The sequence below is a fragment of the Lolium rigidum genome, chromosome 1 (assembly GCF_022539505.1).
Source record: "Lolium rigidum isolate FL_2022 chromosome 1, APGP_CSIRO_Lrig_0.1, whole genome shotgun sequence".
Classification (NCBI taxonomy): Eukaryota; Viridiplantae; Streptophyta; class Magnoliopsida; order Poales; family Poaceae; genus Lolium; species Lolium rigidum.
This window is the reverse complement of record NC_061508.1, coordinates 212,843,632-212,915,720: the sequence shown is the minus strand read 5'-3', so window position 1 is coordinate 212,915,720 and position 72,089 is coordinate 212,843,632.

Below are 72,089 nucleotides of genomic sequence, written 5' to 3'. Positions count from 1 at the left end.
CATAGCTACCGGTACAGCCCCGAGCCTCGATGGAGAACTACTCCCTCCTCATGGGAGCAGCAGCGGTGATGAAGATGGCGGTGGAGACGGCAGCGGTGTCGATGGAGAAGCCTTCCGGGGGCACTTCCCCGTTCCGGCGGCGTGCGGGAACGAGAGACTCTGTCCCCGGATCTTGGCTTCACGATGGCGGCGGCTACGGAAGGTTTCTGTGGGTTTCGTCGATCGTATCAGGGTTTTCGCGACGAAGGCTTTAAATAGGTGGAAGGGCAAGGTCGGTGGACTTCTGGGGGGCCCACACTATAGGGGGGCGCGGGCCACCCCTAGGCCGCGCCGGCCTATGGTTTGGTGGGCCTGTGCCCCCTCTCTGGCGGTTCTCGTGTGTTCTGGATGCTTCCGGGCAAAATAGGAACCTTTGGGCGTTGATTTCATCCAATTCCGAGAATATTTCGTTACTAGGATTTCTGAAACCAAAAACAGCGAGAAAACGAGCAAGCGGCACTTCGAGCATCTTGTTAATAGGTTAGTTCCAGAAAATGCACGAATATGACATAAAGTGTGCATAAAACATGTAGATAACATCAATAATGTGGCATGGAACATAAGAAATTATCGATACGTCGGAGACGTATCAGCAGGAAACTTGGAGTAGAAACAACTTTTGCTTTTATGCTATTTAAGCATCATTTATTGGATTTGGAAGCAATTGCTAAGGCCGACGGCAATGTGACTCAGTATTTCCCTGCCGTCAGAGACCCTACCTCCATTGTAGTTTCTAGATTGGAGATTAGTTCCGAAGCAAATTATGCAATCGAAGCTCCTCATGAATAGCTTTGATACTATTGATCTTCTGTTGTAATAGAGACAATTGTTGTAAATTACTTTACTGATGATTCCTCATACCCATTCGGGTACCTTGGGTGCAAGTTTATTCGCGTGTACGATGTAACTTATTCACCCAATCTTGAATTTTCCTCCATATACGTATCAATGCTCACGAGATGAGCAGATCCTTGGAATTGATGACTTTATCACTTTTGAAAATGTATCATTGCTTTGCAAGATTGTCTTCAAATGCATGCGGCAAATTTTTGGAATATTTGTTGACTAAGCTGCAGGTTTTGGCGTGCTAGTCTGCTTTGCATCGGTATTATGATGCTTTGTAATTCGTATAGTATTGGCAGCAAACTTCTTGAGTGATCAGCTTATGTTGCAGGCCCAAGGGACCCGCAGCAATCGCAACTTTGCTAGAACCGAAAGCGTATTTTTTGAATTTTGTTGGTAGCAGCCTCCGAGTAAATTGAGGGAACTATGCGCATTATCGACTCCGTAGCTCTTAGTACTGTATGTTTGATGTACCGGCGTGGGTCTTTCTTGATTTGTATCGTCTCCGTCATTTGCAGCGCTCGCATGTTCCCTGAGGCTTTGATGAAAAATGTTGTGTATTTTTATCGTATTTTTCAAGGACCCTTTGATTATCATCAATTGCAGCACTCGCATGTTCCCTGAGGCTTACATGAAATAATTGAGCACAAATAGTACAGGTGGTTCCCAATCTTTTTTATCGGGTTCGCCTAATGTATTAATATTTTTTTCTGAAGTTGTAGTACATGGTATTATGCGAAGATCTTGTAAATTTGTAGGGTGTCCCGAATCAATCGAATGCTTGCATAGACGAAACTTGAACTTTATTAATAAGTTTGTAGTGAGAAGATAAGCTAAATTGCTATGGTTTAGAAAGCCTTATTGAAATAAATGCTACGAAAAGTAAGGGTGTATGCCACCGATCGTCTCCTTAAGTAAGAGGAGGGTCTTCTTTGGTTTCACTGACATCTGCTGAGGTGCCGATAGCTTCCTGGGCGGTGTCGATAGTTTCTGTAGAGGCATTGGCGATTGCTGCCAAAGGATTAGTGCCTTTTGTTGAGGCCCTAACGACTGCTGTCGAAGTTTTGATAGTTGGTACTGTCGTTGCAGGATCATCAGGTTGTTTCTTCATCTTCTTGCTGATGTCTACCTATTTTAGCTTAGAGTCCTTGTTTTCAAGAGCTAACTGATACGCGCACAACACGCGTCCGTTGGGAACCCCAAGAGGAAGGTGTGATGCGTACAGCGGCAAGTTTCCCTCAGTATGAAACCAAGGTTTATCGAACCAGTAGGAGCCAAGAAGCACGTTGAAGGTTGATGGCGGCGGGATGTAGTGCGGCGCAACACCAGAGATTCCGGCGCCAACGTGGAACCTGCACAACACAACCAAAGTACTTTGCCCCAACGAAACGAGTGAGGTTGTCAATCTCACCGGCTTGCTGTAACAAAGGATTAACCGTATTGTGTGGAAGATGATTGTTTGCGAGAAAACAGTAGAACAAGTATTGCGATGGATTGTATTTCAGTAAAGAGAATTGGACCGGGGTCCACAGTTCATTAGAGGTGTCTCTCCCATAAGATAAATAGCATGTTGGGTGAACAAATTACAGTTGGCAATTGACAAATAGAGAGGGCATGACCATGCACATACATATTATGATGAGTATTGTGAGATTTAATTGGGTATTACGACAAAGTACATAGACCGCCATCCAACTGCATCTATGCCTAAAAAGTCCACCTTCAGGTTATCATCCGAACCCCCTCCAGTATTAAGTTGCTAACAACAGACAATTGCATTAAGTATTGCGCGTAATGTAATCAACAACTACATCCTTAGACATAGCATCAATGTTTTATCCCTAGTGGCAACAGCACATCCATAACCTTAGAGGTTCTTGTCACCCCTCCAGATTCACGGAGACATGAACCCACTATCGAGCATAAATACTCCCTCTTGGAGTTACTAGCATCAACTTGGCCAGAGCATCTACTAATAACGGAGAGCATGCAATATCATAAACAACACATAGACATAACTTTGATAATCAACATAACATGTATTCTCTATTCATCGGATCCCAACAAACGCAACATATAGAATTACAGATAGATGATCTTGATCATGTTAGGCAGCTCACAAGACCCGACAATGAAGCACAATGGGGAGAAGACAACCATCTAGCTACAGCTATGGACCCATAGTCCAGGGGTAGACTACTCACACATCACTCCGGAGGCGACCATGGCGGCGTAGAGTCCTCCGGGGAGATGAATCCCCTCTCCGGCAGGGTGCCGGAGGCGATCTCCTGAATCCCCCGAGATGGGATTGGCGGCGGCGGCGTCTCAGTAAGGTTTTCCGTATCGTGGCTCTCGGTACTGGGGGTTTCACGACGGAGGCTATAAGTAGGCGGAAGGGCGGGTCAAGAGGCGGCACGAGGGGCCCACACCCTAGGTCGGCGCGGCCAGGGCTTGGGCCGCGCCGCCCTATGGTGTCGCCACCTCGTGGCCCCACTTCGTCTCCTCTTCGGTCTTCTGGAAGCTTCGTGGCAAAATAGGACCACGGGCGTTGATTTCGTCCAATTCCGAGAATATTTCGTTACTAGGATTTCGAAACCAAAAACAGCGAGAAAACAAGAATCGGCACTTCGGCATCTTGTTAATAGGTTAGTTCCAGAAAATGCACGAATATGACATAAAGTGTGCATAAAACATGTAGATAACATCAATAATGTGGCATGGAACATAATAAATTATCGATACGTTGGAGACGTATCACTAACTTCTTGGGAATAAAGTCCACAACTTTTACTTCCCGCTTTATCCCAAACTTAGCGGCAATCTTCTGAAACTCTCGGTCGCAATTATCTGAACGAGAAAAGCTTCTGTGAACCATGATATTGGTCCCGTTGTTTCCTGGCATCTTGATTTTTAAATACGCATAGTGAGGCACAACCATGAATTTGGCGTAAGCTGGTCTTCCCAGGATAGTATGGTATTACGATTCCCAATTTACTACCTCGAACTCGGGCCTCTCCCTCCTGAAATTGTCGGGTTTCCCGAAGACTACATTCAAGGAGATCATGCTGAGAGGGTATGCTGGCAAGGTTGGAACAATGCCATGAAAACACGTATCATATTCCTGCAACATATCGACTGCGATGCCCATTGTCTTGACTATGCTTGCGAATATCAGATTCAATCCACTTCCACCGTCCATGAATACTTTGCTCATGTTGAACCCACAAATTTGTGCTTCGACTACCAAAACTGCATGGCCTGGACTTGGAATAGGCACCGGGTGATCGGCTCTACTGGACAAGATGCTTTGCGTAGACCAGTCGATGAATTCTGGGACGTTAGCCATGGTGCCTTCCGCAAGATTGATTTCTTTCGTAAGTTTTTTTCATCTCCCTTCTGGAGACACCAGTCATGTGGATCATGCTCATCTGCCCCCAAGGTGGAGGAAAAGCTTCGTTGGAAGCAAGAGTTTGAACCTGATGCTGAGGTGGCAAAGGTGGGCTCGGGAGATGTGCCTGCCCTTTATTCGACTCATAAAACTTCTGAAGATCAAGAAACTATCGGCAGTCCCTGAGAAGACGACTCGAATTTTGAGTGTTATTCTTCGGGTCGATGTACGTGTGTATGTAATAATGGGCATTTAGCTTCTCAGCAAACGGTAACTCCGGGACCCGTGGTGGCCGTTCCCTATAATTTCCTCGACATCCTCCAAAACTGTTGCGGTTACCATCTCAACGATTGTCGCGTCTGTCGCTGCACTGATCATCGTACTGATCATCACGTCGATCGGAGTATCCCGCAGCTACAATGTTGGTGTCGCTGAAGGTTTCGTACCCACGGTCTTTCGCGCGCCCCCCTGTTGTCTGGCTGCCCCAGACCCCCTCCGAGGCTGCCCTTCCGCCTACTTAAGGACTCCGTCGCGAAAACCCTAAGGGAATAAGCCACGGTACGAGAAACCTTCCAGAGCCTCCGCCATCGTGAAGCCAAGATTCGGGGGACAGGAGTCTCTGTTCCGGCACGCCGCCGGGACGGGGAAGTGCCCCCGGAAGGCATCTCCATCGACACCACCGCCATCTTCATCACCGCTGCTGTCTCCCATGATGAGGAGGGAGTAGTTCTCCCTCGAGGCTAAGGGCTGTACCGGTAGCTATGTGGTTCATCTCTCTCTCCCATGTGATCTTTATGTGATCATGAGCTTTGTGATCTAGTTGAATATCATCTATGTGCTACTCTAGTGATGTTATTAAAGTAGTCTATTCCTCCTTCATGATGTAATGGTGACAGGTGTGTGCATCATGTAGTACTTGGTATAAGCTATGATTGTGATCTCTTGTAGATTATGAAGTTAACTATTACTATGATAGTATTGATGTGATCTATTCCCCCTTTCATAGTGTAATGGTGACAGTGTGTGCGCTATGTTAGTTCTCGGTATAATTGCGATGATCTATTATGCACTCTAAGGTTATTTAAATATGAACATCGAATGTTGTGGAGCTTGTTAACTCCGGCATTGAGGTGCTCTTGTAGCCCTACACAATGAATGGTGTTTGTCATCCAACAAGAGAGTGTAGAGAAAGTAGTATTTGTTTATTCATTTATGTGATCAATGTTGAGAGTGTCCACTAGTGAAAGTATGATCCCCAGGCCTTGTTTCCGAATACGTTACACCACAGAGAATTGCTTCCCACGCCAGCAAGCTATTTTCTGGCACCGCTTGTTTCTTGTTTTACTCGCATCTTTACTTCCTGCAATATTACCACCATCTATACCACCTGTGTTTTACTATCTCTTCGCCGAACTAGTGCACCTATACATCCGACAAGTGTATTAGGTGTGTTGGGGACACAAGAGACTTCTTGTATTGTGATTGCGGGGTTGCTTGAGAGGGATATCTTTGACCTCTTCCTCCACGAGTTCGATAAACCTTGGGTGATCCACTTAAGGGAAACTTGCTTGCTGTTCTACAAACCTCTCGCTCTTGGAGGCCCAACACTGTCTACGGGAATATAAGCGTGCGTAGACATCAAGCTATTTTACGGCGCCGTTGCCGGGAGGAAAGGTAAAAGGCACTCACACTCCGGTCCCAGGTAACTAAGTTATTTTCTGGTGCCGTTGTAAGTGCTCGAAGCTATTTCCTTTAGATCCTGCAATTGCATCTTTTTGTTTCTTGTTCACTAGTTAGGCATAATGGAAAACTGTGAGCTTTTTATTCTATTTCCTGAGTTAAGACATGGATTGTTTGATGCGAAAATTAAAAAACCTATGGAATCTTATTTGCATGCTAGTAGCAATGATATTAGTATGAACTCTTTGAACACCATTGTTGCTAATGATATGGAAAATTCTAAGCTTGGGGAAGCTGGTTTTGATGAGCAAGATATTTTTAGTCCCCCAAGTTTTGAGGAGAAAATTTTCTTTGATGATACTTTGCCTCCTATTTATGATGATTATAATGATAGTGGTCTTTTGGTGCCGCCTACTATGGAGAGTAAATTTTATTATGATTATACTATGCCTCCTACACTTGATGAGAATAATAATGATAGTTACTTTGTTGAATTTGCTCCCACTACAACTAATAAGATTGATTATGCTTATGTGGAGAGTAATAATTTTATGCATGTAGCTCATGATAAGAATGTTTCATGTGATAGTTATATCGTTGAGTTTGTTCATGATGCTACTGAAAATCTTTATGAGAGAGGAAAATATGGTTGTAGAAATTTTCGTGTTACTAAAACACCTCTCTTTTTGCTGAAAATCTTGAAGTTACACTTATTTTATCTTTCTATGCTTGTTGCATTATGCTTACATGACTTGTTTATTTACAAGATTCCTTTTCATAGGAAGTGGGTTATACTTAAAAGTGTTTCTAATTTGCTTCTTGATGCTCTCTTTTGCTTCAACTCTTATTTCTTGGGAGTGCATCATTAAAATTGCTAAGCCCATCTTAATGGCTATAAAGAAAGCACTTCTTGGGAGATAACCCATGTGTTTATTTTGCTACTGTTTTGTTGTGTCTTGAAAGTTGTTACTACTGTAGCAACCTCTTCTTATCTTTATTTTATTGCATTGTTGTGCCAAGTAAAGTCTTTGATAGTAGGGTTGTACTAGATTTGGATTACTGCGCAGAAACATATTTCTATCTGTCACGAATTTGGGCAGGGCTCTCTGTAGGTAACTCAGAAAAATCTGCCAATTTACGTGCGTGATCCTCAGATATGTACGCAACTTTCATTCAATTTGAGCTTTTTCATCTGAGCAAGTTAAGTGCCCCAGAAAAATTCGTCTTTACGGACTGTTCTGTTTTGACAGATTCTGCCTTTTATTTCGCATTGCCTCTTTTGCTATGTTGGATGGATTTCTTTGTTCCATTGACTTCCAGTAGCTTTGGGAAATCTCCAGAAGTGTTAAGAATGATTGTGTCACCTCTGAACATGTGAAATTTTGATTATGCACTAACCCTCTAATGAGTTTGTTTCGAGTTTGGTGTGGAGGAAGTTTTCAAGGGTCAAGAGAGGAGGATGATATACTATGATCAAGAAGAGTGAAAAGTCTAAGCTTGGGGATGCCCCGGTGGTTCATCCCTGCATATTTCAAGAAGACTCAAGCATCTAAGCTTGGGGATGCCCTAGGCATCCCCTTCTTCATCGACAACTTATCAGGTCACCTCTAGTGAAACTATATTTTTATTCAGTCACATCTTATGTACTTTACTTGGAGCGTCTGTTTATTTGTATTTTCGTTTTGTTATTTTCATTCTCTGAATAAATTCATGCTTGTGTGGGAGAGAGACACGCTTCGTTGTTGCGTATGAACACATGTGTTCTTAGCTTTACTCTTAATGTTCATGGTGAAGGTTGAAACTGCTTCGTTCATTGTTATATGTTTGGAAACAGAAAATGCTGCATGTGGTAATTGGTATAATGTCTTGAATAATTTGATACTTGGCAATTGTTGTGCTCATATAGATCATGTTTAAGCTCTTGCATCATGTACTTTGCACCTATTAATGAAGAACTACATAGAGCTTGTTAAAATTTGGTTTGCATGATTGGTCTCTAGAGTCTAGATATTTTCTGGTTAAGGTGTTTGAACAACAAGGAGACGATGTAAAGTCTTATAATGCTTACAATATGTTCATATGTGAGTTTTTCTGTACCGTTTTATACTTGAGTTTGCTTCAAACAACCTTGCTAGCCTAGCCTTGTATTGAGAGGGAATTCTTCTCGTGCATCCAAATCCTTGAGCCAAAAACTATGCCATTTGTGTCCACCATACCTACCTACTACATGGTATTTCTCTGCCATTCCAAAGTAAATTACTTGAGTGCTACCTTTAAAATTCTATTCTTTGTCTTTACAATACATAGCTCATGGGAAAATAGCCTAAAAAACTATTGTGGTATTGAATATGTTGCTATGTATCTTATTTCTTATAAGTTGCTTGTTGAGCGGTAACCATGTTTCTGGGGACGCCATCAACTTTTACACCTTTGTTGAATATCATGTGAGTTGCTATGCATGTTCGTCTTGTCTGAAGTAAGGGCGATTTTCATGATCAAGTGGTTTGAGTATGCATATTGTTAGAGAAGAACATTGGTCCGCTAACTAAAGCCATGAATCATGGTGGAAGTTTCAGTTTGGACACAAATCCTCAATCTCTTATGAGAATATTATCTGTTGTTGAATGCTTAAGCATTAAAAGAGGAGTCCATTATCACGTTGTCTATGTTGTCCCGGTATGGATGTCTAAGTTGAGAATAATCAAAAGCGAGAAATCCAATGCGAACTTTCTCCTTAGACCTCCGTACAGGCGGCATAGAGGTACCCCTTTGTGACACTTGGTTGAAACATATGTTATGCAATGATAATCCGTGTTAATCCAAGCTAATTAGGACAAGGTGCGAGCACTATTGGTATTCTATGCATGAGACTTCCAACTTATAGGATATCTTATACATAACGCATATGCTTTATTACTACCGTTGACAAAATTGCTTCTATGTTTTTCAAAATAAAAGCTCTAGCACAAAAATAGTAATCCATGCTTCCCTCTGCGAAGGGCCATTCTTTTACTTTATGTTGAGTCAGTTTACTTACTTCTATCTATCTTAGAAGCAAACACTTGTGTCAACTGTGTGCATTGATTCTTACATGTTTACCTATTGCACTTGTTATATTGCTTTATGTTGACAACTATCCATGAGATATACATGTTACAAGTTGAAAGCAATTGCTGAAACTTAATCATCCTTTGTGTTCTTCAATGCCTTCTACTTTGAATCTATTGCTTTATGAGTTAACTCTTATGCAAGACTTATTGATGCTTGTCTTGAAAGTACTATTCATGAAAAGTCTTTGCTATATGATTCAGTTGTTTAGTCATTGTCTTTACCATTGCCTTGAATCACTTAATTCATCTCATATGTTTTACAATAGTATTGATCAAGATCATGTTGGTAGCATGTCACTTAAGAAATTATCATTGTTATCGTTTACCTACTCGAGGGCGAGTAGGAACTAAGCTTGGGGATGCTTGATACGTCTCAAACGTATCTATAATTTCTTATGTTTCATGCTTGTTTTATGACAATACCTACATGTTTTGTTCACACTTTATAACGTTTTGATGCGTTTTCCGGAACTAACCTATTGACGAGATGCCGAAGTGCCAGTTCCTGTTTTCTGCTGTTTTTGGTTTCAGAAATCCTAGTAAGGAAATATTCTTGGAATTGGACGAAATCAACGCCCAGTATCTTATAATTCCACGAAGCTTCCAGAACACCGGAGAGGGGCCAGAGGAGAGGCCCAGGGCCACCACACATGGTGGCGGCGCAGCCCAAGGGGGGGCGCGCCCCCCTGTTGTCTGGCTGCCCCAGACCCCCTCCGAGGCTGCCCTTCCGCCTACTTAAGGACTCCATCGCGAAAACCCTAAGGGAATAAGCCACGGTACGAGAAACCTTCCAGAGCCGCCGCCATCGCGAAGCCAAGATTCGGGGGACAGGAGTCTCTGTTCCGGCACGCCGCCGGGACGGGGAAGTGCCCCCGGAAGGCATCTCCATCGACACCACCGCCATCTTCATCACCGCTGTTGTCTCCCATGATGAGGAGGGAGTAGTTCTCCCTCGAGGCTAAGGGCTGTACCGGTAGCTATGTGGTTCATCTCTCTCTCCCATGTGATCTTTATGTGATCATGAGCTTTGTGATCTAGTTGAATATCATCTATGTGCTACTCTAGTGATGTTATTAAAGTAGTCTATTCTTCCTTCATGATGTAATGGTGACCGTGTGTGCATCATGTAGTATTTGGTATAAGCTATGATTGTGATCTCTTGTAGATTATGAAGTTAACTATTACTATGATAGTATTGATGTGATCTATTCCCCCTTTCATAGTGTAATGGTGACAGTGTGTGCGCTATGTTAGTTCTCGGTATAATTGCAATGATCTATTATGCACTCTAAGGTTATTTAAATATGAACATCGAATGTTGTGGAGCTTGTTAACTCCGGCATTGAGGTGCTCTTGTAGCCCTACACAATGAATGGTGTTTGTCATCCAACAAGAGAGTGTAGAGAAAGTAGTATTTGTTTATTCAGTTATGTGATCAATGTTGAGAGTGTCCACTAGTGAAAGTATGATCCCCAGGCCTTGTTTCCGAATACGTTAACCACAGAGAATTGCTTCCCACGCCAGCAAGCTATTTTCTGGCACCGCTTGTTTACTGTTTTACTGCATCTTTATTTGCTGCAATATTACCACCATCTATATCACCTGTGTTTTACTATCTCTTCGCCGAACTAGTGCACCTATACATCTGACAAGTGTATTAGGTGTGTTGGGGACACAAGAGACTTCTTGTATTGTGATTGCAGGGTTGCTTGAGAGGGATATCTTTGACCTCTTCCTCCCTGAGTTCGATAAACCTTGGGTGATCCACTTAAGGGAAACTTGCTGCTGTTCTACAAACCTCTGCTCTTGGAGGCCCAACACTGTCTACAGGAATATAAGCGTGCGTAGACATCAGTGGCATCGTCTCCCGAATCATGTGGCTTAGACCATCGGCACCTCGGAGTTCTCCATCGTGCTCTTGAGTTTCTTCGGAATCATCGCTGTCATAGCCTTCTCTTGCAGCACGTCGACGGTGAGCTTTGTCAATCTTACTCTGTGTAATATCGTTGTGAGCATCTTTTGATGATGAGCGATGCGTAGATCCACTACAGTGATGCCTAGTTTTCTCTTTTCTAGGGGTTAGTTTGTCTCCGAGGATCGCAAGACTTTCCAGAGCGCCCTGACGAGCTTCTGCCATCGGATCATTGGATATTGGTTGGTTGTTGATCAAATAAGCTGCGAGGCCTTCGACAGTTTTGGGCCCGATCATACCCGTCGTGTCCATAGTCATAAAGAGTTGGAGAGATTCGAGGTAATCTCCCTTGCACCGGCTTCCGAAAGGCGAGGGATTCGTGGTCGAAACCTCCCCTGACCTTGAGAATTATTGCCTTCAATCGTTTTTAGAGGCATATTTTATAATGCCTACAATTGTTTTTAGAGGCATTATGGCATAGTGCCTATAATTATCTTTTGAAGCATTATTGTATACTGCCTTTAATTATTTTGTAAGGCAGTTTTCAAAGTGCCCCAGAAAATCAACTTTTAAAGGCATTTTCAATAGTACCTTAAAAAATCTATTTTTTTGGGCACTTTAAAATAGTGCCTTAAATAATTTTTCCCTACACCATTTGATACAACACTTTTTTTATTGCCTTCAAAGAATTTTAGAGGCAATTTTTCTATTTTTAAGGCACTTTTGTGTGCCCCTAATAATCAACTATGGTGTAGTGACACGGACGTATCCACTGACTTCATGGTAAACAGTTAGTCTTTTTGAAAAGTTCGCCATCAAGCGTTTCAATCGATAGGTAATCCACCGAGCAGCTATTTCGTGCTCCCTCTAATTGGAATAGATCGATGCGCAGTTGAGGAAAGACTAGCGTATACGTGTACGTAGCTAGACCCGAATAACAACCCGAAGGGAGAAGAAAAAAATCCGAACCTAAGAGCTTTATTAATTTAAAATCGGGCAGATCGATGCTTTTTATCTAAAAAAAAAACAGGTAACTGTACGTACGCTGCACCTGACTTCCTAAAACTGCATTGGCCAGTGTAGTCAGTACAATCAAGAAACGCACATGTCAAGGACCGTTCAAAAAGTGCCGCAGCCCGCAGGTGGGTTCATTGAACAATGGGAGAGGTCGCGTACGCTTTTGGCCGATCTCGTGTGTGTACGTCGGTGTACCACGTACGTTCATAGGTAAAGTTTCTTCCACGACGATCACGATGGCTAAAAGGCTAAAAGTGTTGAAGAATTAGGCACAATTTTAATAATTAATTCCAGAATATTAAGCATGACGATAATAACTACTAACATGTGAAACTCGAACATACTAGATACATTAATCAACATGAATAGTAGCAGGGCAAATGGTACAACATCCATCGGTAAATAGATCGAGATATGTCGCACGTACCGATCTGATGGAGGTCACGGTGTAGCAGATGACGTTGCGGTGGAAGTTAGACCACCTTATAAGGTGGGCCTTATAAGGTGGGTTATTCCACCTCTCTCTGCTTGCGCCCAACTTATAAGGTGGTCTAACTTCGTCCCAACTTTTCACCTCTTGCCACTCCCTAGTGAGCTGTCACCAACTTGGACTTAAACTCACAAGGCTGCCACTAAGTGGGCTTTGAGATTTATAGGGAAATCTGATATCTAGTATGAGCCACCAAATGTGGGCCCAATATTTTAATAAAATGCACACCCCAGATTGGATGACACGTCCAAGTCAGTCGAACGGATCAACACGACAAATCCTATTCATCACCCGGGGGTGATGGGTATAAACCATCACCCCGCGGGGAGAGTTTGGGCCGCGACCCATCAACAGGCAGGGAGCCTGTAGGCCTCGGTCTTTTAGGGTTTTTGTCTAGTTTTTTCTGGTTTTTCTTGGGTTTTGGTTTTATTTTTTGTTTTCTTCAATTTTTTCTTTTTTCTGTTTTTAACAAATTTTAAAGTGGAGCAAAATTTAAAGTTAAGCAAATTTCAAATTCGAACAAATTTTAAAGTAAGCAAATTTATAATCTTAGCAAATTTCAAATCTGAGCAAATTTCGAATATGGGAAATTTTTAAATCTAAGCAAATTTCTAATCTGGGTAAATTTGAAATCTAAGCAAATTTTCGAATCTGGAAAATTTTGAAATAACCGAACTAATGGGCCAGGCCCATTAACGATTTCCCCTTAGCTATGGATGATGGTTAGCACCGCCCGATCAACACACCCCCGGCTTCGTACTCCGAGACGCGCCAATCGAACCATATATGACCGACGGCCCTGGCCATTGTGTCATGGTCCGTGACGTGCTCTGTTTTGATTGGATAATCAGCGACCTCCTTAACGGTTCAGAAGGCTCGTGAGAACATTTTTTGCGGTGAATCAAATAACCACTCGAGGAGATTTTGACATGGATCGTATCCAACAACTTTTCACGGTATGAACACCATAGAATCAAAGATGAAGCTTATTTGTAGGTGGGAGGAGACAAAGTGAAGGGCGGAAAATGTATGTCTACCATCCTCCATCTTTGATGTGTCTTTTTTTTTGTCAATTTCAGGGAATCTTATGTTAAGATCCGTGCAAAAATTTACTCTAAAAGAAAGAAGTACATTGTTTCACTCTGTGAGCAAAATATTACTATTTTTCTGATTATTTTTCCTTTACTCCCATCCGAGTGAGATAAAGAAAGTACAGCTAGAAACATATAAGTTTCTTTCCTCTACGATGAACCACAAATAGTTGATCCATATACTCGGATCTTCTATCGCAAACATGGTCATCACTAGAATCAAAGATGAAGCGAAAGCTTGGATCAAAGAGTAAGCTTGAATCAAAGGTTGGTATGCGGTTCTTCTCCGACTTCGTCGATGGGAGGTGGCGTATCTTGGTCCAAGACAGCACGGGGACGTCCTCCGGTCGACGTGCCACAGCGACATGTGCCTCGCTGCTTGCAGCAGGCCTGTTCATCGACTCACAAAGCCTCGTTGGCGATGGTGCTTTTTTGGATCTTGCAATGGTGGAGGCTCGGCGTCACTTCTTGCGTCCGTCTCGGCGGCGTTGGAATTGGGCGGCGGCCGCTGGCTACGGTGGTTGCAGGAAACCCTAGGGATCGTTTTGTATTTCTCGATCTTTTAGAATTTTATCTGCAAATTCAGGATAATTATTTTATCCCGGTTTGTCTTTTAGTTTCCACATGTGTTGCTTCATGTAACTTGGTTTTCGATTAATGAAATATGTGGTTCTCAAAAAAAAAGTGGCTGCTTAGGAGTTGCAAGCCGCGTATCTCTGAAATAATTCGGGGTATTTTGGAAATGTTTACAAAATATTAGTAAACGTTTTTAATAATTCGGGGTATTAATCCTCTGATACTATCTCTGAAATGTTTTATGGTGGGCATTAAGGAGATGATTGATGCCGCTCGTTCACGTATGACATGCAACTGTCAGCAGTATGTACCGTGGGCTACAAAGAGTTCGATCGATATATTTGATGTGTCCACTTCGTCCAACACTGAAGGGGTAGCTTTAACTTGCTAATTTGCCCGTCGTTCCGCGCTTGCCTCCGGCCCTCCGCCCATCTCTTCCATCAACAATCAAGAGTTCAGCGCGCGCGTGTGATCTTTCTGTTGTTAACGTAACAAGCTAATTCAGATCACTCTTTCGGCCGTATGCTCCCAGACCGCCGGACGTCTTCCATCTAGTCGATCTTCCTATTAACGTTCAACGCGGAACTGCGGAAGTTGTCTCGTACGTCGCCGGCATGGATCCATCAACAACGACCTATCCAAAGGTTGAACGAATGAAATGGCGAGGTTAATTACCAGGGAAAAGGACACACTCCTGTATAGCTCCACTGTGTAGCCAGCCGACACGGTTAGGAAATAAGCTTAACTCAACCCGTTGGGGGAGTGGATGTACAAACCCATCACCTAAGTTTAAATCTTCACATATGCGAATTTAGGTTTCTATTTATACTTGAGGCTCAGGCTGGACCTGGTACTCATGCAATTTATTTTGAGGATGCTTTAATCTTCAGCAAGATTAAAAATCTAAGTACTCATGCTTAATGGCTGTGCGCATCCCTAGTTATTGCAAAGGCTGAGAAGTGAAATTCTCCCCATTTCTCTCCGTTTTAAGAAAAAAAGTTGGGAGCCCTTTTAGTAACCACACATTGACGGCTGCCTCTCGCGTCGCTCCCCACGGCGACGCCAGGTGCCCCAACCCTAGCGCCGCCAGCCTCCCTCCCATGGTCTCTTCCCCTCCGCTGCTGCTGTCGGCGCCGGCCACGGTGGCGGTGTGCCCCGACGCCAAATGTGCTCGGGGGTTGGTGGTGGTGGCGTCCCGCAGTGGTTGCTGGGGCGGCGGGTGTTGAATTCGACGCGCACGGCGGCGGAGACCCTGGATGAGCAGCGATAGCTTCTTCCTCCACGGTCTCATCGGCAATGGATGGTGGTGCCGACTATTGGATCTAGTGCCAGCCTAGGTCCATCGTCGGCTTCGCAAACAGGCGGAGAAAACAGACTGTTGGATCAAGTGACATTTTGATTCATGATGAAAACAAACAGGCGGAGAATATCATGAAGATTGGATTGGAGGACTACCAATGGAGTTTTGAGTCTCTGCGCTGTTGAGCGATTTGCTTGGTGTTCTGGGTTTCACAGCAAAAGTATGGAAGTGGGGGAGGCAGCACAGGTGAAGTTCAGAGTCTACCTTTCAAGGTGAAAATTCAAGGTCTGACCTTAATTTGTTATGCCTGGCAATGACTTTATTGAAGGAATTATTTTGAGAGCGAGAACTATCTTCAGGGTGAAAACCCGAGATCTTTGATCAGGCGATGACAGTGCTTCTGCTCTGTTCACTCCTTGAAGGCGCCGCTTTTGAAGATTCTAGAGTTCGGGTGTTATCTTGGTAGTAGTTGTATTATTGCTGCCATGGTTAGAATACCGTAGCTTTTTATTTCTTAGTTTTCTTTTTTATTTCTTGGTTGTGTGCATCTGTACTGCCATAGTGTTGCGTTGTTGCAGAAATTAAATGTAATTGGTATCTCTTGATATTAATATATTTACCTTATAAAAAAAGCACACACACGGCAGAAACCACCAATAAATACCTGATACATTAATATGCAGCAGGTTCACTGTACGTGACTAACGCCTATGCGTGGACTGAGTACCACTATGATCATGATAGCCAAGGGGTCTTCCTCCCATCGTCATATTATAACAGTACTAGACTTAGAGCATCCCCACTCGTCTCCCCGACGAGGTCCTCGAGCGACGTTTTTTTATCCGGATGGCGAAATTCGGCCCAGTCGCGCCCCCGGTTCCTCGTTTTCATCCGGATTTGACCCTTCATCCATCCGGCGAGCCCACGCCAACCCCGGTCCCCCGGGGATCTATCGGGGAGTCCGGACGAGTGAAAAGCGGGGAAGGGCCCGCTCTGTCGGCGACTGGACACACGAACCCCACCGCCACCTCGCTCAAAATCTCCCCCACCCTCGTATCTCTCTCGCCGCCGTCACCACCCCGCCGGCTTGTTGCCCAGATTCCGCCGCCCCTCCTCCCCCACCTGCCTATATTCCGCCGTCTTTCGACGACGGCCTATCTGGCTGCTCCTCCGTCGGCCTGTTTTCCGACGACGGCCTACTCCTCGTCGTTTGCGGCTCGGGTTGCCTCGACCACGCCCGTCAGGTGTTCGTCCATTTGCCTCGCCGGCCATGGACTCGGACGAAGAGGAGGAGCAGATGTTCGTCGAGCTTATGCGAGAAGAGATGGCAGCCGCTGCCCAAGACGAGGAGCACATGCTGATCCTCGGTTGCTTATCAAGCCTGTACGCCGGGGTGGCAACTGGTCGACGTGGTGGGTCGGCACCAGGTCGCCGGAAGTGCAAGCCGAGACAGCGAATGGAGGGCTAATGCATGTTGTACGCCGACTACTTCGCCGACAATCCATTGCACGGTGAGACTGTTTTCAGGCGTCGTTTCAAGATGAGCAGAAAGCTATTTCCGGTTCCTCTGGCTGAGCAACAAGCACCATATGAGAGAGAGGGTCCTCTTGCACAGCCTAATCACCAGGTGCCTCCATCATGAGCCGCCTTCATTGCTATGCGCCAGGAGATTCGAGACTCTACAATGCATCAGCAGCTGCAAGATGATCTGGTGTAGCACATATGGACGCTCCGAGGCAAAGCCAACACCAACTAGTCTGCATAATTTATTTCAAAAATTGTGAAATTGTGTGCTTCATTTGTTTCAGCACTTGTTAAATATTATACTGATTATCGCCGAATTTGTTTCAGCAATTTTCTGACCCTGGCTCGCCGAACTTGTTAAATTTTATGTCGAATTTGTTTGAAATATGTCAAATGGTCGAGGTTGGGGGTTTCCTGCCGGGGGGACGGCTGGAACTTTGGCGCTCCCCAGGCCAAATTTTCCTCCAATCCGAACGAAAATTTCGCTGGATTTGGGCGTGGGGAGCGCCAACGAGTGGAGATGCTCTTAGACCCTAACTAGACTAATGCACATGTATATTTGGATCCATGGGTTCAGCTAGGTGGCACATATATATGGACACACATAAACATATAGTCCGTCCCCCGCAAAAAAAATAAACATATAGTCCGAGCAGATGAACACTATCTGTTAGGTGGCAACTTGGTAGAGAGATATACAACTTTATTTTGCCTTTGTTAGCAACTGGTGTTTTTTTCTTTCTCTGCCCAGCTCGCACGTAGGCTAAAGCTGAGCTCTAGATCGATGACGAGATAATGGATATACAAAGCTAAAGTTCCGTTGCGTGGACACTCCATCAAGTGGTTCTTCCCCGCTTCGTTTATACCATGGTCTATGACGTAGGTGTCAATCTAACGTCGGATTTACCAAGAAGTATATACAAGGGCTTCAAGCAGGGTTAGTGAAATATTGATCGATCCAAGCTTGGGTACGTTCAGCTCACCCGGACAACGAGACCCAGACAATGTTCTAGCATTTTGCTACCTAGTACGAAAACGCTTTGTACTTGAATCTTCCTTTCTTGGCAACTATATATAGCATGGCAATGATTCAATCAATTAACTTTCTGTTGAAAAATAACGCCACCACCACCACAAGTCCACAAGGGCCAGGCGTTCCAATCGGTCATCATCCGTGGATTGAACCACAGGTTCATTGAACGACAGGGACGTAGGTTGATCCCGTGTGTGTACGCCGGCGTACGTACCAAGTAGGTGCGTCTCTTCCCAGCCCGACGATCGACCACGACGGGTAAAAGCGCGCCCAGGAGTGGAAGACGCGTCCACCGCCGCCCAACGGATGGATAGATACGTAGACCAGTTGACTCTACTTGGTAGTCGCTGTGATCGAGCTTGCCGTTCTCTGATCTTGATGGACAAAGCACAATACGGCCCGGAGTTGTTCACGGCTCTATATAGATGGATTTATTGGATTCAGCTCACCAGGACACACAGCCAACGGACCTTTGAAAAGGATTAAAGAGTTGTGTGAACGAGTTGTGAAGTTCATCTTTGTCTATGTACCGAGGCACTATAACTCTGCTGCACATCTATGTGCAAAACAACTGAGTTACTCGTGTGTCCTGTGTAATTTTATTGTAAGCTGTCTACAACAGGACTGTAACTTCATTTTTTTCGATAAAAGATGCTTTATTACTTTAATAAGCAATTACATCCAGACTCTGCATAACCAGGATGCACACAGCCGTTTTGTTGTCTCAAGTCCAAAAGGATAAATAATAAAAACTAGGCGAGATACATATCGGAACGATGAATCATATAACGCCTAAAGAGTAGGTGGGGCATCTATCCGTAGACTATACTGCCACCCATGTAGGAAAAAAGTATCCCTCGCCGTAGCCTCCAACCGTGTACAGACCTCCGTACATAGCTGTCGGTTCTCCACTCGCTGTAGAGGTAACCATGAACGGAGAATATATGTACATCTGTAGATGACCTGCAACAAAGAACATTTTTTGTCATTAAAGATCTTGTCATTTCTACATAGCCAAAGCGCCCAGATAACTGCTAGCGCCCCCACCCTAAGAAGCAACTTAAACCTTGAATATATACCATGAAGTCAATTGCCAAAGAAATTGGCGACACTAGTCGGAGGATACAAGGTAGACACTACTTGGATGACAGACCATATAGATCTCGCGAACTGGCACTGGAAGAATAAGTGTTTGATTGTTTCGTCCTGATGACAAAAAACACACCGTGCACTTCCATGCCAATTCCGCTTAACAAGATTGTCTTTGGTGAGAATAACCCCACGACGAAGATACCATCCAAAATTTTTAATTTTTAATGGTATCTTCATCTTCCAAATCTTCTTATTGTTGTCAATCGGTAAGTCAGAAAGAAGGATCGCATTGTAGAAAGATTTTACGGAAAAGGTACCATCTACATGAAGGTTCCATCTAAATTCGTCTGGTTCAGGTGATAAATGAATATCTCCGAGCCGTTGAATTAGGGTATTCCATGCCACAAGTCTTTGTCCAAGTAAAACCCGTCTGAACGTCACATTCGGAGGTGAGGTAGCCATTACAGTAGCAATAGTATCACCTTGGCGACGAGCAATCCTATACAGAGCAGGATACTGTTCACTTAAGGGTGCATTGTCTAGCCAAGCATCTTGCCAGAACGTATCTGTTCTCCATTCCTGATTGAGAAAGTACCATGGCGAAAGAATACATTTTTTGATATTATTATGAAAGGATCCTTGACTTGGAAAAAAAAGAGAAGATGAAGAACCAACTGGCAAGACCGCAAGAGATCAGGGCACGAGCTCAAAGAAGAATACGTCTGCATTGTTTTGGACTAGGATAAAGGTCAATTTGACACACAGATACGTATAGTCCGAGGCTCCGAGCAGATGAACACTATCTATGTGGCAACTTGATAGTATAGAGATACATTACAACTTTATTTTGTCTTTATTTGCAACTGGTGATTTTTTGTCTGCCCAGCTCGCGCGTTAAAGCTGGGCTCCAGATGCATGACAGAGATAATGGATACAAAGCTACAGTTTCATTGCGTAGACACTCCATCAAGTGGTTCCTCGCTTCGTTTATACTCCCACCGTACCGTTTTAATCAATGCACAAGTGCAACAACTTAATTGTGAACCATAGTACTAATGCAGTGTACCCTACTAATCTAGCAATGCATGGATTCAGCCCCCCTAAGAGCAAGAACAATAGTATAGCCGGTAGTCGGCTATAACAATTTGCCACATCATCTAAGCTATCCGAGGACCTGAATCATCGTAAAGGTCAGTCTTGGTCCAGGAAAGTGAGGAGAAAATTAAAGCCCAAGTGGAGAGTGGGTGTACTTGCTTGCGTGATCTGTGCTTCGAATGGCGCCACGGTGGTTCATTTAGAAGATGACTAATTGTTGTCGTTCACGCCTTGAATCTATCAGCAGCGTGGGATACAATCAAAGAGCTCGGTCCACATATTTGATGTAGATGATTGGAGCGACACAAGTTGAATTGAGTTCGGATCGATGGATGTTAACGCATGTCATTTCCAGTTAACACAGCTAGTTTGATCTTTGTCTGTCTGGTGATAATTTAAAGCACAAATTCTTAGTTCAAACCATTCATGAATAAGCCAAACATTCTTCCAAAAGTCTTAACTAAAACATGAAAGCATGATTATGCCAGCTTGACAATTTGTCTTTCAACCGCCCACTGCACCTACGACACTTGAAGAAGAAGAGTAAACAAAAAGCTGTCCCGTACGTCGCCGGCACCGGTCGATCGACTGAGACCTCCACGTACATAGTTGAAGGAAGAAGATGTCGAGGCCAATTGCAGAGAAATGGATGTCAGGGCATCTCCAGCGGCGCGACGCAAACGGACGCTGAGCGACCGTTTATGTCCGTCGAGACCGAAAATGCGTCGTGCACCCTCTCCAGCGGCGCGACGCAAAGTGATCGGGCCGTCCGCAGATGCGCCAGGTTTGCGTCTCGGCGGACGCTGCGCGAACGCACAAAGTGACCGCTTGGTCCTGGCACGGGCCCGCCTGGCAGCGTCACAACTGCTTCGTCTTCGGCGGCATTACTTGCGGGCGGCGCGCCGCAGCCTTTGCAGGGCCGCGTTAATGGCGTGCCTCGGCTTCCGCGAGCGTGCGCAGCTAGTAGACGTGCGCAGCTAGCAGACGCAGCGTCGATGCGTCTTCTCCGCCAGTACTGGCAGCGAGGCGTCGCTTCGGCAGTCTGCGGCTGCCTCGCGTGCCGCGCGTAGTAATGGCGATGCCCCGCGTGGCGCGGCCGTCGCCCTGCCTCCGACCTATATAAACAGGGGCGCCAGCATCTCATCTCCTCCGCACTAAACCCTAGCCGCCGCCGCCGTAGCGCCACTCGGTAGATCCACCAAGAGCGGCGCCGGGCGCGGCCGGACCGCCGCGCCTCCACCTCCACCTTCACCTCCCACTCCACCTCCCCGGCCTCGAGCTCCGACGACGGGTTCGACTCCGACGACAAGCACCGACCTCCTCCACCCGGTCGGGGACGCCGCGGCCCCGGGCCGAAGCGGAGAAGGAAGCGAGAGGAGGAGCTGGCGGGCCACGCGGCGTTGGACGCCGGGCCGGAACAGCGCAGGCCGGCGGCCGCCGCTGCAGCCGAGGACTCGACTCGGAGATTTCATGGTCATCCGATGACCACGATGCGCCGACGCCGGAGGAGAAGGCGGCGGAGCAGCGGGCCCTCGTCGAGTCTTTCGAGACGCTCAAGGACGAGGCCGCCAACGCGAGGCTGGAGCAGGCACTGCAAGAGGACGCGGCGGCGCACCGAGCCATAGCGGCCGCGCGGGAGGCGGCGGAGAAGCAGGCCACGGAGCGACGCAACGACGGTGCCGGCCCGTCATGAACCAAGTAGTCTAGGTCTTGTATAGTTTTTATGTACTTTCTATGTTTGGTTTTCATATGAATCAATCGCTCGTGGTAGAAAACCAAAGGAATTGTATGAAGATCAAACTATGTTGCAATTCAAAAATGGGTCGCCCCGGTGGGAGCACACCCAGACGCAAACGGACGCGCGGTCAAAATGTGTCCGCTGGACGACGGAAACGGACGCTGCCGATCACTTTTGGGCGTCCAAAATGCGTCGCGCCGCTGGAGATGCCCTCATGCCACCGGCCAGGGCCAGCAGAAGACACGCACACGGCAGAGAACACCCAAAAGCGCAGCATGCAGCAGGTTTCTTTCACCAGCCTCATATGTCGACGAAAATCCCATGCTACATATACGAGAAAAAAAAAGTTAGAACATATGGCACCAAATTAATTTGCAGAAAACAGTCAATACAATGGACATAAATACAATGGACATAAGCATCTTCGACAACTATGAGTAAAACTACAGAGAAAACGATGATCGATTATATTTTTCGCAGCACTGATCCGTGAGTGCTAGCTATGTATGTGGTGGGAATGGGCCATTTTCCTCTCCTTCTAATTTTTTTCTCTTTTCTCTTATTTTAAAAATCTAATATTGTAATAAAAAATATCCTTGCATTGAAGCACTACCTGGAGACCAGGCCCCCTGCCTCTCGAGGGCCCGGGGCGGTCGCCCCTTTGCCCCCCCCCTTATGGGCCGGCCCTGCAGTGCAGGGAACGAGAGACTGAGAGAGACAGGATGGGATGAGGATGACAGTCGGGAGAAGATAAGGTGTACATGTCCACTTTCGTTCCTATGAGGGTAAGAGATGTACAAAGACAAGGTTGTGGATGCAAAATTCTGTACACGAATCTTCGAACACTCTGCACCGTTATATAAGCCAGGGACAACCACGCCTATGTAGAATCTCTGTGTTGCATATGTCGACCCATAGATTCATCTCACCAGGACGTACGTCCCAAATAGAGTTCACCTACACGGCCAAACAACATATATACTCCATCCGTCTAAAAAAACTGTTTCTAGGATGTATCTATATTATACAGTATTCATCTTCGAAAAAAAAATTATACACTATTTACAAATCTCTGTATTTACTCCTAGATAAAGTTGAGCAGTTTTTTTATGGATGAAATGAGTACATATAATCCGAGCCCATGAAGGGTGCATCTAGAAGAGCCTATGTATGCAGGCAGATGGCAATTTATAAAAGAGATATAGTGGAACCCTAGCTTATTTTGTCATTGTTAGCAATTGTGAAACTTTTCTGGCCAGCTTGCACAAAAGTGCTGAGCTCGAGATGATGAGATAAACAGGTGCCGAGGCAATTAAAATTCCGCAAAAACGCAAATTAGAGTTGACAGTTGTTGTTCAGGTCTTGCAGTGGTTGCTTGGAGCTAGGTGCATGCACTTTGACTGCAGAATGATGCATATCAGTATATGCGAAAATTAATTATTCTCCTCTCTTTTCTTTGTGCGCACAGTTTGATGTATATCAGTATATGCATAAATTAATTATTTGCACCGGTGCACACGCTAGGAATCTTATGCATGCGGGTAGGTTTAGGCAGATTAAGTTCGTCGTGTATGGCAGCGTACGGGGTTAAATCTAGAGAACCACATACAAAGTCACGCACGGATGCACTAGCTAGCTCATGGTAGCGACCAATCAACTCTGTTTTGAAAAAGCCACCACCAAGCGTTCCAGCCGATCCGTAATCCAGGAGCTGTCTCGTACGCAGCAGGCACCGATAACGACCTCAATGGCAGAAGAAAAGATGGTCCATTCCATTGAAACATGAGTGGTCAGTAGAAATTAGAAACGTACACGTCAAAGGAGTATTGTCCAAAAAGCTGAGCCCGTGTGTTTACCACCCAGGCGCATCTCTCCCCGACGTGATCACGACGGCCAAAAGCGCATCCAAGTTGGAGCACTCATCCACCCGTAATAATTCTGCGTGGACACGCAGCGATCGAGCTTGTCGATCGTTCTCTGCTCAATGAATTTGGGCAGAGGGATCGAGTAGATATTATCTCCTGTTTGGCAGCAAACATATTACTCCATGTAATGTGTAATGCGTAATGCGAGCACGATCATGCCAGTCCTTTTTAACGTGAAGTTTAAACTATTTCACACAAAATAGTTTAAAATTCACATGTTGATTAGATATTATGTGTTTACATAAAAACGTAAAATTAATAGATAGATTCAGCTCATTAGGGCACAACCAATGTGGCCATGGTTCAGGAAGTTCCTTTTTTTTTGTTTTGAAGAAAATGGTCGAAGAAGATGACATGAAGGAAATGCTATAAGTCGACTCTCGAGTCTATCTAGCAACTAATATACTCCCTCCGTTCCGTATTAATCGACGCGGAGCTCTATATGTGCGTACATATTGTATTGTGCGGGTGTCGATCCGGCGTCAATTAAATAGGAACCGAGGTAGTAATGTTGTTCGGGCAACTTGAAGAGAGCCAATTAGTGAGCTTGATGAACACGTCGCTACATTAAGCCCATGTTTACTACTAGTAGACCAAGTGGCGCCTTAATTGGTCATCACGATTTAATGTACTCCCTCCGGTCCTATTTAATTGACTCAGATTTAGTACAAAGTTGGGCTAAATCCGAGTCAATTAAAAGAGACCAGAGGGAGTACTTCTCATCTTGCAATGGATTCAGATCCCCAAGGCTACCGGAACAATAAAGATTTTGGTCTAGGAAGGTGAAGATTACAAAGCCCAAGTGGACTCCTTTGAATGAGTGGTTATGGGTGGGCATTTAGAAGATGCTATGAGCAGCGTGGGCTACAAAGTGTTCGATTGACATGTTTTGATGTAATCGCAAAGGGGGAAACACAAGTTGCATTGAGTTTGGAATAAGGTTTTAATTGCACCATCTTTTGCTATTAACACAGCTACACATGAAGGGGATAGTTTACCTGCTTCTCTTCGATGGTAGTCCACCCGCCACCTCCGCATGGTGATAAATTTAAAACAAAAATGCTAATTCAAATCATTCTTACAGAAGTGCACTACCTAAAATTTGAATAAATGTGTCGTTCTCAATTTGTCATTTCTCTCCCACTTATGCTCACGCGGAAGAGAGTAAGCCTCCTAGGGTATGACTAGTAGGCAGCATGATACTAAATATGGTCCTCGAAATGCATATCATCGTTGATTGGATGCACACATTTTGTAGGCCAGGCTTGCATGAACCGCAAAACATCCTCAAGTTAACACTTGACTCTTTGGGAGGGTGTGAGACATCACGACCCATTGGGAACACGCGCTATAAATCCCCTCATCGCGCACTCTCCCCTCTCAGTCTCTTCAACCACTCTTCTTTCTCATCTTCCTCAATGGTTGGAACATCCTCAACAACGATGCGACCATTAGCAGCCGGAAGATCTGAACGGCGACAATACCGTTGATGCGAATGTGACCGTCCATGCTGGTGCATCACCAGCATATCTCCTGCTATGAGCAAGTGCTTCATCGACTCGGCAATGGAGGTAAGCGAGGATACGGAATATTGACACTACATGTAAAAGATAGAAGGCATCGACAACGTCCCACGCAGATCCGAAGGCGCTTTGTGACATGATGTAATCTTGCCCTACGATATCGTTGATACGGGATTCAAGGTAACCTAAGATCCATGACGACACCCCAAGAGGGTGATGGCGCTAGGCGCCGACATCACAGAGACCGAAAGCTTTCAAGTGTTTTCTCCCCGAGCCGATAATAGGAGGTGGGGGTGGGGGGATGACCACAACGATGCTCTCAAGAGGCCACAACACCTGTATACACAACAGTCGATGACTCCAGAGCGCTGGGCTTTCCCCTAAAATCACCCCCACACCACACCAAGTTACCATGGTGCATCCGTGGCCATCAAAACAGCTCCAGGTGCAGTTTTTGAGCCGCCACTTCTGAAGAAGCCCCAACACTAGGATCCCCACCGCCCGCTCTTCACTATCTATACAGCCAAGAAGAGAACCATCACCACTGTAATGCTGCACGCAGAGAGCCGGCCACGCATACCACCTTCTAGGCAGGAGAGAGGTCACCGTGGACGGGCGTACGATCCATGAACACTAAAGGAGTGAGAACAAGAAACCGGTTGTTTTGGGTATCAGGCCAGCTGTAAAGATCGTACATGCATGAACCTGAAAGACCTCTAATCCTCTATGACAGCCAACGATTCTTTCTCTATATCTTCATACAAGTAGCACTAGATTAATTTTCTAGATTTATATCAATCCATGGATTCAGCTCACCAGGACGTCCCATATAAATCATAATGTATATCTAGATATAGTCCGAGGAGATGTAGAGTCTAAGAGTCTACAAGAGTGCACAACCAATAAGCTGCAACTTGATAAAGATTCTGCTGCATTACTATACCTTTGTTAGCAACTCTCTGTGGGTTTTCTGGTCACCTTGGACACCAGAGCTGAGCTCGAGATACATATACTTGTACGGACTGGGACAAAGGCTCAAGTGGTTCCTCGACCAGCCATGCATTTTTTTCAAAAATGCGACCACCGTCCCAGCTGCATCGAAACTATGCACACGGCTTTCTTTAGTGCAAACAGAGTATCGATCGTCCATGCATCAACAGTCTAACCACGGATTCAGCTTCCCTGGGAAACCTGACTAATTAGAGGGACTCCCACACAAAGAAAAAATGACTCTCTTTGTGTGCATGCATACATCATGCAAGGTCTGAGAATACCAAGAGACATAATGGTCATGATCGAGCACCAAGTTTTGTGTCCTCCCGACGTATGGTTGTAAACTTTATGATTAATCTTCATGATAAAAATTCTCCGTTTCAAAAGTTATAGGTATTGTACAATTTTTCACCAAAGAGACAATTTCACATAGTAAGTTCTTTGGCCTCTTCGAGAGAAAGAGAATGGCATTACAAATAATATTGTTATATTTCTCGAACATAGCAGAAAGAGACAATGCGTCAAGAAGACGAAAACTCATTTTTAGGGGCAACGGTATGTGTTGGAGTGTGAGCCACCACATATTATGCTTTAAGATTGGTGAGACTACTTGTCCCTTTTTTGACAAAACTGAAACATAATTGACGTAGAAAATGTTCCACAAGTTCCAGAAACACGTGAATAACATATGTGAAACTTTGTGAAACATACTTTGAACAGAAAATATTGTTTCACAAGTTTCAAACATGTTTCATAAATTTCAAACATATTTCACAAAATTTTGAAAACTAGATCAGCACGTGGATGCCATCAGTATGACGTCAGCACTCCGGTACCTACCGTAGCCGGTAGAATCGTTGTGTTCGTCAAGTAGACCGACAGTGTGTCCACAAAATAGGGTGCTTTCAAGTTTCTTGAAAAACTCAATTTTAAAAAATCTTGGTAGTGTTTATACGAAAAGAACTGGCATTAATGCCACCAATTTATTATCATTAGACTCATGACAAATATATTTTCATCACATAGCTATTTGGTATAGTAAATATTTTTATTTTTGTGCAAACTCGGTCAAAGTTTGATATAGTTTAACCATCCAGAATGCTGAAAGTACATTCCTTCGTGGATGGAGGGAGTATTGTACTAGGTGCATACAACGGGCTTCCATCCGCGGCGTACTAAAATACTGTGTAGTTGTAGAGTTAAATTGTCCGAATCCATGCTTGGATTCAGCTCACCTGGACAACCCACATAAAGGGACTATGTACATGCCAAGAAGATGAAGTTTCTAGCAATTTGCTATAAAAAAACTATTGTACTTTAACTTGCCTTTCTTAGCAACTATACATAGAAGAAAGCAGTAGAGCATAGTGTTTACTTGTGGGTCTCGCGATCCGCCATCTAGTTCCCGACGATGAGGCGTGGCTGCCGGTGAAAGCCAGTAGTGACTTCGGTCATGGCGGACGATGGCTGGTTGTCGCTACCTTGTTAAAAGCATTGTCCCTACAGTCTGCGTTTTCTGCTCGTCTGGGCTGCTCCGGGGGAAAACCCCAGATCCGGGTGTCCCGGATCGTACGGTGGCGGCGTCCAGCGTCGTTCTACCTGTTGGGTGCTTTGTTTTTTGGAGTAGACAATGGACGGTGGTGGTTCTGAGGTGGAGCGGTGTGTTTCTGCTATGCCGGCGTCGTCGAGTCTCGGCGGCATGGTGCAACGGAGTCTCGGAGACGGACGAGGTGTGATGGACGCGCGTAGGATGGTGGTATCCTCTGGCACTGTGGCGACCTCGATGGAAGGCCTGGCAAGGTCAATGCGTTGATCTCTCTTAGAGACGGGTTCGTGGAAGATGGTGGTCACGATTCTATAGCGTATGCAATGGTGTGCGCTGAGGGTCTGCTAGATTGATTGTCCTACTCACCCGCCAATGGGCGGCTTGGAAAGACACTCGGTTTTTAGATTATATGCATTAGTGTGAGGTCAGGGTACTGCCTCTGTTCTTGGACACCTCCTTCATCGTTCTTATAGGTTTAGCGAGTTGTTGCTAAGAAGATGGCTTCAAATCGATATGTGTATTCCTCTTAAGATTTTGTTAATAATCTAATAAACAAAAATTGTGTGCATCTTTTAGATGCAGAGGCTTGGGCAATGCTCCTGTTTCGAAAAAAAAAAGTGTTTACTTGCGGGAGCTGAGCCAGAAACAGCTCACACATTTCATCGTTCGGGACGAAGACCAAGTAGTCCTTCCAATGACGTACTACCCATGAAAATGAGCTCCCCAATTCAAAGCAGGATAACCACGTAGATTATCTTGGTCCAAGACCGTTCAATTCAACGAAACAAAAAATCAAGGAGTTGAAAGCTGTTCAGGTCTTGCAGCTAGGAGGTGCATGCATTTGGCAGAATAGTGCATAATGTTCAAAGGCCTCGCTCTCTTCTTATTCATTTTTTTCTGATTAGCGCATGGCTTTGCACTATCTTTATCTAGATCAGCGCCCACAGAATCAAATGTTGCATGTGCATGTACAAATTAGCCCCGAAGTTGATTTTCTAGCGTGAAAAATTGTGAATCTTTTCCTAGGGAATTCTTCGAAACGAATTTGGGTTTTTTTTATATTTCCTCCATCTAAAAATAAATGCCTCAACTGTCTCAACTTTTATTTAGATATAAATGTGTCTACAACTAAAATATGAAAAAACTAAAACATTTATTTTTGGAGGTGGTGGCGGCCGTAATGACTTCATCGGATCAGAGATAGGTTGTGAAACACCATATCTAGCAGTGGTGTTAAGTTATTTAAGGGCACCAGCCGGAACTGAAGCTGCGCAACACATATGCAATGGATCTTCCATGTCAGCTGCTCCAGCTTTAGGCTCAGTTCTTTTGGCGGCTTCTCTGAGAAGCTGCCCTCCTCCCAGCTTTCTGGGGAAGCCGCCTCCAAAATTTTGAAAGGCTTGCAAAATGGTCTAGGCTAGACTAGCCGAAAGCCTCCCTAAATTTTTGGTGCGACTTCTCCAGGAAGCTGGGGGGAGGGCAGCTTCTCGAAGAAGCCGCCAAAAGAACGGAGCCTTAGTACAGATACGTGGAGTTCATTCCGCGGAACAGGAAAACACGAAGTGGATGTTTATTTACGTCCACTGCCACCGATAAGTGGCCAAACCGTTACTCACGTCTTATCTTTCTCCTCCTCCTCTCCCGGGCATATTTTTCAACGCCCACACTCTTCCCGATTTAACTTCACCACAACGCGATTCACGTCTGCCGCCACCGAAGTCAAACTTGTCCGATTTATTCTCATTGCCACACACATCGAGTTGTAGCTCACTACCGCTGTCGCCAGAAGCTTGTTGTGGCCGCCTCAACCAACTTGGTCCTGGGTGAGGCGGCTTGGGAAAACAAACAGGGGATGTCATCCATTACGTCCGGGAGCATTGGCAAATCGGGAAAGAGTCTAGACGTTAGGAAACATGTTCGGGAGAGGAGGGGGAGAAAGATAAGACGTGTGTAACGTTTTGGTCACTTACCAGTGGCAGTGAGACGTAAATAAATAGCCGCTCCGTGTTTTCATATTTCGCGGAACTAACTCCACATATTTGTACCAAAAGCTGGAGCAACTCCAAAGACTAAAAAAACTGAAGCAGCTTTAACTTTTCAGAACATGGAGCTAAGGGGATAGCGAAACTCCTCGAGCTATACATCGTTGAACGAAGAGCTATACATAGTTGAACGAAGAACATGTCCAGGTTAATCAGCAGCGAAATGGACACACACTCTGCCATAACACCGTCGGGAGAAGAAAGGCACACGGAAGAGAGCACCCAGAAGTGCGGCACGCAACAGGTTCAATGAACGAAACTCCGGTACGGAAAGGAGAGACGTCGTCGCATACACATGTACGATGCACGGGCGATAGCTATTCACAGTGGAGAAGAAAACAAACTTTTCAGGGATCAGGCCTGTAAAGGTTTTATATGCATGAACCTGAATCATCTCCACGACAGCCAACAGTTCTTCCTGGTAGTGCAACCTATATTTATATACTGTACATGTCTAGATCCATGGATTCAGCTCACCGGGACATCCTAGGTAGAACTCACGCATATACTTTTTTTCGAAAAGGGTGTACGCAGGTAGTAGCAACTTGATAAGGCTGGTGCCAATGCATCACCCCACTATAGTCTCGCCACGTCAGTTTTTCCCTCATTCTCACCCCACTCTCACCTCACTCTCACCCCACGGTGCCAGTGCACGGGCTATAGTGCCAGCTCTCACTTCTCTCTCCTCCCTACCGCTTCTCTACCGCCCCCCACTAGCACCGCTATCGCCTCCCTCTCGCCCCGCTCTCGCCTCCAACGCGGGCTATAGGCGGGCGGTACCGCGCCCTAACGCCGGGCGCCCGCGCCACCGCCCGACGCTACCGTCTCGCCCCGCTCTCGCCTCGCTATCGCCCCGTCGCGGGCGGTAGCGCCCCTCCTAGCGCCCGCGTTGGCACCAGCCTAAGAGATTTTGGTATTTCATTTTTATTTTGCCTTCGTTTGCAACACAACTGCCTGCAGTTTTTCTGGCCTGCTTAATTGCACGCCACAGCTGAGCTCAAAAGTATGTACAGCTAATGTTTGGATGTCTCGAACACTCGATCAAGTGGTTTTCTCGATCGGCCACGCATCGATCAAGAATCTAACCACGGATTCAGCTCCCCAAGGAAACCTGAATAAACTTGTTCATTCATTGTCCAACAAGGCCAGAAGAGAATCTAACCACGGATTTAGTATGATCGAGCAGCAACTTGTATGTACTGGCCATGCATGATAGCTTGGTCTGGTGGCAAACTATATGATTGACATTCTAGAACTTTTAGCCAAAAAGACATTTTCCACATAACAAGTTTCCAGGCCTTGTCGAGTCAGAGAAATGGCGTACGAAATATCAAGCACGCCAGCACTGAGTAAATTATGATATGAAACGAGTGCCCCCTCGTCGCACTACAATATTGTCAAGTAGTACAACGTATATATGGATCATTAGTCCCTGCCCGGGTTCAGCTCACCCGGACAAACCAAATAAAAGACTATGTACAGACCAAGAGAAGAGGCAGACGAAGCTTCTATCCATTTGCTAGTACAAAATAGAAGACTATATTGTACTTTAACTGGCCTTTCTTGGCAACCCATATACCAGCGGCAAGCAGTGGTTTTTTTTTTCAAGCAACTTGCGCGACCATGAGACTGAGAAACAGCTCACGCATTTCGTTCCTACTTGGTCATGTGTCATGACTAATTGACTATGCTACTGCTACCCATGAAAACCAGCTTCAACAGATTGCGTAGGTTATCCTGGTTCAAAGAATCAAAGATGTTCAGTTGAACGAACAAAAAATACGTATATGAAAAGTTGAATGTTGTTAAGGTCTTGCAGCTAGGAGGTCCATGCATTTGGAAGTTCGATGCATGCATGGTTCACCGGTTTCTTTCTATCTTTTCATCATGAAAAGTAGACAGACCAACATGAAAGGTGTGATTATTTCCCTAGGAAATTCCTTTGAATCCATCTGCGCATATATAAAACAAATACATGGTGGCAGAAACAGTATTGACGACAGCTGATCGATCGGGGCAAATTGTAAAAAAAGAAGTACATAACAGCGGTGTTAATTATTTAAGGGCACCGGCCGGAGACCGGAGCTACGCAGCCCAAATGCAATTGATCTTCCATGTCAGACTACAACACGGTGACAAATTGAAATAGCTACATGCCGGGCTGCTAAGTTCTGCGTCCAACGATGCAACCGTACGTATATAATACTCACATAGTCCTTATTGAATGAATCTCCAAAAAAAAGCTATATCATACACTGAGGGACTTCGGAACCGTCGGGGAAGAATGGGCTGGTAGCCGCACTATATGGTTTTCTTTTCAGATTTTGGTTTGTTTGTGAAGAACAACAAGTGATGTTGGATCTGTTTGAACCTGCGACGCAGCCCGGCCTAGCTTTCGGGCGATCCAGATAAGGAGTCATTGGTTGTCGCACCTATAACAAAATACAAATCCATGGGTTCGGGCAGTGTAGTCATGGTCCAAGTTGATGAAGGGTCTCGCGTCTAGCAAGTTGGTAGAAATAGTGCTTCTTTGAGTTGCCTTTCAGGGCAACTTGCAGAGAGCAACATGCCTGAAAAATACTCCTTGTCCTATCTCGCTAGCTACTCGTTGTTTGGAACTAGTAAGTACTACTAATCCAGCAGAGGATTCAGCTCCCCGAGCTACCTGAATCTTTAATAAGCTAGGTCTTGGTCCAGGAATATAAGGAGAAAAATTAAAGCCCAAGTGGATAGTGCGGTGTACTCCTATAACCGCATGAGAGTTCGTTGCAAGCTGTGTGCTTCGAGTACGGGCCTGGTAATGGTGGTGCATTAGAAGATGATTGGTATCGTCCGCGCCTTGCAACTGTCAGCAGTGTGGGGTGCCAATAAAGCTACACTTACGGGCAAACTTCCTACGCAAATTTGTTACGGGCTGAGGTGGAGAGCATGCGGAGCCATCACTGCCCTAAACTCACGGGGGCAAACTGATTTTCAACAAATCCCCTGCAGCCATGTCAGCCGGTAAGGCAATTCCGTAAACATTATTCCGTAGGTGTAGCATTTCTCGTGGGCTGCAAAGAGTTCGATATTTTTTGATGTAAAACAACTGGACCAACTTGACCAACGCAAGCCACATTGAGTTTGGGACGAGGTCTAATTTGCTTGTCTTCTCCACTTAACACCGCTAGTTACTTCTATGAAAGGGATAACATTTAACTATAGTTGCTTTTTCCTATTAACACAACTAGTTACATATGAAGGGGATAGTTTATCTGCTTCTCTTTGATCGTAGTTCGCTTATCACCTCCGCGTGGTGATTATTTAAAACACAAATGCTAGTTCAAATCCTTCTTACAGAAGTACACTGCATAAAATATGAAAAGAGGTGTACCATTCTCAATTCCTCTTTTTGCTCCCACTTACGCTCACGAAGAAGAGAGTAAGCCACCCAGAGTGTGACTGGTAGGATGAATGAGAGTATGAGACTACATCAAGCTCTCAAAATGCATATATTCATTGATTGGATATGCACAATTTTTCAAGGTGGGCACGCATGAACCGCAAAGCATCCTCGAGTCAACATTCGATCCTTTGGGGAGGGGGGGGGTGAGACGTCATGGTGCATGCACGTGGAAAGGTGTGAGATGTCGAGACCCTTTGGGAACACGTGCCATAAATCCTCTCATCACTCACTCTCGCCCCATCACTCTATCCTCTCCCACCTTCCTTAGTGGTTGGCACATCCTCAACAAGGATGCAACGTACAATTGTCAGCTGGAAGATCTGAACGACGACCACACCGCTGATGTGAATGCGACCGTCCACACATGTTGCATCACCACCCTATCTCCTGTCATGAGAAAGTCCGTGATCGACTCGAAAATGGCGATAAGCAAGGACCAAGAACGTTGACGACCACATGTAAAAAGATAGAAGGCGGTCAACGGCGCCCACACAGAGCTGAAGGGGCTTCGAGACAGTATCTAATATTGATATTGGCCAGTGATGCCGACGAGATGGGATAACCTAAGCTCCATTATGACACCCAAATAGGGCGATAACGCTATGCATCAATGTCGCAGAGATCGGAAGCTTTCAAGGGGTTTTCATCCCGAGCCGATAAGCGAGGGGGGCGTCCACAAAAGAGTGTACTTTCAAGTTTTTTAAAAGTTTGATAGTGTCTATACAACAAGCACTGACATTTTTCCAAATTGTTAACTCATGGGAAATATATATTTGTCATAACAAACTATATTTTTATGCAAACTGGGTCAAAATTTGAAATAGTGTTTAACTCTCTGGAAAGCCGAACGTACATTCCTTGGTCAATGGAGGGAGTACGGTACTATTCCCATATACAACAGGGCTCCGCCCTCGTCATAATTAAATATTGCGCACTAGTACAATTACAATTGAATCCATGCTTGGGTTCAGCTCATCCGGACAACCCAAACTAAGGGACTACGTACAGGCCGGCCAATAAGATGAAGTTTCTAGCAATTTGGTTTAACTAGCGTACTTCAACTTGCCTTTCTTAGGCCATGTACTATGTAGCGCCGAACCATCAAAAAAGTGAGTCAGACTAAGAATCGCTGCCAAGTTGCTACTCTGTATAGAACCGCATCAAACTGTGCAAATGGGGCCCAACAGAAATAGAAGAAGATATATTTAACTTGCTGCATGCCCGGTGTGAACGAGCTGTTCTGTTAAAGCTGGGCAGGCTCAAGATAAGCTGGGCAAAAACAATTCTATTCTATTGCTATGAGTCGAACCAAGTTCTTGGTCCGCTTTTTCTATCAGAGCGCGTGATGCGATGCTCTGCTATGTGTAGAACCGAACCAAAAGCCTCTATGGTTCGCTTTGGAGCAACATAGTGGATGGTCTTAGCAACTATACATAAAAGCAAGCAGTAGAGGATAGTACTTCCTACCAACTTGCGAGAGAGCTGAGCGAGAAACAGCTCACACATTTCATTGTTTAGGACGAAGACCGGGTTGTCCGTTCTTCCTTGGTCGTGATCGTACTGCAGTACTACACATGAAAAAATGAGCTCCCCAATGCAAAGCAGGCAAGGTACGCAGATTGTCCTTGTCCAAAGCGGTTCCGTTCAACGAAACAAAACGTCGAGATTTGAAAGTTGTTCAGGTCTTGCGTAGGTGCATGCATTTGGCAGATTGGCAGTTGTTAAGGTGTTGTCGTCGTTCACCGGCCTCGCTCTACTGCGTTTGCACTATATCTTTCCAGTAATACATTACACCGATAGAATCAGATGATGTGCACGTACAAATTAGCCCTGAAGTGAGTCTCCAACATGAAATCTTGTGATTTTTTTCTTAGGAAATTTGTTTCAAACTATTTTGGCGCTTACATTAAACTATAATAAAACAAGGTGGCGGCGAGGGAAATGGCGGCAGCTCCGTTTAAAACCACGACAAGAATTATGAAACGTATAAAGTATCTAGCAACAGAGTTAAGTTATTTGAGGGGCCTGGAAATGCGCATCACACAGATTAAATGCATCTTCCAAGTCACACGACAACACATCGACAAATTAAAACAGCTACCGGCCTGTCGATTAACATAAGTTGCATTGAGTTTGGGTTCCTATTAAATTCGCATGTCTTCTATTAACACTGCATAGTCATTCTGGAATGACTCAAACCACTCTTACAAATGTGCAAATCAAAATACAAAAAATAATCATGTCGCGGCTTGCCAGTTCGTCTTTACACCGCCCCGCCTAGGATCTAATTAACACTGAGAAAAGAGTACACCAAAAGCTGCCCCTTACGCCGCCTGCATGTATGATCGATCAAAAGCAACCTGTATATAGTTGAACGAAGAACATGTCCAGGTTAATCAGAAGCGAAATGGACGCGTGCTCTGTCATATCACCGATCGGGAGGACTGGGGCCAGCTGAAGAAACACGCACGGAAGAGACTGTCCAGCTGAAGCGCAGAGCATGCATACAACAGGTTCATCGAACTAACGCCATCATAGACAGGAGAGACATCGTCGCATAAGTACGTGTGATGCACGAGCGATAGCTACTCACGCGCGCTGGAGCAGGATCACGCGAGAAGAAAACAGCCTGATCAGGCCTGAAAGGTTTTACATGGATGCATGAACCTGAAATGTCTTAGCATTACGATTTTCATTCTCTACTACAACAAGATTCGTTTTTCCCGGTTCCATGATGAAGGTGAGAGGACTGTGGCGCACCTCTAGCTCGGGCAAGGCACGAGTAGTCGCTATACTTTTAGAACTTTATATGTTTTTTTTTGAAAAGAATACAGTAGGGGAAGCCCCTACAGTGATTTTGTTTTTAAATACTTGATAAGAGACTTTGGTATTTTATTTTACCTTAGCAACAACTTCATGTAGGTTTTCTGGCCAGCTTGCCCGCCGGAGCTGAGGTCGAGAGTATATACAGCTAAGGTTTTCAACGTTAGGTACACTCGATCAAGTGGTTTTCTCGAATCGTCCCCTCGTCAATTAAGAATCTAGGCATGGATTCAGCTCCCCGCGGGAACCTGAATAAAAGTCTTGTGCGTGCATGGTCTACGAGAGAAACAACTTTCGTCAAAAATACATTTTTACATAACATGTTTCCTGACGTTGTTGAGACGGAGGAATGGCATACGAAATATCAAGCACGCCAGCATCGATTATATTATGCACTACCAGCGCATGAGCTTTGCTTTCTTATGGTCCACAAAATACCACCACGGACGTGGAATGAGCAGAAAAGTACTATGCCACTTTTCGAGGACCTTTCGTATTTTTATTGTATCGATTGGCATTGCACTATACGATTTCATCCGCAAGCTCATTCCGATAAATGACGCAATCATTGATGCATGCATGGTATTTAACATGGTATAAATCCAAAGGGCAAACAACTTGTTTTTACTTCGTCTAGACTAGCAGGAATCTTGTTCCCTTTCGAAAGAAGGTTTTGCAAGAATTTCAAATGGTTCTTGACGCTTGAGACGCTCCTTCCAAACTGTGATTTCAGCTGCAGAATATGGAGTGTCACTTTCAAACGTGAGTCCTTGGGCTCGTAACCTGCATACACTGGAGTATTCGAGTCTATCTTTAGTTGCATATGCTATAGTTTCTCTCTAGCAACTGATGGCCCTTCTGAAGAAGTTGTTGAACATGAAGGTCATGTGGGCCCCTAGACTAGCTGTACGAAACACCCGTTATGCATACACATTCACGATCCTATGATCAGTGTATCATGAAGGCATAACCGAACTGGTATCAAATACAACATCCATTACAGTACCGAATAAAAAGATTACAACGGTCACATGACCAAGTACTTACGTAAGAGCCTCAATGGCAGGAGATCAACAACCACACAGCGGAAACACTTCAGCCGAAAACGTTCGCAAGGCCCAAGTCATGCCATAACCCTACAGTCAGAAGACGTTATTAGCGCGCATAGACGTCGTCAACTCCTTCTTCATCTATCGAACTCCACCAAGTCTGGCCAAGTAAATATCCAGGGACAAAGCCATGAGTATATTATGAATTGTACTCGCAAACCACCTTAAAGAGAAGTAAAGGATATGCATTTTTGGCAGTAGCAAGGAAACAAACACTAATCTAGGGTTACAAGGAGTGATAGATAGTTTCTCTCTAGAGTATGACATCTCTAAATCTTTGTTGAAAACCTTTTTGAAAACAAGTTTCTTTTAAGACTCATAGGTTAGGATGACCCATTTTCCTTTCCGGCCATCTCAGTATGATCAAAACAAATTTTCCAACTTTCCACCGTAGCTCCCAGGTACATTTCCACCAGTCCCACTAGTATTTCTCCGTACCTCCTAGGTACACTTCTACCAGTCCAACTGGTATTCTTTTCCAAAAAAAATTCAGAAAACTCTTTTATAAACCAAAACTCCTTTAATGCCAAGCACCGCCTTTCACACGTCCATAACCGCGGACACGGCTATTCGAATAGATTTACACTCTGCAGAGGTTGTACACTTTCCCCACAAGATTCGATAAATCCGTCGGGATCATCCCTGGTTCACCAAGCGTCAAAACGCAAGGTTCGGATAATCAATCGTAGTTTTTCACTTGCTCGCCTTAGCCTAAGACATGCCGCCCAGAGTTGTACCTCCCAACAACAGAGTCCGAGGAGCCGTTTACCTAGGAGTTGCAAAGTCCCCGGCCAGCTCGACCCTTCGGAATGCCGCGACCAACTGCGGGGCATCTTTCAATGGGATCTCTTAGGTTGTACCCCTGCCATCGGTACGAGAAGGAAAGGCATCCCCATAACACTGGGAAGGCTACGGTCGATAGGTGTCCATGTTCGGACTACCCCTTACACTTGCAGGACCCAAACTAAGGCAAGACCAACTACTACGCTACGCCTTGTCCCACTTAAGGGTAATGTGGTTGTGCTGGCTAGGTCCGGTTGTGTACTCTAGTCACCAAAGTTTTTCGAAAACACATGTTCCTCCTTTTGCCTTCAGCACCATCTTTCACAAAACCTTTTCATAAAATTCCCACTTGGGCAGGGTTGCCCTGTTCCAAGGTTTTCAAATAACTTCCTTTGTTGAAACCTTTTTCATAAAACATCTTTTTCAAAGGGGCTCCCAACCTATAGTCCAACTTTATTTGAAAAGCGGCGACAAGGGGAAGATAAGGTGTTAATCAACATATCACTAATGGAGTGCTCCAGTATGTACCAACGAGGGCAAGACCCATAAGGGTGGAATATTAAAACTCCAAGTGGCATAACCACTCACATAAATATTAACAAGACATGCAATTTATAAAACTTGTAGTAATGCAAGAGTAAGACAATATGGGTAAGGTATGCATCAAGAGGTGGCTTGCCTTGGTTGGCTATTTGTCCCAGGACTTCATCTTCATGAACCATCTGCTCTTCCTTCCTCTTCGAAATCCTCACCAAGATCCTCTCCTTCTCCGATAGCGTTCGCATTCTAACGTCGCAAAATAAGAGGCAAACAATCAACGCCTAACCATAGCATCAACCACACACACACAATCAAGTAGCAAGTCATTCAATCGGAGATACTGAACATTTCAATAAATAGAACCTAGTGCAATATTCTCATTTTATTTATAAAAGGAACTATATTTATGCTTCCTAGAAAATCCATAACCACCAAATTATTTTCCAAAAAAGCTCTACCTCACAACAAAGCATAATCTACACAAACATTGGTGGCTCATGACCTTTGGAAATCACAAGAAGGGCATGGTGCCAAAGTTTATTATAAAACATTTTAAACAAAAACAACTCAATTTCCCTTGGGGTAAAATAAGTAATAACACCAAGTCAACAAGCTACATCAAAAAAAAACACACAAAAATTTGGTAAAATCACAGAGAGTAAAACTTGGTCTTATAAAACTACAGGAATTGGATTCACCCAAATTGACTTTTTAAAACAAAAGATATGATTTTTCTAAAACCAGAAATGTCTTAGGAACTAATTAAATGGGCTAAAACTTTTTGTGGTTCTCAAAAATACAAATTAAGGTATCTACTGGAAGCTAATAACATGAAGAACACACATCCATTGGATTTTTCAAAAATAAGCTTTTAAATATTTTAAAACATTTAAATAAGTCAGAAACTAGAGAAAATCATTTTTAAAGCACATAAACATCAAAGCATGGAAAATGTGATCCACCAAAATTGGTTTCGCATTTTTCTGAGCTATAACTAATTACCATAATTTTTATACTGAAAAGGTACTCTTTTTTAGTTATAAAATTCCTAGAAAATAAATACTGCTCACAAAAATAATTACTCTGACCTAGTTAAAGCCTACCATGATATCTAATAGAGGAACTTGGTTTTGGTGCAAAACCATTTTTATTTTTCAAACTAAAAATCCGACAAGTCCCCACTAGTCAGATCTTAAATTCTAAACAAAGCAAAATCAAGGAAGCTCATGCATGTATAACCTATGTCAAAATAAAGCTACTGGGATCTACTTTCTAACAAAATTGGTTTCACTTAAAAAGGGTTTACACAACTACCACAATCAATTAAATACTGAGAATGCATCATTTCAGGAAAAAAAAATCAGTACAAATTCATAGAAGAAAAACACATGCATGCAAGTTTATGTGGTTAGGATTTTGTAGAGGAGCATCAAGGAATTTGAATTACGAATTTTTGGACACTTGAGAAATTTTCTAGGATTTAAAACCTACAGATCAGGTAGCACAGAAAAATTTGTCAGAAAAAGGAAAATGGCACACGGGCCGAAATAAACGGGGTCCGGCCAGATCTGAGATGGGTCGCCCCGGTTGCCGCCGTGGACACATGGGAAGAGCATTTTCCAAAAGGCATGTGGCGGGATCCGCCTGCATGTATCCATGCGAGGGCTAGGCCACCTGCGTCGTGGATGGCCGATCGGGCAGCGCGCAACGAGCGCTTCCGTAGCGACCGGAAATGATGGCGCGGCCGCGTCTCCGTGATGGAGCGGAATAGGGAGGAGAAGAGGAGCTCACTGTGGGTCTCCGGGGCGGCGACTGGGACATAGAAAATGGATCCGCGTCGTGCAGCCCGACGTGGTCAACACGGACGTGCCCGGCTGCCACTAGATGAGGACGAAGACGCAGAAGGGGGCATCGGAGACATCCGCCGTGGATGAGCTCGATGGTGGGGCTCGTCTGGGCGTCTCCTGGAAGAGAAAGGGGGCGGGTTAGGTCTAGGAGGGAGTGCAGCAAGGTGTAGGTCAAGGAGAAAGGCGGGGAGATGGCGGCGGCCTCAGCCATGGCGAGGACAGCTTCGGCTCGCCCTTGCTCTTCGGTCGGGGAAGAAAATGAAGGAGGGACCTTCTCCTTCTTCTCTGAGAGGTGGGGAGTGTAGTGAGAGAGGTGTGCGCGAGGATGGGTAGGCCGTGAGCCTTTAATCCAGGACGAGGCCGTGCTCTGCCATGATGTGGCATCCGCGAACTAGCGGTAGCGCGCGGCGAGCTCGGACAGAAGGAAGGACACAAGGAGAGGAGCGGGGTCTGCGCCAGCTTGTGGAGGGAAACGAGGCAAGGCTTATGGCGAGAGGACTTGTTCGGGGGAGGCCGGGGACTTGGGGAGATGGTGTGTCGTGTGCGTATGGTGCTCCGCTACTACTCGACGGGCACTGGCCTGGACAGGCGGCACACATGGATGGGGGCATAACGACAACATGCAGCGACGAGGCTACGCCAGGGTTTAGAGGGGATTGGCGCACGGTCGTACGCGTGAGGGGTTGAGATGAGGGGGACGATCGGCTCAGAGGGAGGGAGCCAAACTTACGCCCGCCAGGTGTTAGATGAATCGTTCTCCCTCAGAGCATGCTCGAGAGAGGCCGTGAGTAAGAGTACAAATTCAAGGGCGTGCCCGTGAAGGTTCAAGGGCAGATATGGGACGGTCTTGGTGAGGTGGCTCGGGCAGATGTGCTCGCTTAGAAAATTGGACAAGCCGACGACATCCAAGGTCAAGAGAGAGGGGAGGAAGCTAGGGTAGGCTAGTTTGTTGATGCGTGTGGGGGGGGGGGGGCATTCGAAGCATGGTCGGCTCTCCCTTTGGTTTAACTCAAAAGGACAAGGAGACATTGTCACAAAGGCCATGCGTGTCGACCAAGACCAAGGGATGGAAGTTTTTTAGGGCTTTGCATGATTATCCGCAAGATTCTCATAGATTAGGAAGTGTGTGAGAGAGATAGATTTGTTAAGCAAAAAACCAAAGCATGTGTCATAAGCTCTCATTTTGATGGCTAAGATGACGTTGGAGAGATGTAGATGAAAGGGTTTAAAGAGGTGCACTTGATGTACATGGTTTAACATTTTGATTTGGATTTATTTGACATTTGTTCGGATAACTCTCTACGCGTATGGCTAATTTGAAAGAAATTCATTTGAAAAAGGATTTACACAATTTACGAGAGCAGTAAGATAATAATTTGAGTACAATACTATCTACTTAGTAACCTGCCTTGTAGATTATTTTTCAAGAGTTTTTAAAACAAGATAAATGCAAGGATGCTATTATCACCATCACATGCAAATTTTGAAAATAATAAAAGAGGTTTAAGCAAATTATTTATTCACAAAATAATTTGGAAAGGGAAAGGTTTGGTAAATAAGGTCGGATGTGACCTAGGGTTTTTGAATTTACGAGAAGGATTTGAATATTATTTGATGAAACAAAAGTGGTTCGACAAATGAAAAGAATGAAGTATAAGAGTTTTGCAAAAATAGCCTCCTAAGGAACAATGCACTTTGGAAAACTTGAGATTGGCCACAAGAGAAAAAAAAATGATCTTGGTTTTCTAGAGATTTTTGTGGTTGGTTTTGCAAATCTAATAGGAGTTATAAATGTTTAGAAGGGAAACCACATGGACTTACTCAAGCAATCAAAGTCAAACAGAGTCACACAAGGTCAATTTATCACACAAGTCAACAGTGAAAATACAAACATCTATCAAACAAATCAAGAAAAAACTATTGAACAAGTGCTCGATAATGACCATGTCATGGTAAGGTTTGAGAAAGGTCTTTAATAGGGGAACAAAGCTTTGGGACAGATTTTCTAGAAATAGTGGAGACAGGAACATCCCCTCATTTATATAGCTTTTCAAAAATGTTTGAAATCCATTTGTAGAAGTTTGTAAAACAAGGTTTTGCAAGATGGTGGGACCATACCACTGGTAGACCCCTATAGGTTTAATAAAAAGTTAGTTTGGAAAAAAAAATTGTGTGAAAGAAATCTTGGCTCTTTATTTTGAAAAGTAAAATTACTTGAAAAGAAATAGGAGTTGTGAAGATAAAGCTTTTGTCAGATAGGTAGTAATATTTTGAATGACATGATCACTATGGCACAAGGATTGTGTTGGTGCACAACCTTGTTCAATAATCCACTCATCAAACAGATATGCTTGACATATCAAACAAGAGTCACACATGCAATAAACATTGTTTTAGGATGTTAAAACAAAAAGTTTTTGTAGGCCCTGATTTTTATGCTCTGAACACTAAGGTTGCAAGGGTGTTACAGGTCCTGCAGAACAAACCGTCGTCTGCATGTCAGCTTCGTCTTCTCCACTTGATATATCAAACCCTTCTTCTCCATGTTCAGGCGCCTCTTGATCTTGTTCAGAAGCTTCTTCGTTCCATCGTCCATCTTCTCGCTCCTCGTGATTATTATTGTCTTGCTCATCTGCATTCTCATGGTCGATGTCCTCATCATCATATTGACGTACCCACCGAGTGTATCCATACATGAAACCACTCATGAGTAGATGAGCCTTCAAATGGCCATCGAAGGGGTTGAGCAAGCATATTTGTTTGCATTTTCTTCACGAACATTTTATCTCTGTTTCTTTATTTTGAATCATGTTTTCCGTTGCGGATTTTAACCATCTGGTCACCACCCTTTCACTCATTGGGATCATGATTTCCCTGCACGATATTAGCAAGAGAACCGTTAGATTCAAAAAAAAAAATGGCATGACCTTTGCTGAAAATATAACATATACGAAGTGCCAGCTGAAACATAAATGAATCAACATTTCGGCAAAAAATTGGTAAATCATATGCATCCACACATCACAAGCTACAAAGTCTTTGTCGCATCATATTTGAAACGAAATCACAAAGCGAGGTAGAGATCATGAATACACACATGTGTTTTTAATCACCTATCTATCTATTATATAATTAAAACAGAAGACAAACAATGGCTCAGATTTAGCACTTGAAAGAGAACGGCTTAGATTTAAAATAGCCACGCGAAAAAAAGTAAACGTAACATGTACCAGCATATAATATCTTGCACGCAAAAATCTGTCACGCTATAGCCACGCGAAAAAAAACTAAGCGTAACATGTACAAGCATATAATATCTTGTACACAAAAATCTGTCACGCTGCACCCCATAGAATTTATTTCCAATTATATAGGATTCTAAAAGAAAAAAAACTACATTAATGGTAAACATGGTATTGGCTTCCGGTTTGGCCGGATTCGCAGCGTCTTGAATAATTTGATCGGATCCGGCTTTGTCGCAACATATCTATAAATTGCAATCAGATGGTAGGTTAACTCAGTTTCGGTTTGGAACACCAGGCTACACGAGGAGATCAAGACGGACACCGCGTCCTGATGGATTGACAAAAGACCAAGATGTCCTCCGTGCTGCTCAGCCTCCGCAGGCGCGTCGTAATAGGCATCGCCAAGACGGTATCTGGTAGGATCGCCGCCTTATTCCTGTGCCAACTGCCAAGTCGTGTGGCTGCTGAGATCCGTTTCCTCCGTTTCGTATCTGGCTGGCAAAGGAAACTGTAGATTGTATTGGCGCATGTTTCAGTTCCTGCTTACATCCTTGGGCACGAGTGGGAGAAGGTCAGGGCAACACGGGACCTGGCCCTGCAGAATTTCACCCCAGATATGATTCAAGCCTTGATAACACTATTGAACGTTCCAAAGAGCCTAGAGCCTAGAATCGATAGCAATCCAACTCTTGGAGGATCATAGGCTGACGCTTGCAACTTCCGGCGTCAAGGTCGACGTGAACGCGGTGGTCGAACATATCATCATGTTTTCAAGTTTTCAAACAGTTATAGGCCCCAGAAAATGCCCGGCAGCGGCCGCGTCCAAGGCATGGGCATCAGCGAACCCAAAACAAGCTCAAGACGCCAGGGCGCTCAATAGATCAAAGGCACAAACAGCAACACATTGGTTTTGGGTAATATCTGCAAGTATTCTTTGGTGTGTGTTTAGCTGTTCCAATCCCTACATGTCTTAACAACTTCCATATGGCAGCAAGATCAAAATTAAACAACAATCAATGGATGGTTCCAATGTAAATGAAAAAGAGCTAATATGGAACAAAAAGTTCAGGCAGACGATTGAATAGAAGAACACGTAATTAAGCGATACGCTCCGGCTTATATGTTCCTTGGCTTTCAGTTTCTTGAAGCAAACGCAAGACATGGTCAATCACCAACCCATGCAACGCGATCCAAGATCAGACCAGCACATATCGGCATGCCGCTAGGCTCGCCGCCGCACACTTATTCCACTGTCTGGTGGGTGATAGTCTAAACTGTTATTGACGGTCCAATCTGAATTTTCCGCCATACTTGAACGACCCGTATGATTTGAAACAAGATGGTAAGCGGCGACTAATTAGCAGCTGCAACCATGTACCAGCTTGCTGCTAGCTAGCCTACATGCATGTAGTTGAAATATGCATGCACGTGGTTTGATTTTGTACTCGGATATGCATGAATGCATCACGCATGTGTGAGATCATTTGGTTTTGAACATTTACGAAGGTCCATGCGTTAGACTTTGCCTTATGAAATGCACCAGATTAAAAATTAATTAAGTACATGTGCAAGCTACATGTCATGAGGTGAAGGAAAGCATAACAGCGATTCGAAGTAGAGTAACAACAATCAATAAAATGGTAGGAAAGATATCAGTAACACATCTCTTCCCACTTTAAAAGTCCTTAGCAACAATCTAATACACTAAATTTAATATATTTTCATCAAAATTTAACTATGGTGATTACAACGAACATTTTTGCAATAATCTTTTTGTTGTAAGTATAGTATGAATTCTTCAGAAATTCTAATGGAACAATGAATTGAATTGAATAATGAATTCCAGATAATCAAATGAACTCTATGTTTATATGAAAATAACTAACAAAATAAATCACATAGAGTAAAACATAGAGCAATTCTAGCCGCGCAAATGCGCGGGTAACCCAGCTAGTTAAATAAATGAAGGAGATCGAAGATAACCAAGTCGACGCGTGGAATGGAGAACTTGTTGAAGAGTGTGCCAATATATACTTAATAAGTGGAGGAAAACCAGATATTTTAGTTAGATCTAGGAGTAGGAGAAAGAATTTGTTAGATCCATGAGCCAAAACATATTGTATTGGCTAAAATGAGATATCTATATGGAGAAAATAATGTAGGGTGGAGGAAGGAGAGAGAGAAATTCGTGGAGAAAGCTGGAAGCGACGAATGGCGAGTTCCACTAGGTGGAGCATGTCCGCGATTGGAAAAAAGGCAGTATCACCGATACTAGTCGCGTGTGGCCACCGCGCACGTGACCAAACGCAGCTTACTTGTCGCGTGCGGGAAAAACACACTCGACCAATAACATGACACGCGACTAATATGGGCATACCAGCCAGTGTGCCCATGGGCACATGCTACGGATATGGTTTGGCCCCGGGTGCAGCCGGGGCCCACTTAGTAGTCGCGTGCCTTGGTCGTCTGTGCACTGTTAGTAAGGGCATATCACTTGCATGTCTACTTTCGGCCCGCTGCTAAAAAATACATGGGTTAGCTTTTTCCCTACTAATGTGCAACACGGCGTGCTCATTAGTCGTGTTCCAATAGCTTTTTCCCTACTAATGTGCAACACGGCGTTAGCTTTTGGTTGATCCAGATGAGGAGTCATCGGTTGTCGCACCTGTAACAAATACATGTCGCTCTATACATGGGTTCACGTCACCAGGACACCAACCAGTATGGTCATGGCCAAGCTGATGAAGGGTCTCCACTCTCGCCTCTAGCAATTTGCCAGAAATAATACTGCTTGGAGTTGCATTTTCGGGCAACTTGCAGAGAGCAACATGCTTGAAGAATACTCCTTGTCCTACCTCGCTAGCTACGCATTGTTTAGGACTAGTAGATCAAGTGACCCTTAATTGCTAACCATAATGTACTCCGATGTGATGTACTAGTAAGTAGTACTAATCTAGCAGACGATTCAGGTGTACTCCTATAACCGTATGAGAGTTTGTTGCAAGCTGCGTCCGTCGAATAGGGGCCTGGTTATGGTGGTGCATTTAGAAGGAAATTGGTATCGTCCGCGCAGTGTGGGCTGCAAAGAATTCGGTTGACGGATTTGATGTAAAACGATTGGACCAACACAAGCCGCATTGAGTTTGGGACGAGGTCTAAGTTGCATATGTTCTCCACTTAACACCGCTAGGTACTTCTATGAAAGGGATAACATTTAACTATAGCTACTTTTCCTATTAACACAACAACGTATGAAGAGGAGCTTACCTTCTTCTCTTCGATCGTAGTCCGCCTATCACCTCCCCGTGGTGATAATTTAAAACACAAATGCTAATTCAAATCAGTCTTACAGAAGTGCACTGCCTAAAATATGAAAAGAAGTGCGCCATTCTCAATTCTTCTTTTCGCTCCCACTTACGCTCACGCAGAAGAGAGCAAGACACTCAGGGTATGACTGGTCAACTGCATGAGACTAAATCAAGTCCTCGAAATGCATAATTCATTGATTGGATGTGCACACTTTTTTAGGCCGGGCCTGCATGCACCGCAAAGCATTCTCGAGTCACCATTCAACCCTTTGGGAGGGTGTGAGACGTCGTGATCCTTTGGGAATCGCAAAGCATCCTCGAGCCAACATGATTAGGTTGTTTTCATTGAGTTGGGCCTGGTTGCCATATCCTCTCACTCTCCCCCATCATTCTCTCCTCTCTCATCTTCCTCAATGGTTGACATATCCTAAACAACGATGCGACCATTGGCAGACAGAAGATCTGAATGTCGACCACAACGCTGATGTAAATGCGACTGTCCAGACATGTTGCATCACCACCATATCTCCTACCATGAGAAAGTCCTTCATCGACTCGCCAATGTCGGTAAGCGAGAACCAGGAACATTGAGAAGTACATGTAAAAGATAGAAGGCAGTTGAGAGCGCCCCACACAGAGCCAAAGGGGCTTCGACACAGTACCTAATCTTGCCCAGGGATACCGACGAGATGGGATAACCTAAGATCCATGATGACACTCCAAGAGGGTGTTGGCGCTAGGTGCCGACGTCGCAGAGACCAAAAGCCTTTTAATGGTTTTTTCACCTCGAGCCGATAAGGGAGGGGGTGACCACAACAATGGCCTCAAGAGGCCACGACACCTGCATGCATTCTTGCCGATGGCACTGAAGCGTTGGGCTTTCACCTGATATCACCCCCATTCCACGCCAAGTTACCATGGTGCAACCATGGCCATCAAAACAGATCTCCGGGACGTGATTTTTGTGAGCCGCCACTTCCGAACAAACCCCAATACTAGGATCCCGACCGCATGCTCTTCACAATCGACACAACCAAGGAGAGAACCATCACAACCATAACACCCTCGCGGAGAGCCGGGTAGGCAGATCACCTTCCAGGTGTCACCACCCTAGAGTCCAAGATTTAGCACCGACAAGAGAATGACTCCCAGGAACGGATAGGGATGAGCCCTCTAGATCTACACCCCAGCGGGGATGGTGGTGAGAATGACCGACTCAATACCTCCACGTAGTCCACAAGCCACCATACAGATTTCCCAGATGACACAAATTGGGCCCGCCAAGATGCCCAAATATAGGCCTGGAAGCCCAGATTTTGCAGCTGGCCAAACCTGTGCCAACCACTGCCGCCCGCCATCCTAGCACCGTTGTTGCCTGCCACCACTCCATACACCATGCCTGCGACCACCGATCATTTGGGTGCAGATTTGGGTGCATGCTAACAATTGCAGCTCTAGTTGTCACGTGCGTCTTCGTCACCGGTCGATTGCTACCCCCTATATAGCTGAACAAAGAAAATGGCCCGTTTAATTAGCACCACAACAGATGAATGTCATTTCATGCCACCGGCCAGGGCTAGCAGAAGAAACACAGACGGCGGAAAACCACCCAAAAACGCGGCATGCAGCAGGTTCAGTGAACGAACGCCAGACTGCAGGAGAGACGTCGTCTCCTACATACACGATGATCAGGCCTGTAGAGGTCGTACATGCATTGTAAAGGTCGTACATGCATGAACCTGAAAGACCTCTATGACAGCCAGCGTTTTATTTCTCTATCCTCATACAAGTAGCACTAGATATATTGTTTAGATCATGCATGTATATCGATCCATGGATTCAGCTCACCAGGACGTCCCATATAAAGGTAGTAATGTATATCTAGACATAGTCCGAGGAGATGAAGAATCTAGAAGAGTAGCTGCAACTTGATTGAGTTTCTGCTACTTCACTATACCTTTGTTAGCAACTGTCCGTGGGTTTTCTAACCACCTTGCACGCTAGAGCAAAGCTTTTCTAAGAGCATCTTCAACGGTGTCCTGATCAGTCTGGAATGTCGTTGGAGACAATTTCACATAATATTTTTTTGGACTTCTCAAGACAAAGGGAATGGCATTAGAAATAATATCACGCATACCAGTGGTGTGTCCATAAAATAGTGTACTTTCAAGTTTCTTAGAAAATAATTTTTTTAAAAGTTTGATAGCATTTATACGAAAAGCACCGACATTTATGCCACCAAATTAATATCATTAGACTTGTGACAAATATATTTTCATCATATAGCTATTTGGTATAATAAATATTGTTATATGTTTGTGTAAAATCGGTCAAAATTTTAACTCTCCAGAGAGTCGAATGTGCATTCCTCCGTGGATGGAGCATGTTACTAGACGCATAAACGGGGCTCCCAGCCCCTCGTCTTGGTAAAATTACATTGTACTCCGTATATTGAATCCATGCTTGGATTCATCTTACCCAGACAACCCAAATAAATGGAATACGTACAGGCCAATAAGATGATGTTTCAAGCAGTTTGGTATAACTATTGTACTTAACTTGCCTTTCTTAGCAACTGTGCATAGAAGCAAGCAGCACTATAGTATTTTCCTAGCAACTTGCGGGAGCTAAGCGAGAAACAGCTCACACGTTTCATTGTTTAGGACGAAAGACCAAGTTGTCCGTTCTTCCTTGGTCTCATGATCGTACGGCAGTACTAACCATGAAAATGAGCTCCCCAATGCAAAGCAGGCAAGGTACGTAGATTGTCATGATCCAAAGCTGTTCAGTTCAACGAAAGAAAACATCGGAGATTTGAAAGTTTTTCAGATCTTGCAGCTAGGAGGTGCATGCATTTCGCTGATTGGTGCAAGTTCACCGGCCTCCTCTACTGGCTTTGCACTTTATTTTTCCAGATTTCGACCCACAGAAAACAGATACTGTGCTTGTACAAATCTGCCCTAAAGTGAGACTACAACATGAAAACTTGTGATTTTTTCTTAGGAGATTTCTTTGAAACGGTTATATTAAACTTTATATAATACAACAATGACGGCAAGGGTAATGACAGCGCGTGATCGATCAGGGATAATTTGTCAAACAAAATGCTCCCTCCATTCAAAATCACGACAAGAATTCTGGAACGGAGAAAGCATCTAGCAGCGGAGTTAAATCATTTAACATGCCATGTATCTTCCATGTCAGACGAAAACACATCGACAAATTAAAACAGCTATCGGCATGTCGATTAACACAATTTGCTTTGAGTTTTGGACGATGTTTATTTCCCATGTCTTCAATTAACCCAGCATATTACATAGCTTAGTATAATATGTGCCTCAGTATGTTTGCATGGTCGCAACTTGAAACAAAATGCTTAATTAAAGCCATTCCGGAATTATTCAAAATACTCTTACAAAAGTATTATGAATCAAAACATGAAAAAGTAATCACACCAACTTGCCCGTTCGTCTTTTAAACCGCTCCCGGCTACAATCTAATTAGCACCGAAAAAGAGTAAACCAGAAGCTGCCCCGTACGTCGCCAGCATTGATCGCTCGATCGAAAGCGAACTACACATTGTTTTGAACGAAGAGCTATACATAGTTGAACGAGGAACATGTCCAGGTTAATCAACAGCGAAATGGAGGCACACTTTTGCCATACCACCATCGGAGAGAAGAAACGCACACGGAAGAAACCCCCCAAAAGCCGGCATGCAGCGGGTTCATTGACCGCTGGTACGGGCAAGAGAGACGTCGTCGCATACGCACATACGATGCACGAGCGATAGCTACTCACACGCTAGAGAAGAAAACAACCTTTTGATCAAGGATCAGGCCTGTAAAGGTTTTACATGCATACCTATATTAATTTTGATAATGTTGTACATCCAGGCCGGGATTCAGCTCACCGGGACAGCCCAGGACATCCCAGGTAAAGCACACGCACTACAGGAATAGCACAAGGCGTCGACCGCCAAAAGTTGGGGCCGTCGGCATATGGGCCGGCTAGGCCAGCCCGCCAAGTGAGCCATCGGTGTAGCGATGCCCTCGTCGTATGCAAAGCTACGCTGATAGCTTCCATCGGCGTATCCCGAGCCATCGGCGTAGGCCTAGGCACGCGCCCCTCCATGGTCAGGCTGTGACGGCGCTGTCACGACGTCAAAGCTACGCCGAAAGATGCCCTCGGTGTAGCCTATACCGACGGCCCAATGCCCCGTGGATACGCCAAGGGTTTCCGGCCGTCGACGCCTTGCCCTATTCTTGTGGAGTGTTGTACTTTTTTGTTTTTTGAAAAGGGGTGAACGTAGGTAGTAGTAATTTGATAAGAGAATTTGGTTTTCTTTCGTTTGTTAGCAACAACGTACTGCCTTCAGCTTTTCTGACCAGCTTGCATCCAGGCCGGGATTCAGCTCACCGGGACAGCCCAGGACATCCCAGGTAAAGCACACGCACTACAGGAATAGCACAAGGCGTCGACCGCTAAACGTTGGGGCCGTCGGCGTATGGGCCGGCTAGGCCAGCCCGCCAAGTGAGCCATCGGTGTAGCGATGCCCTCGACGTACGCAACGCTACGCTGAAAGCTTCCATCGGCGTATCCCGGGCCATCGGTGTAGGCCTAGGCACGCGCCCCTCCATGGCCAGGCTGTGATGGCGTTGTCACGACGTCAAAGCTACGCCGAAAGATGCCATCGGCGTAGCCTACGCCGACGGCCCAATGCCCCGTGGATACGCCGAGGGTTTCCAGCCGTCGACGCCTTGCCCTATTCTTGTAGAGTGTTGTACTTTTTTGTTTTTTGAAAAGGGGTGAACGTACGTAGGTAGTAGTAATTTGATAAGAGATTTTGGTTTTCTTTCGTTTGTTAGCAACAACTGCCTTCAGCTTTTCTGACCAGCTTGCATGCCAGAGCAGATCTCGAAAGTATGTACAGCTAAGGTTTTAATTTCGATCAAAAATCTAACCATGGATTCAGCTTCCCAAGGTAACCTAAATAAAAGGTCTTGTGCGTGCATGGTCCAAGAAGGACAAGAGAGAATCAAGATCTAGCGGTAAAGCGATTTTTCTAGTGGCCCCGTGACCTACTGGCCAAGTATTGACCGAGTTCCGTGTCTCCTCATGATTCACACTACAGAATAAGTGGACAACACAATTAAATTTTGATATTTGTAACTTGGTATGTAACTCAACGTCGAAAAGTGCTTTTGGCACATGAGCATCAGAGCTCTTGATTTTTGAAAAACTTAAAAACAACATTTGTGAGACTCAAAAATTCTGAAATTAAATAAGTACATGCATATACATATTCCGAAGGTACTGTAGAAATTTTGTTGGAATATATGTTGTATTTTGAGCTATACTAAAATGATAAATTTCTGACAAAAATCCGAGTTTTCTACCCCCTATAGCTCAAAATACAGTGCAATCTCCAACAAAACTTCGCACGAGTATTGAGGACATGTGTATGTATTCATGGAATAAATTTTATATATTTTTAATACACAAAAATAAAATTTTCAAATAGCAGGAGTACTGGTGCTCATGTGCATGAAATCTCCATTCACTAAACAGCGCATATAATAAAAACTAATCACAATAAGAAAATAACATACACTAGTATCATGCATATATTATGCATATGATACTAGCTTATGATACCATCACTATAATGCATATTGAGGTAGTATCATAATTCCATCATATTTCATATTTTTTAGATTTTCAGTGCAAAGTTGTGTACATGATGTGTTTGTCATTAAATTTTCTAATTTTACGTGCTATGTTACTGTATCTACTTATGATACCAATCTTATCTTTTCTATTATGAATTGTTATGGTACATCAGATTTTACCAACATGACGTGCATGATACTACTTATGATACTTTTATTGTGGCTAGTCTAAAGGGGTGCACAAATCCCGATGTTTTTTTTTCATTGGTGGATACTTGACCAGTAGCTAGGCCACGACGTTGCTGCAATTGTGTTTTCGGATCTAGCAGCAACTTGTTGATATTGGCCATATATGCATGGTAGCTTCATATAGTGGAAAACTATATGATTGATATTCTACAACTTTTCACCAGAAAGACATTTCTCACATAACAAGTTTCCTGACCTTGTCGACAGGGAGGACCGCGGCATTGGAAATATCAAGCACACCTGCAACGATCCTTATGATATGCTGGAGTACTAGTCTCCCCCTCGTCAGTCGTCGCACTACAATATTGTGAAGTTGTAAAACGTATAGATCGATCGATCCCTGCATATGCTCAGGTTCGGCTCACCCGGACAACCAAACAAAAAAGACTACGTACATACCAAGAGTTCAGGCAGATGAAGCTTCTAGCAATTTGCTAGTACAAAAAAAGGAGCTGAGACTATATTGTACTTTAACTAGCCTATCCTAGCTAGCAACCCCATATACCAGCTGCAAGCAGTAGTATTTTTTTCAAGCAGCTTGCGAGACCATGAGCCGGCCACATCTCGTTCCTACTTGGTCATGGCTGTAGTACTGCGCGCTAACTATGAAAAATAGCTCCAATGCAAAGCAAGTTACGCTAGGTGCATGACTGTAGTAATCAAAGTTATTCAGGTACGGTCTTGCAGCTAGGAGTGCATGCATGTTCACCGGCTTCACTTTTTTCTCTTCATTTGCAGTATGTCTTCAACAGTTTTGAGTAGACGAACCGACATGAAAATTGTGTTTATTTTCTTTGAATCTGTTAGGCACATATACACTAATACACATAGCCACATAGGACAAATATATGGTGGCAGCAACGGTAGAGGCCAATTGTCAAACCAAAGTATCTAGCAGCGTTGTTAATTATTTAAGGGCACCGGCCGGAGACCGTAGCTGGGCGTAGATGCAATGGATCTTCCATCTCAACGACAACACTCGAACAAATTAAAACAGCTATACCTCCATTGATTAATGGGCTGCTGAGTTCTTCGTCCAAAGATGCGGCATTATGTACGTATAGAAGACTCGCATAGTCCTTATCGAATGAATCTCCGAAGAAAACAATTCCAGAGGGACTTCGGAACCGTCGAGGAAGAGGGGTTCCTATAGCCGCACTGGAGTTTTCTTTTCAGATTTAATTTTGTTTGTGAAGAACAGCAAGTGATGTTTGATCTGTTCATGAATCTGTGATGCGGCCCTAGCTTTCACTCGATCCAGATGAAGAGTCATCGGTTGTCGTACCTGTAACAAAATACATGTCAGTCTATCCATGGGTTCAGGTCACGAGGACACCAGCCAGTGTGGTGTGGTCATGGTCCAAGCTGATGAAGGGACTCTCGTCTAGCAATTTGCCTGAAATAATGCTGCTTGGAGTTGCCTTTTCCGGGCAACTTGCAGAGGGCAACATGCTTGAAGAACACTCCTTGTCCTACCTCGCTTAGCTACTCATTGTTTAGGACTAGTAGCTCAAGACATCAAGTGGCCCCTTAATTACTGCTAACCATAATGTAGTGTGATGTGAGTACTAATCCAGGAACGGATTCAGCTCCCCTAAGCTACCTGAATCATAATAAAGGTCTTGGTGCAGGAAGATGAGGAGAAAAATTAAAGCCCAAGTGGCTAGTGGGCTGTACTCCTATAACCGTATGAGAGTTGTTCGTTGCAAGCTGTGTGCTTCGAATGGGGGCTTGTTCATGGTGGTGCATTTAGAAGATGATTGGTTTCTTTCGCGCTTTGCAGCTGTCAGCATAGTGAGCTGCAAAGAGTTCGATCGGCGGACTTGATGTAAAAACGATTGAACTAACACAAGCTGCATTGAGTTTGGGACGTGGTCTAATTTGCATGTCTTCTCCGCTTAACACCGCTAGGTACTCCTAAGAAAGGGATGACGCTTAACTATAGCTGATTTTCAGTTCTCCGTGATCAAGATAGGTAGAGTACCTCATATGTTTTGCACAGTGATAACTTGAAACACAAATACCTAGTTTAAAACATTCCTGAATAATTCAAACTACTCTTACAAAAGACTTAATCGAACATGAAAAAAAATTTAGGCCGGCTTCCAACTTCGTCTTCCAAGCCGGCCCCCACCTTGCGCACAAACGCAAGCATGCAGGCACGCAGAGTAGCAGTCCAAAAGCTACAACCAATCGATAGTGCCCTATTTGTAACTGAACGACGAAATGTGGACTCGATCCTGTCATCCTCCCAGGGCCGGTCAGGCGGCCAGCATAAGAAACGCACACGGCAGAGACCACCGAAAAGTGTGGCATGCTGCAGGTTCGCTGAACGAAAGCGGGCCTCGCAGGAGATACGTCGTCGCTTACGTAGATACGACGCACCGGCTGTTTCTGGGATGAACCTGAAACTCATCTATGACAGCCAAACGGTTCTTCCTCCATCATCATACTGCTCTAGTAGTAGATTAATTTAGATGTGTCGATTCAAAGATTCAGTTCACTAGGTTGTCCCACATAAAGGCAGCATATGCAGTCCGAAGAGAAGATGAGTAGTCGAAAAGAGATATTGGTACTCCTTCTGATTCATATTAATTGACTCGACTTTGTCTAGATACAAATATATCTAGTAAACGAACGCGTCTAGATACATTCATATCTAAATAAAATTGAGTCCTCCGGAAAAAAAAATGAGTCAATTAATTTGATTTGGACTGTATGTTATTTTGCATTTGCTAGCAACAACTCTCTGCAGGTTTTCTTGCAACCTTGCACACCGCGGAGCTCAGCTCAAGATACATACAACTAAGTTTTCGACGAGGAAACCTGCGGAAAGGTCGATCTATCAGGCATGTTCGCAGAGAGAATCAAGATCGCCAGGTGTGTAACCATGGCGATGCTAGCTTTGGGATGGTCGCAAACTAGTACTACAACTTTTCACCAGATAGACATTTCTGTGTCTCCTGTCCATTTCCAGATATGCATGGTTCTTAGTCTCATACAACGGCTCCCTCATCGCACGAACTAAAATATTGGAGAGTAGTAAAATGTAGTAGATCGATACATGTTTGGGTTCAGCTCACCCGGACAATCCAACAAAAGAGCTACGTACAGACCAAAAGTTCAAGAAAATGAAGCTTCTAGCAACTTGTAGCAGGAGATTATTGTAATTTAACATGCCTTTCTTAGCAACCCCATGTATCAGCTGCCACCACTAGTATTTTTCTTAACAACTTGCCAGAGCTGCTTGAGAAACAGCTACTTTGTCATGATTGTACTACAGTACTACCTTGAAATTTAGCTCCAGTGAGCTGGGTAAGTAGATTAAGAGGTCTTGGATTCTTAGTCCAAATCTGTTAAGTTCGACGAACCCAAAAAAATCAAAGAGTTGAATGTTGTTCAGGTCTTGCAGCTAGGAGGTGCATGCATTTGGCAGCTTGATGCATATTTGTTCACCTGCTTCAGTCTCTTTCTTTCCATCTGTAGGTGTTCAGCAGTTTTTAGGAGACGAACCAACATGAGAGTTTGTGATCATTATTCCCAGAAAATTGTTTGGATCCATTGGCCCCTATATAAAACTACGATACAACCATGCATGCATGACGGCATCTGATCGATCAGGGACACATTGTCAAACCAAAGTACCCAGCAGCGGTTTTAAGTTGTTTATAAGGGCAACGGCCGGAGCCTGGAGCTGCGCAGGGGCAGATGCAATGGATCATCCATGTCACACGACAGAACATCGACAAATTAAAACAGCTACACGATTAGTGTTAAGTTTGCTCTAGAGCTGCTGAGGTCTACGTCCAAATACGCGGCCTTATGTATCTATAGAATACTCACGTAGACCGACCTTATGGAATGATGCTCCGAAGAAAACGGGGTTGTTCCCGGAGCAGCTTCGGAATCGTCGAGGAAGAAGGGCTCGACGCCCCTTTCCCAGGCTGGTTAGCTCTGAAATCTGAATAAACGGGGACAAAGTCGATTGATTTCCCTATCACAGAAAAGAGAAGCCTCTGCAAGAATTTATCAGAGCAATCTATCACGTAACGTGCTTCATTATTCCAACGACAGCTACATGATGTACGGTAGCATGCTGTGGGGTACTGTACACTTCGTTTTGCATAAAATGGCATGCTATGTATTGCGGGTTTATTCGTTGGCACCTTCCTGGCCACACGAACCAAATCATGAAGTATTGAAGAGGCCAGCATTAGGGTTCGTTTGGACTTCAGATTTTTTAACAGTAATGTGTTTTAGAAATTGGACGCTTTCCTTACCCGATCTCTGCATCAATAAATACATATAGCACAATATTTATTACAAAGCCACGAGTCATGATAAGAAAACACATGATCAAATGACAGTACTTCGTATGATCGACATCCCACATATAGAATCTCACCCTTCATTTCGAAAACAATTCCCACATATAGAACAAACAGTAGCCTAATCAGAAGACATGCCAGACATAATAAATCTATTCAGCCTACTTAAACAAACAAAAAAAGTAAGCCACACAGCACATCATTTTAAACTAGAAGACTCTACTATTGCATATATATCATATACACCCACTGTTATATATTCAACCCGTATTACGTACAGTGCATTTCACCAAACCTCACTAGTTAGCTGATCTCATAGAATAGACGAAATCATTGATCAAACTGTGGGTCAAACAAATTAAAACATGAATAAACATCATCACCAGCCCACCGTGGACTGGTAGCTAGAATCTATACATGTCACCTGGTGCCAAAATTATTTTACAAATTTTATTTATTTGTCAAAAAACACTAGAGAAATCACGCACGCGTAGCAATCTACATGTATGTTGAACAGATCAACTGCATAAATTAATAAAAAAGAATTTGGCCTATGAAAAATTAAGAAGTCTGAGCGTGTTTCTATATTTTTTAATTTGTGTTTTTGACATCTCTACTTCTCGTTATATTTCTATATCGTACAAATATCAACATTATTTTAATTTTTATGCAAATATCACGCACGCGTAGTAATCTGCATGCGTGATTTTTTTTGAGAATTATGTGTTACTATGAAATTTTGAAAAATAAAAAACTTTGTACACCACGAGCACCAGTGCCGAAAGACCAAAAAAAACTTCATTCCAAAAAATTAGAATATGAAAAAATAGGAGATTTGGTTTTGGATACCAACCAAATATACGGTAGGGAGCACATATTTTGAATTCCTACTACTACCATCTTGTATTTAACGTTTTAAACTAGTAGAAGACTCTACTATATTGCATATATATCATATACACCCACTACTTTATACTCAACCCGTATTACGTACAGCGGATTGCACCAAACCTCACTAGTTAGCTGATCTCATAGAATAGCCGAAATCGTTGATCAAGCTACGGGTCAAAGAAATTGCAAGATGAATGAACATCATGACCAGCCCGCAGTGGAATGGTAGCTAGAATATACATGTCTTTCTTTCTAGGAAAAAAAAAGGCATGCGTTACGCATAAGGGTCTAAAATTGGAGAGGTTTGTGAACCGTAGTAGGCGGGGTGTTTCACCAACACGTGAAACCATATAGCTAGAATCTATTTATGTTTTCTTCAAAACATGTTACTCCCTCGTCTTATAAAGCATACAGTTAAATGTTGATGTACGTCTACATTTAGGAAAATCTAATAATACATCTAGACACAAAGTAGCATCTAGATACATCTAAATTTTAATAAATTTCGGATAACTTTCATGGGACGGAGGAAATGCATTTTTTTGAAACGAGGGGTATAAAATATTGAATGTTTTGTATGCATGCCCTCGCCACCTAATAACTGCCTTGAGCTGGTATAGCACGAGCATCACCCTCTCCAGCAATTTTGTTTCATGTACCATCCGGCTTTGTTGATACCAACAAAACTAAAAAAAAAAATTCAAAGAAAATATATATTAATATTGTGAAGATACCAATTACATTCAGTCTCTACAATAACATAGTATCCTAGTGGCAATAGAGATGCACGGAGAGAGAAACACAAAATTATAGAAAAGAAAAGTCCTGCTACAGTTATCTATTTCTTTTAGCCGTGGATCAAACACCACCAAGACAACACAAGAAATCCATCTTTTTCAAAAGAGACGCTTCCTAGAAGGAAAAAAGTGCACAAGCGCCTTCATCGCCCTGATCATCAACCATAGGTTTTCACCCATGAGAAAGTTCTCGCTCACAAAACAATGCCTTTAACAATGTCATTGCCAGGTAGAACCAATTCACGCCAGGCCTTCGGTTTTCACCCTGCAAGCTAGTTTAGACACCGAATTTATCCAGTGTTGTAGCCCCCACTTGTCAATACCGCTGCTCCAAGTCACGAATCACCAAGCTAAAACCTCATCGCCACCGGAACTCGAACCACCATTAGTAGTTCTCAGATCTCGACTTCCCTGCCATTCCCCACGACTGACTTCACCATGGAAATAAGACATGTCCCATGATGACAACATTCTGCAGAGCTTCGCATCGCTCTCTCTGGAACCAAACGGTCCGAAAAAAACACAGTTGCATGCGACCGAAACCCATTCGATCTAGCAATCTTCCAGCATGTCGTTCATTTGGAGTTGGCCGGTGGAGGCTTCCATAACTTGACACTCTGGTCAGATCAATGAAGACAAGCGTCAAGCATATCTTTGTCATTGCGTAAGAGGGATGCTAGGATCGTCTCCTTTATTCTTTGATTCGGATAAGCATGCCCCACACTGTTATATGTTGTCAAATGGCGACGAAGGTGATTTAGACAACCTCTACCACATAAGGAATTGTCAGGTGCACCAACGACATATGAGCAACGCGGTACCCACCTTCGTAGCGCGGGAAGGTGTGACCCCAAGGGTCGGCGAGATGCAAGCAGCAGCCGAGGCCCACGTGTCCCCGGTCGGGCATGCCTGGCTAAACGTTGCGCCCCCGCGCAACGCGGTCCTCGCCGATGCATCCCTCACCATCCTATAGCCCGTAGGGGCTCCATGTCCGGCACAAAATGCTCCTAGCCGCACTCCAAGGTTAGCTGGCACCAGCCAGGTCGGGCACACGCCGCCTTTGCGCATCCCACCACGCTGCCAGGTTCCTCCCATGTCGCCACAGGAGGTCTTAGCCACGCCATTTCATCCCGCGCCTTGTAGTTCCCCGGAGCGACGGGCGGTGCCGGCCCGCGCTAGAACCTGTCGCGAGGGGTGAGGGATCCTCACCGTCGCCGGTCGGGCTTCTCCCGGTAGCACCTTCTTGCGGCAGCGAGGGGGAGAATGGAGGGAGGGAGGGGCGGAACCGGATGCGCTAGGGTTTCGACTGGGCGCTTTGGATGCGGCACGTTAGAGTGTGGTATCTTCTACAGACAAAACTAATTAAGTTGCGGAATTTCTAACTCTCAACCGCTCGGTTAATTCTAAGACCAACGGATCTTTATTGTGGTTTGCGCGTCCTATAAGATAGTTACAATTTTTTTTGCAACTAAGATTTTTATTTGAAACTCAGGCCACAATAGAGGACTTGTAATTACAAGTCAAGTTGTAACCTTCCGGTTGCAATTAAGACCGCTAAATCCAAACAATGGTTCACACAATACAAATAATATTGACACAAAAAGAAATGTGTAGGATGGCATGGCTTGCATTGTCGATAGAGAATTAGCCATACATTAAGTTAAGGTCGTGCAAGATCGTGTACGAGTAGAGTAGAAGATAAGTGACTTGATTTTTTTTAAAGCATAAAAGATCGTGTACGAGTATAAGGCAAGCAAGCCGCCTCATTAAAAATCTTGCAGCTCCCTTAGATACCCTGGAAGGAAAAAAGTACGTCTGTAACTTGGTGCCACCACACAAAGTCATGGTTATAACGCAATGAGCAAAGTCATGTCTTTAATTACAAAAGGTAAAATAAAATCTGGAGGATGATCCTGATTCCTTGATACTACTCTTTGTCTCATAAGCCCTCTTTGCCAAATGATGTGCCAACATATTGGCTTCTCTTCTACAATGGTTGAATTTCACCATCTTCATCGAACTCGCCTTTAGGAAACAATCAGCTTGAATAGTCGAATACGGCCCCATAATTTCTATAGTTCCACTGCAGGCTTCAATAACTTCCGTAGAATCAGATTTAATATAAGCAACATAACAACCAATATCCTCTAAAAATTCGAGACCCTTAAAAAGCGCCATTGCTTCTGCAGATGTAGCTGATTGCGTATTCACCAAAGGACAAGCTGTGCCGGCGATCGCTTCTCCCTTATCATTGCGTAACACTGCAGCCGCCGCACCCGAACCATCTGGAAAATACGAAGCATCCACATTCAGTTTTAGACTCCCTTTAGGCGGTTTGTTCCAACCATACTCCTTCTCTATTGATGGCCCGCAAGCCACACCATAATTTGCAGTTAAAGCTTTGATTGAAAAAACAGTGTTCGTCACCGGGCTTATCTTTTCACCCTTCACCAATTCCCGCCTTTGCCACCAAATATACCAAGAGCCAACGGCCATAAGTGTATCGAATTTGTTTAGCTTGTACTATGTATCTACAGATTAAAAGCGTCTATATAGCGCTAGATGCACGTGAATCTAGACAAGTCCAAGTCATTTGTTTCCGGACTGAGGAAGTACTCCCACCCTTCCCAGTTACGTCGCGTTCTAGGATTGGTCAAAGTCAACATTCAGAAAGTCAACATTGTATATAATCCATACCATTAGAATCGCCATAAAGTGTATTTTCACATTGTATGCATTTGGTGTTATATATAGGGAAAACTGCAAACGGAGGCCAAGCTACATGTAGCCCTTTATTTTTAAAAATTCAGAAATTATAGTTTCAACTTTTAGAAACATCCGAAAAACAATCCTGGATGTAGACAAATGATGAAATCCACCAGCGTGCAAAATCTCAATGCGAAATTCTTTGTATTGTAGACTATGGAAAAATAACAAAATTTGACAGGTTCTATAGGTTTGAAATTTGCACTATTCGCTATTCTGAGACCCACACATTTGTCATTTTTGTGTAGCCTAAAGTACTTAGAATTTTACATTGAGATTTTGCGTGTTTGTAGATTACATCCTTGACTACATCCAGGATTTTTTTTCATAATTTTTTAAAACTAAAAAATATGTTTTCTGGATTTTCAAAAATAAAGAGTTACATGTAGCTCGGTCTCCGTTTGTCCACTCTATAGAGAACTTTTTTTCTATATTCTCCGTTAAACTTGACAAAGTTTGAATCTGACTAAAGCTAACAACTCGTGAACTAAATAGAAACGGAAGGGGTAGTATTAGTTAAGATGAGACGTCCATGTATTGCAGCAGGATTATGCTTAGGCTAATGATGGAGAAAAGGGAATCACCGGGGTCCAGCAGGGTTAGCAGAGAAGAAGAAACGAAAACAAAAGCCAGTGGATGGCGAGATCAGATAAGATTCCGGCGGGGGAGAAGAGAAGAGAAGGTGCTCCGTTGGCTCCATACGGTATACGGTGCATGCACCCACCGGGCCGGTTAACCTAATCCTGATTTTGTTCTTCGTTGCAGAGTTAGTTTAATCTGAACGGAAAGTCCAGGTTCGGTGCACACACGGAACACGCGGACGCGCGGTGCGTGTTGTACGTGGGCGAGGTTCAGAGGCTGTGGTGGGTGCGTGCGCGGTCGGTCGCGTTTGTTCGGCTCCTCTGGGCGTTTACGTGCCGGCCTGTGCATACCTCTGCCTGCCGGATGGAACTCGCTTGAGTTGCTATTTTCTGGATATCCAGGTGCGCTGCATCGGTTTGTGAAGTGAAATAAGTAAACGATGCCAAAAAGAAAGTGATGTAAAAAAGTTTATTGCACATCTACTCATTTGGCTCTCCTGGAGAAAGCACTACTCAACTTTATTAAAACTTGAATGTATCAAAGTTGAGACTTTTTTATGGGGCAGAGGGAGTACGAATTTGAGCAAATAGCTGATTTTTCAATACAAAATGCAGTAAAAGAAACCAAATACACACTCGCTTACTTTTTAATATTTCCTCCGATTCATGTTACTTGACACTATATTACTTCCTCCGTCTTACGAAAGTTGTCTTAGATTTGGCGAAAACTGGATGTATCTATACAATATCTAGTACGTAGATACATTCATATTTAATCAACTCTCATACAAGTTTCATGAGACAGAGGGAGTAACATGAATTAGAGGGAGTATACCAATGTGTTTTCTCACATTCAGGAAAACCAAAAAACGGGTGTTTGGATGGCTATGTTAAAAAGATTACCTGCATCGCAGGAACATTAAAGCGCTCAACAAGCTGTATAACGGGGTACTCTCCATTCGATCGTTTCTCGCGAGCCACCCTCGTCTCGCATTCGCTGGGAGGAAACTGCACCCAGCTGATGCGAGGCAGGGATGGCGGGGGCCCGTGCGTCGCCGGGAAAATACGGCGTGAGAAATTCCATCACCTCTCGCTAATACTCATCTCCTATTTACACATTCCCGCCTAACCGCCGAAAGCCTCACCGCCATTTCCCCCCTTTCAAGCTCTCCGGCCATAGTTGTTCACCGGCCACCTAAGGGACGGTATATTCTTAGGCCAGTGGAGCTCCGCCACGACATTTCATCTTCCCACGCCTCACCAACATGTCGTCGTCTTCCTCCGCTGGGACTGATTGCCAGATCACTGCGAGTACCTCCCAACCCCAGCTTAGATCTACACTACAGTAGCTACTATCTGTAAGGCTAGAGCACCTTCACTTAGTTCATGGCTCGATCTGTGAGAGTACCGTAGTTGTGCTTACTTTTTGCTTCGGTCTACCAGAGTATAGTGGACTGATATGATTTTGAGTTGGCATATTTTCGTTGAACACCTGGTTATACGTTTTCTAAGCTGCATCGTCCATGTCTAAGTGCAACTTCTCCTTGTACCAGCTTCGCACTTATACATGATTAGCAAGCATAGAAATTAGTATTGTCTTTTGTCCATGGTTTGTCCATACAAGGTGTTTGCTAGTTTCATGAAGCTTGTTACCGTTGGCAATGATGTTGGCCTATTAGCTTGGTACGAGCTAGCTTATCATTGTTCTTGCACTTTGGAACTTTGATTATCTCTATAAGATGCCACGTTCCCTGATTTGTCGGCGAACATTCTGCTAGCAGCTTTGCCACTCCGATACATTCTGGTGCCTAATAGGTACTGCCGTATTAGGAAGAAGAACAACATGATATGGTCTGATGCTCTGTAGTCCACTTTCGTTTTGTACCGGGTATGCGATTTGGTGAAGGAAGGGATGACCGGATTTCAGGTCTTCAGGAACCGTGACCTGAAAGCGATTGTAGAGGTTGTTCTCAAGTTCACCGGGCATGAAGTTGGTGTGGACCAGCTCTACAACCATCTCAGGCACTAGAGAGCAAGGTGGGTTCATGTCTAAACGCTGAAAATGCTTGAAGGTGTGCGTTGGGAGGAGAAGACATTGGCAATCATGATGGACGATGATGCATAGTATGCCCACACCAAGGTTAGTTCAGTGCACCTCTTGTTTCACTTGATCCATTTCCATGATATGCACGAACAGCTAACTATCCTCATCATTATAGTCTCACCCTAGGGACACGGATCTTATCAACAAGCCCATAGAGAACTATGCTCAAATGAAGATGGTCTGCGTCGGGCGGGTTCTAGCTGCTCCGCTCACTCCTACTGCGGTGCACCGTGCTCCGAGCCACCTCATGGATCACAAGGGGCGCGTTTGGTAGGCTGCATGCCCCTTGGCTCGCATTGGCCCAGCATTTTTCGCCCCATTTGGTTTCCTGGTCGATGCCGCATTGTTGCAGGAACCGTTTCTCAAAGCACCCTCGGGCCAGGCCCTGGAGGAACGCCCGGCTCGGCCGTTTCTAGCGAGCCACCCCGTTTCCGCAGAAGTGGAGAACGCGGCGTCCTCGCAGAGCCACCGCGGGAGATGGCGGGAGCTCGCGCGGGACGGCGAAATCTCGGCGCCATGAATTCGGTCACCGCGCTTGAATTTTCGCCACCGTATATAGGGGCCGCTCTCTCACCGGCAAATCCAAATCCCCCGTTTCCCCCCATTTCGAGCTCATCCAACATCCCCGATCTAGCGACATGGTCGGCTATACCTCACCCGCATGGTCGGCGAGGCTTGCGGCGACAACGACGGCTGTGGCGGTGGCTAGTGGCCATGGAGGATGGTCGTCTTCTTTGTGTGCGTCGATGACTTCGGTGGTGGTAAGCTTCTGCAAACCCTAGCCTTATATCTAGATCTTATGGGTACACAACCGGGGTCTGAACGAATCCAGTGTAGGACATTCCTGTGATGACCCAGCGTACCACTGCATGGTGTAGTACACAAGTCGTTGACATAACACAAGTGAAACACCGTTCCACTCATATTACATCCCTCAGAGTGGTACAACAGAAACATATGCGAGTCCAAGGTATGTCTATAGAAGTACACACGAACTGTTTACATAAGATCAACACACCCTCCTACTTTACAGTGAGGTAAAACTTCAAATAAAGCTCCAGAAGAACGACTCGTAGTCTATCTTATTGCTAACTCAAGTTTAAGAGCTACTTGGCTTGCTATAGAACTCTAGCTACTTAGGTGCTAGGATTAGGGAAAGATTCCCTTCTATTACTAGTCTAAGTTTCCACTCTAGTTGATGCAGAAGTTGACTCCATTGACTTCTTTGAATTGGATTCTTCATCTTGTTGCAGTTGACTCCTTTGTCTTCAAGTTCCACGGTAGTTTCTCCTTCGGTGCATTGCTCTAAGAAGGGGGTTCAAACGAGATAGAATGAGTACGAGCGTACTCAGCAAGTTCATATTAGGAAATATGTGTATCATGCACTAGCTACAACCATAGACCAGAAAGTCATAGGCCAATGCAAGTTTTTGTAAACATTTCTTCAAAAGGTTTATTTTATTCTGAAAACTATGCCCGTCAGTCTTCACAGGTTGACCGAACTTCGTGGAGTTCCTTTCCGCCGCGTTCGCAGTTCCCTTCCCGGAACAGGGAGTGACAGTCACAATTCAATATCCTCTGCAGAGGTGCGTTACTTTTCCCATAAGAGAACTTATCCTTGATACCAACCGGGTGTACTTTCCCGTCCACACTTCCTTGGTGTGGGGCCAGGTGTAAGATCCAAGCCAATCACTGCCTTCTCCGCGACCCCGCAAACCCACCCTTTTGTCCGACCGTACACCTCCGGTAGACTTCCCCGATAATACGGCTTTACTCATGGTATACTCCGGACAATCCCTCATAGATCGAAGAGATTAACATCACTAATGGATGGGGATTTAAAAGGATTTCCCAACCTATTGCGGCGAGTGCCTCCAAGACCCCACCGTCTCTCCGATCCGTTGGCGTGCGAAGGGAAAAGATACAGCTGACTTCCCGCAGCCATTATAGATCTTATGGTCAACGCGATATGTACGGCGCTAGAATCACTCGGACGGCATTGGTAATTAATCCTAGGGTGATATAACCCATTGCAATGGAACCTCCACCATATCAACACATACCATGGTTCCATTGCCCACCACATAGTCATATTCATAATTGGAAAATAATATTTTGCTTTTCGATGCATGAGTGATAAGTATAGTACTTTGCATATAGTTTGATAAAAATAATCAAATGACATGAGCAAGCGATGAACTTGCCTTTCTTGACTGCAAGATTATGCAGGCAAAAGCTTCGATACGTGAGAAGTCCAAATGCTGAAATACCATCATCGTCCGGTAAGGACAATGTTTAAAGAACTAGCAAAAATGCTATAATGCATAGTATGAGATGCAATCGTCCCGAGCGTAACCTAACCTCGATGATTTAGGATGTATGAGTTGTGAAGATTTCCTTAGGGTTGGTTGCACTTTTAGAATGGTTCTCAAACAAGGTTCTTATTAGGGTTTGGTTATATTAGCATCATAATCAAGTGGTATATGACATCATAACAATCTTAGACATAAGGAATAGTGGTGGAATAATATATAAAGAACAGTTGTCAATTTTAGGTTCTACAGAACATGGTTGATGATTACTTATACTATACTTCAAAAGAATAACTTTTGAAGAACATGTTAATTAAGAATTAATGAGTATTTCAAAGAAGGATTGGGCTTCTAAGGTTTGATTAACATTTGTACTTCAAAAGAATAACTTTTGAAGAACAGGTTAAATATGAATATGATCTACTATACATAGGAGCTATGGCTTTCTAGGGTTTACTATTGGGTTCATCTAGTTTCACTAATAGGAACTAGTTGGTTTCTTAAATAGAATGGGTTTCTATATAACAAGTATTGGCAGGTTTATTGCTATGGTTTCTTCTGAGCATCATATCAAAGGATGGTTATCAAGATGGTTTTATAAATTAGCTATTAGGGTTTACGATGGCTTCACAATTGCTTTACTAAATAATCTCTAATGGTTCTAAGTTAAGTGACTTATCATTTCTTAAGTAGGGTTTAGTTGAATAGGAGCATGTGATGTGAATTGCTACACAAGGTTGGTACTAGGGTTTATCATTATGATTCTACTAGGGTTTGATGATTGAGGTTGATCCTAATGGTATGGTATGTAGGAGTGATGATCAATGGTGCTAACATGTGGTAACAAGCTAGGGTTTATACCTAGGTGATACTAGCGAATTATATAAGTTTTAATTAAGAATAGGAACATGAAATGATAATCTCATGTGAATTGGTTTTATGTGGGTGGATCATAAACATGCATTCATTGGTTACCTATCAAGGTTCTACATGTAGAGTTGAGGTGGCTATGATCACATGGGCTAAACCCCTAGGGTTTTAGGTTTGCAATTACTATGGATGAACACATGGAATAATGAGTTCAAGGTTCTTATTCAAATTGAAACTAGGGTTTCTAAATTATGGTACATCTCCTAAAATGATGATTGGAAATATAAGTGTGGTAACTAATTACTTTGAAGCATAATTAGTAATGGTTTAACATTTTATTAATTTTTACAAGAATTAATATTTAGGGTAACTTTTATTTAGGTTTAATTGAGAATTAGGGTTTAACAATTTGTGATTAGGTTTTAAAATAATTAACTTGTTAATTAAAGAATGTTTAAGTTACAAAATTTGAGTTATCAAAATAATCTTGGCTTTTAATATTTTCTTGATTATTACTATTTAAAGAAAATAGAAAATAGTAAATTGCAAATTAGGGTTTATGAATTACTACTAATAATTAAGTTAATGTAAATATGGTAGATAAAATTTAATACTAACATTTTATTTAGTTACTGAATAGTTAAAATTTAATTTTGGAACTTGATTATTTATTGAATTCAATTTGTATTTTAAATAAATGAAAAGGCATAATTAAAGAAGCTAAAAATAAGTGAATTTTTATTTTGACACACATTTTTGGTTTATATTTTATTTGAATAGAGTTTATTTTTGTGAACATTTTGATATATTATTTGTATTTTTCTGAGTTGAAATGGATTTTATACAATTTTGCAAAGTTTCAGTATTTTACTGGAATTTGAAATAAAGTAAAAATACTAAACATACCGGTTCGGTTACACACCCAGAGACAGACAGGTGGGGCCGTTGACTGGGTCACTTGCCACGCGGGCAAAGACCAGTCAACAACTGCTGACGAGGCAGTGGACATGCTCACCTCGTCGACGGCTTGACGCCGGCGACCAGGCGAGAGCGGCGTCGTCAATTTAGGGTCTCCCCGGATGCGTGGCCTATACTAATCGATTCCCCTTGACCTACTGAGCACTACTGTGGTGACGGATTACCGAAAAGCTCACCGGAGCTTCATCGGCAACGAGGTACCGCGGCGGCGCACTCCGGCCAAATGGCTAACTCAAGCTACGGTGGATGAAATGACACAAATAAGGGCTCCTGAGATGCGCAAGCTCACCCTCGACGCGTGGAGCTGCTCGCCGGTGAAGATGGCGCACGGTATCAAGCTCCACCTCGCCGATACCGTACCAGCTGCTCGAAAGGGAACTTCAAAATTCGCTTGATCCCGAGCTCCCCTTGGATGATTGACTCCATCAGGATGATCCTTGAGTCCAGGCGCTTCTCCTGGACCACGCCATCGATCTTGGGGTGACCTCTTCCGTCGAGCTCTTGATCGACTCCGGTGACAGTATAATGATGATGGCGAGGATTTGGAAGAACTAGGGAGGAATAGGAAGGGAGGCGAAGAATTAGGGTTCCATGGCGAAGCTACGGGCAAATTTATAGAGCACGGCGAGGTCTGTATCGGCATTTCACCGGCGGTAATGGCCGGGATGCACAGCGAGATCGAAGCTTGTTCTGAGCGCGAATCTTGATGAGACGTGGATGAGACGGACGCGAGAAGGTTTGGCGAGGCTCTGAGATGGTCTCTGGCGTCCGGCGGCGTTCTTATCCCCGTCGAGGACGTGGCCGAAGCTCCCCTCTGCGCTGTCGTCTCCGGAGAAGAAGACGACGACGCCCTCCTTCTTTCTTTTAACGCAAAGCGTTACGGCGGGTTGGACTGGCTTCCTACGTGGGCTGGGCTGGCGACATGGGTTGCTGCTGGGCTTCTCGTGAGCTGCGGTGCTGGGCTGCAACGAAGGGTAAGCCTGGTAAGCCCCTCTCTCTCTCTTATTCTTTTTCTATTATTTTCTGTTTTATTTTATGAATTGATATTTCTATTTGGATTCAAATTTGAATTCAGTTGCTTTTTGCAGGTTCTAAATTATTTGAGTATCAAGATAACTTAATACTATTATTTACTGCCTAGTGTTACTTTTTAAATACATATTCATTTTATTATTAGGTTGGTATTGTGTGGGGTTTTAATTGAAATAGAAATGGTTTTTTTATATCCATCTCAATTCCTTGTTAATTTTGGAACCAGATTCATTTCAATGGTTTGAAGTTTGATAACAAGTGAATGGTGAAAATATTATTAGGTTTAACTAATGTGCTTATCAACATTGATTGTTCATATCTATTTTAATTTTTACTAGAGTTTAAAGTAAATGGTGTTGAGAATAGGATTGGTTCATGATTTCATGTGGAGAATTACTTCTAAGGGTTTATGGTTTCTGGAAGTATTTCACTATTTGAAGTATGAAATAGGCATGAGGTATGGCAGGGTTTTACTTATCATCCAAAGTGATGCTTGGATTGGAATTCAAATATGGTCTAAGGTTTAAGTAGTGATAACCAATGTGATACACCACTAAGATTAGGTATGAGTATAAGCTTGATCATGTTTTAGTTGGCTAGGGTTCCTCCTCCTCACTTAGATAGAATTAGTGTATCAAGGCAATGCTAGATTTGTAGCAAGTGTTTAGATAGGCAAGGTTTGGATACCATATCAATACTACTCTATACAAGGCATGAGTATTGGTTTGGTTAACTACTAATGAGTTACTTATTATTTCATGAGAAGAATGAGATCTATACATCACTTATATAGGTTTAATTTATCAGCTCAATTTATAAAGTAAAATCATACAATAGACATGCTCCACTTATTCCTCACTAATCTCTCTTCTTTAATCCTTCTCTCTTCACACTCTCTTGGATAAGGTGTAAATGGTATTGTAGGTTCTATCTAATGGATAGAATAAGCACATGAATGATTCTCTCCTTTCTCTAGGTTTAATGATATGAGTTGAGAAACAAGGTTGGAATGGTCAAGGTTTAATGAAGAATGAATATGAATGTCCTTGACATGGTTCAAGTATTGTAGTGGAAAAGATATACCATGTGACTCATGGTAGGAACATTTATTTAGTAGAAGACATAGATAAGATAAGTAAAGAATAGTTTCTTAATTAATTGTGTTCTTTGATTTATGGTTGAATAATTATTCATGTGTTGTTGTAAGGAATGGCATGTTAAGATACTTTATAAGATCTTGTAGATGATCCTTACTTAAGGTGTTGTTTGTTGTAAAACTAATTCCATTTGATCTAGCCCATAGATCAAATCATCTCTACCCAAAACAAGGTTTTAGCGAAGATCACAGTGAAGTTTATAGCGCTTGACTTGATGATCTACTTCAATTCCAGCAAGTCAAGTGAAACTTCGATGATCGTGGTAAGTTTTATTTGAAAGCGCGAAAATCCCCCGGATTTTCTATGCATGAATGCAATGCACACTTTGGTGTTCTCTCATTTTGTTGCCTCTAAACCTGGGATATTACAGCCTCTCCCCCTTAAACTGAACTTCGTCCCGAAGTTCGAACGCTCTCATGTTTCGGAACGTGGAACGGACTTGAACAGATCACAATCCTTTCAAACTCTACAGTGATCTCATTAGATATAATTGGATATAGCCCTTGTTCAGTTCTTTCCTGGAGTCTTCTGATGTCTGGCACTCATACTTTCTTCAATTCTATGATTTCTTCCAACACTCTAAGCTTATAGGCTTACTCTCCAAAGATTCTTGGATTAGGACATCTTATTGTGTTAATGGACTTTACTAAAGGTTGTGATGACACCTTCCTATTTGGGGTACTCAAAGCTTGGTTCCGGCTGTGGTAATCCAGCTGCGGTGTAATATGGCACTACGATTTACCAGCTGCGATACTCAATCCTTAATTTTAAAAGATTTATTTAAGGTAGGGTATTGTTTTCCCTTACTACCATAACAAAAGTAATGGTACTTGGTAAGGTATTACGATAGGCATGGTCCTGGTTGTTTAGTCCTACGAATGGATTAGACTCATTTAGTCCATCCAACCATGGCTTCTAGTTTTAAGCTAGTTATCTTCCTTTTGGTTCTTTAGGTTCCATGAAAGGAATCTTTCTAATAATCATTGGTTTTGGTATAGTCAAACCCTTCGATCTTTTGTTTTCTTAGGCTTTGATTGTCCTCCGATAACTTCTTCATCCAACTTCATTATCTTGGACTTCCTTGAGTTCTCTTGGTTTTGAGTAATTTCAATTACCCACTCAAGTTAAGGTCTAACCCTTACTTCCTCGAGATATGAACCTCGGCTTCTAGTCTGACAACCTCCTGAGAGTACTATTGTATGGGTACTTCCCAACAACCTTATAAAAATAAGATCGGACTTCCTCTCAGTTCGGACCTTTTTCTCTCGTCTATCATACTCCAAATCATATTTTAA